Source organism: Ranitomeya variabilis, chromosome 2, assembly GCF_051348905.1.
Source record: "Ranitomeya variabilis isolate aRanVar5 chromosome 2, aRanVar5.hap1, whole genome shotgun sequence".
NCBI lineage: Eukaryota > Metazoa > Chordata > Amphibia > Anura > Dendrobatidae > Ranitomeya > Ranitomeya variabilis.
In genome coordinates this window covers 274,802,573-274,874,661 of record NC_135233.1, presented here as the reverse complement: position 1 = coordinate 274,874,661, position 72,089 = coordinate 274,802,573, and positions in this window count along the sequence as shown.

Genomic DNA, 72,089 nt, shown 5'->3' with positions numbered 1-72,089 from the left:
ACAGTTTGAGGAGCGAGGGGAAAATGTATGAGGACACAGTATGGGGGGTGATGGGATGGGTGCGGACACAGTATGGGGAGTTGGAGGGATGTGTGAGGAGGCAGTATGGAAAGTGAGAGGGTAAATGTATGGGGAGGGGGGGGAAGTGTGAGCGGGCACAGAGTAGAGACTGAGTTCAAATCACCCCCCATTCGCCCCATTCAAAATAAAACTATGAAAAAATCAAATATACAAATATTTGGTATCGCTGCCTTCAGAATCGCCCATTCTATCAATATCTAAAAAGAATTAATCCAATCGGTAAACGGCGTAGCAAGAAAAAAAAATCAAAAAGCCAGAATTACTTTTTTTTGGCCGCTGCAACATTGCAATAAAATACATTAACGGTCAACTCACTAACATGCTCATTCCAGCCCTAACCCATCTCTTCAACCTGTCGCTATCTTCTGGTACCTTCCCCTCTGCCTTCAAACATGCCACCATCACACCCATCCTCAAAAAAACTAACTTTGACCCAACTGCTATGCCCAGCTACTGCCCCATATCACTGCTCCCGTTTGCTTCAAAACTCCTTGATCAGCATGTCCATGCTCAAATTTCCTCCCACCTCTCATCTAACTCTCTCCTTGACAACCTCCAATCTGGCTTCCGCCCCCACCACTCCACCGAAACTGCCCTGACAAAAATTACTAATGACTTACAGCCAAAGCTAACAGACAGATCTCCATCCTCCTCCTTCTTGACCTGTCCTCTGCTTTCGACACAGTCGATCACTGCCTACTGCTACAGATTCTTTCTTCCCTTGGCATCAAAGACCTTGCCCTGTCCTGGATTGCCTCATACCTTTCCGACCGCACATTTAGCGTTTCCCACTCCCACACTACCTCCTCATCCCGCCCTCTCTCTGTTGGAGTCCCTCAAGGCTCTGTCCTAGGGCCCCTACTTTTTTCCATCTATACCCTTGGCCTAGGGCAACTCATAAAGTCCCATGGCTTCCAGTACCACCTGTATGCGGACGACACTCAGATCTACCTCTCTGGCTCAGATGTCGCCTCTCTTCTGTCCAGAATACCGGAGTGTCTGTCAGCCATATCCTCCCTCTTCACCTCTCGCTTCCTAAAACTCAATGTAGACAAAACCGAACTCATCATCTTACCCCCATCTCACGTATCCCCCCTACCTGATCTATCTATTATGGTAAACGGCATCACGTTCTCTCCCGCACCTGAAATCCACTGCCTCGGGGTAACTCTCGACTCTGCCTTGTCCTTCAAACCGCACGTTCAAACTCTTGAGACCTCCTGTCGCCTCCAACTCAAAAATATTGCCAGAATCCATCCCTTCCTCACCCCACAATCTACTAAGACTCTTGTGCATGCCCTTATCATCTCCCGCCTCGACTACTGCAACACCCTCCTCTGTGGCCTCCCCGCTAACTCTCTTGCACCACTCCAGTCTATCCTCAACTCTACTGCCCGGCTAATCCACCTCTCTCCTCGCTACTCCCCTGCTTCTCCCCTTTGCAAATCCCTCCACTGGCTCCCAATTCCCCAACGAATCCAGTTTAAACTACTAACACTGATCTACAAAGCCATCCATAAACTGTCCCCTCCCTATATCTCTGAACTAATCTCCCAATATCTTCCCTCACGTAATCTCCGATCCTCCCAAGACCTCCTACTCTCCTCCACACTTATTCGTTCCTCACACAACCGCCTCCAAGATTTCTCCCAAATATCCCCCATCCTCTGGAATCCCATGCCTCAACAAGTCCGACTATCCACCACCCTCGGATCCTTCAGACGGAACCTGAAAACCCATCTCTTCAAGAAAGCCTGCAGCCTGCAATAACCATTCTGCCGCCTCGCCATCGCCAGAGCCGCCGCCTCACCACCGCCAGAGCTGCTGCACCTCCGACCTTCTGTCTCTTCCCCATTATCCCATAGAATGTAAGTCCGCAAGGACAGGGTCCTCTCCCCTCTGTACCAGTCTGTCACTGTAAACTTGTTTACTGTAAACGATATTTATAACCCTTTATGTAACCCCTTTCTCATGTACAGCACCATGGAATTAATGGTGCTATATAAATAATAATAATAATAATAATTCAAAGATAGTGTACACACCAAAATGGCATCAATAAAAAACGTCAGATCGGAGCACAAAAAATAAGCCCTCACTTGGCCCCAGATCCCAAAAAATGAAGAAGCTACGGGTCTTAAATAAAAAAGAACCTAGACATGTAACTCTGAACTAACCTCCCTATATCTTCCCTCACGTAATCTTCGATTCTCCCAAGACCTCCTTCTCTCCTCCACACTTATCTGCTCCTCAACCAACCACCTCCAACACTTCTCCCGAATATCCCCCATCCTCTGGAATTCTTTGCCCCAACACATCCGACTATCAACCACATTCGGATCCTTCAGACGGAACCTGAAAACCCACCTCTTCAGGAAAGCCTACAGCCTGCACTGACCCCGCTGCCTCCTCACCACTAACAGAGCTACTGCCTCACCAACACCGGAGCTCCTGCAACCCACCATCCTGTAGAATGTAAGCCCACAAGGGCAGGGTCCTCACCCCTCTGTATCAGTCTGTAATTGTTAGTTTGCTTACTGTAAGCGCTATCTGTAATTTGTATATAACCCCTTCTCATGTACAGCACAATGGAATCAATGGTGCTATATAAATAAATAATAATAATAATAATATAGTAAACATGTTAAAAAAAAAATCAAAAAAACAATTGTGGAATTGCACTTTTATTTGCAATTTCATCGCATTTGGAATTTTTTTCCCATTTTTCAGTACACGACATAGTAAAATCAATGGTGCCATTCAAAGTACAACTTGTCCACAAAAAAACAAGCCTTCACGTAGCCATATTGACGGAAAAATAAAAAGTTATGGCAGAGGGAAGAAGGAGAGCAAAAAATGAAATGGAAAAGGAATACCCCTGGTCCTTAAGGTGTTAGTAAGCAACCTTCCATCTGCGGACGTTTAACACTGAGTGTTGCGCAGTACAAACAATTGACATGGACGATTTTATTCTATATTGTAGTTGATGATACTTTTTTCTTTTAGCTCCGTAAATACGTATTAAAGGAATAAGTAATAAGACAAATTGCCCATAGCATCAGCAGTTAAGGTACCTTCACACGAAACGACTTTACAACGAGAACGACAACGATCCGATCGCTTCCGATCGCTGCAGCTTCGCTGTTTACATCGCTGTAGAGATGTCAAACACAGCAGCTCCAGAACGACGCAGGAGCGATCCTGTGACGTAGCGGTGACGCACTTATCGTTCTCACAGGTCGTTAGCTCCATGTTTAACATTGCTGGCATCGTTGCTTTTGCTGTCAAACACGACGATACACGCCGATCTGACGACCAAAGAAAGTTCTGAACTTTAATCAACGACCAGCGATATCACAGCAGGATCCAGATCGCTGCTGCGTGTCAAACACAACGATATCGCTATCCAGGACGCTGCAACGTCACGGATCGTTGTCGTTCTCGTTGTAAAGTCGTTTCGTGTGAAGGTACCTTTACTTGCAGTGTGTACACACTCATCACTGACAATCTATTACATAGCATTCTGCAGACAAAGGAGCTCCATGTTCTCTGCAGGACGCCATTTATTCTTCTACTTTCTCTGCAAAGCATCTCTGCATCAACTCTTCTCATTCAGTTTATACAGTCCTCAGGCTGTGTGCAGATCATTTCCTTGCCCAAGGGTCCCGAATATCCCATCAGTGTTTCTTGCTTTTGCTCTCCTTTAAAACTCTGTATTATTTTGTGACGTCATTGGAATAAATGCAGATGTTTATTTCAGTAGTTTTACCATGAATTGGAGGCCTGTAATCAGTCAGCCGTCCTTAGATTGAGTATTAGTAAGATAAGTACATTTTATTTATGAAAATTACTGCTTTTATGAATACAGAGTTGGCATCTTATTGACTCTTGTTTTTTTACCTTGAGAACGGAGCTGGTGCCGCCCCGAAATGCATTGCTGAATAAAAAGCCTTGTTTATACTCTCCAGATCTCATCCTTTCCATAGGCGCAGCCCGCACATCGTCATCATCTCCGCTGTGCTAAACTGTTATCTAGACTAGATGGTGGCCCGATTCTAACGCATCGGGTATTCTAGAATATGTATAGTAGTATATAGCACAGCCCACGTAGTATATAGCACAGGGCACATAGTATATTGCCCAGCCAGGTAGTATATAGCAGAGCCCACATAGTATATAGCAGAGGCCACGTAGTATATAGCACAGCCCATGCAGTATATAACACAGGGCACATAGTATATTGCCCGGCCAGGTAGTATATAGCAGAGCCCACGTAGTATATAGCACAGCCCGCGTAGTATATAGCAGAGCCCATGTAGTATATAGCACAGCCCACCTAGTATATAGCAGAGGCCCACGTAGTATATAGCAGAGCCCACGGAGTATATAGCAGAGCCCATGGAGTATATAGCAGAGCCCATGGAGTATATAGCAGAGCCCACGTAGTATATAACACAGAGACGTATGTAACACAGCCCAAGTAGTATGGCAGCTTTCTGGAGACCGTCCCCGGCCCGTCCATCCATGAGAGGAGCAGATGTACGGCCGGTGGTGAGAGCGGCGGAGGCGCCATCTCCGGCAGTGCAGGAGCAGCACACGGCCCACGCATAACAATAACAGGACACGTGTGTAGATGATGGAGAAGCCGAGGGGCCGGCCGGGAGTGTGGCTCACACAGGGCACCCTGCAGGACTCCACAGTGCCGGCACATGGGCTGGCTCCAAAGAGCTGTTCACGTGCGGGGTGATAGTCCGCCCTTCCTGTAGTCCGGCACGGAGGCCGTTGCTGGCGGAGGACATCGTGGCTGCTCCCGGGAGTGTGCGGAGCCCCGGGCACAGGTCAGATGATGGCGGCCGCTGTGATCTCCCCATTGTATTTCCATGTCCCGCATTGTGAGCGCTCACTGCTTCCTCCCCATTATAACCTCGTGCACCATGTGCGGGTCATGTGTCAGCAGTGAAGCACGCAGGGGGCACTGACGGGGGGAGTAGGGAGGGACTAATCGGACTGTGCCCGTCGCTGATTGGTCGCGGCAGCCATGACAGGCAGCTGGCACGACCAATCAGCGACACGGGATTTCCGTGATGGAAGTTGCCGACAGAAAGACAGACAGAAAGACGGAAGTACCCCTTAAACAATCTATAATATAACGCTGGGAGCGTCACTCTGTCCGAAGCCTCTATAGACTGTGCAAGCGCAAGCGCCGGCGCAGTCTGGACCCCACAGAGTGACGTGTTGTAAATTCCGTTCTGGAGCTCCCTCCTGTGGTTGCTAATGGTATTTTTGTGAGTTCTGCCCTTGGGCTCCCTCCGGTGGTTTCGAGTGGAACTGCTGCTCCTTTGGGTAGCTGTGGCAGCTGCCTTCACTAATCGCCTTGCCTGGGTTTGTTATTTAAACCTGCTCTGGGCTTTAGTTCATGCCAGCTGTCAATGTCCTTGGCTTGGATTTTGTTCTCTCCTTGGATTTCTCATATGGCCTGTCCTTGTCAGCAAAAGATAAGTTTTTGCTAGTCCTTGTTTGTCCATTTGCTTGGACTCTATTGCTCTGCAAATATGTCTCTTTTTGTCCAGCTTGTCACTATGTCATATTCAGGCTAGCTGGAAGCTCTGGGAAAGCAGATTTGCCCCTCCACACCGTGAGTCGGTGTGGAGTTCATTTTTGTAAACTCTGCGTGGATTTTGTAGTTTTTAATACTGACCGCACAGTATCCTTTTCTCTCTGTCTATCAAGTTTAGTATCCTTTGCTGAAATCTGATTTCATTTCTGTGTACGTCATTTCCCTCTTCACTCACAGCCAATATTTGTGGGGGGCTATCTTTCCTTTTGGGGTTTTCTCTGAGGCAAGATAGCTTTCTATTTCCTTCTTTAGGGGTAGTTAGTTCTTAGGCTGTGAAGAGGTGTCTAGGGAGAGTTAGGAACATCCCATGGCTATTACTAGTGTTGTTGTTAGGATTAGGGACTGCGGTCAGTATAGATACCACCTTCTCAGAGCTCGTCCCATGTTGCGTTTTAGCCACCAGGTCATATCAGTGTGGCCTCTTAACCACCAGGTCATAACAGTGACGCTCCCAGGAGATCACAGTATGCGTAAGCGCTGAACGCACACCGCGATCTCCAACGGAGAAGCAGGGACGAGCCAGGAGGCGGAGGGTGAGTATATTTACCTGTCCCGTTCCACTGCTGCGCGCTGCTCCATCGTCCACCTGCGACGTTCAGTTCAGAGGGCGCGATGACGCGCTTAATGCGCGCCGCCCTCTGACTGAACAGTCACAGTCAGAGGACCCGGAAGACAGAGAGGCGCATGGCGGTGGAACGGGAACAGGTGAATATCGCAAGTGCCGGGGGCCTGAGCTAGCGGCGACTCCGGCACCTGACCCCCACAGCGCGCCGGTGTCCCCGCCTGCTCAGGCCCCCAGCACTCGGCGCCCAGCACAGCCGCCCGCACACTTAGCACCACCCCACACAGCCGCCCGCACTCACCACCGCCATGCACAGCCGCCCGCACTCACCACCGCCAGGCACAGCCGCCCGCACTCTCAGCACCACCCCGCACAGCCGCCCGAACTCACCCCCGCCACGCACAGCCGCCCGCACTCACCACCGCCAGGCACAGCCGCCCGCACTCTCAGCACCACCACGCACAGCCGCCCGAACTCACCACCACCACGCACAGCTGCCCGCACTCACCACCGCCACGCACAGCCGCCCGCACTCACCACCACCACGCACAGCCGCCCGCACTCTCAGCACCACCCTGCACAGCCGCCCGCACTCACCACCGCCACACACAGCCGCCCGCACTCTCAGCACCACCCCGCACAGCCGCCCGCACTCACCACCGCCAGGCACAGCCGCCCGCACTCTCAGCACCACAACGCACAGCCGCCCGAACTCACCACCGCCACGCACAGTCACCCGCACTCACCACCGCCACGCACAGCCGCCCGCACTCAGCACAGCCGCCCGCACTCAGCACAGCCACGCACAGCCTCCCGCACTCAGCACAGCCACGCACAGCCGCCGGCACTCAGCACAGCCGCCGGCACTCAGCACAGCCGCCGGCACTCAGCACAGCCGCCGGCACTCACCACTGCCACGCACAGCCACCCGCACTCTCACCACCGCCACTCACAGCCGCCCGCACTCACCACCGCCACGAACAGCCGCCCGCACTCAGCACCGCCACGTACAGCCACCCGCACTCAGCACCGCCACGCACAGCCGCCCGCACTCAGCACCGCCACGCACAACCGCCCACACTCAGCACCGCCACGCACAGCCGCCCGCACTCAGCACCGCCACGCACAGCCGCCCGCACTCAGCACAGCCTCCCACACTCAGCACAGCCGCCGGCACTCAGCACAGCCGCCGGCACTCAGCACAGCCGCCGGCACTCAGCACAGCCGCCGGCACTCAGCACAGCCGCCTGCACTCAGCACAGCTGCCTGCACTCAGCACAGCTGCCTGCACTCAGCACAGCTGCCTGCACTCAGCACCGCCACGCACAGCCGCCCGCACTCAGCACAGCCGCCCGCACTCAGCACAGCCACGCACAGCCGCCCGCACTCAGCACAGCCGCCCGCACTCAGCACCGCCAAGCACAGCCGCCCGCACTCAGCTCCGCCAAGCACAGCCGCCCGCACGCAGCACAGCCACGCACAGCCTCCCACACTCAGCACAGCCACGCACAGCCACCGGCACTCAGCACAGCCACGCACAGCCGCCGGCACTCAGCACCGCCACGCACAGCCGCCGGCACTCAGCACAGCCGCCGGCACTCGGCACAGCCGCCGGCACTCAGCACAGCCTCCGGCACTCAGCACAGCCGCCGGCACTCAGCACAGCCGCCCGCACTCAGCACAGCCACGCACAGCCGCCCGCACTCAGCACAGCCACGCACAGCCGCCCGCACTCAGCACCGCCACGCACAGCCGCCCGCACTCAGCACAGCCGCCCGCACTCAGCACAGCCGCCCGCACTCAGCACAGCCGCCCGCACTCAGCACAGCCGCCCGCACTCAGCACAGCTGCCCGCACTCAGCACAGCCGCACTCGGGCAGTAGAGCCGGAGAGAGAAAGATGAGAGCAACATATGGCAGAATGGAAACAGGAACAGGCAGAATGGGTGCAGCACATTACAACAGAATGGGGGCACAGGATGGGAGCAGCACATGACAGAATGGGGGCACAGAATGGGAGCACCACATGACAGAATGTGGGCGCAGGATGGGAGCAGCACATGACAGAATGATTGCGCACGATGGCAGCAGCACATGACAGAATGGGGGCGCACACATGACAGGATGGGGGTGCAGGATGGGAGCACATGACAGAATGGGAGCAGCACATGACAGAATGGGGGCACAGGATGGGAGCAGCACATGACAGAATGGGGGCGCACACACATGACAGGATGGGGGTGTAGGATGGAGCAGCATATCACAGGATGGGGGCGCAGGATGGGAGCACATGACAGGATGGAGACGCAGGATGGAGCAGCACATAATAGGATGGGGGCGCAGGATGGGAGCACATGACAGGATGGGGATGCAGGATGGAGCACCACATGACAGGATGGGGGCGCAGGATGGAGCAGCACATGACAGGATGGGAGAGCAAGATGGGAGCAGCACATACCAGGATGGAGACCATATACCAATATAAATGCTCGCCACCCGGGCGTAGAACGGGTTCAATAGCTAGTTATATATATAGATACTCTCCTCCAGCCACGGGGCTGAAGCTAAGGCACATCAATCTTCTATAGGTGTTATGTCCTTGCACAACCCTTACAGGTGAGCGCTACCATCACCCTCACAACCATTCTGCTCCTTACAGTACTGCCCTATATGTGCGCATTTGTCCCATCCAGATCTTCCCAAGATTTGTATCTTTCGAGAAACTGCTTAATGTTTTGTGCCCCTGAAAAACATCATGTGCACTATGCTCAACACTTTTATTTTTCGAGAGGAGTATGGCGTGGGTTTAAAAGTAGACATGGCTAGGTGGAATAATAAATAATAGCCCTGGAATAAATTATTGCCATGTGCCAGGTTTTGGCAATACATTTATCTAAACAAAGACAACTAAGATTTGGCATAAGTATCGGTAGCTGACAAGTGACAATGTTAATCAAGGTGAGCAAAATCTATCACACAGAGATACATTTGGTGGATCTTCTGCCTGCCTGGACTTAGTTTACACTGTTTAGCAGGGTTACTAAATGTGATCCATTATCCGTACATGAAGCTGATACTCAAGACAGCTGTAACCGGTCAATATAACGCTAGTACAAACCCCAATTCATCAACATCAGTCCAATACTTGTCCATTATCAATCATCATCTATTGTCCCTATCAATCAGTCCCAGTCACCCATAATAATTTCCAGCTGCTGGCCGGTAATGAGATGCATTCAAGCTCTAAACATTTTTTTAAAGGGTAATAACATGGTAAGTGTGCTCCGTGCTGTTGTCTTGGTTGCTGCAGTAAAAACACACAGGAGCCTTTTTACTCCGGCGACTTTCAGCAACACAACTCCAAAATCATAAACCAGAAAAACAAACTTCTGGGCAACACGTGCTTTTATATTTTTCGCCATTACTTTCACAACTGGCAGCTGTTTTTGCTTGTAATAAATGGCTTTTTTTCTGTATAGCCTTAAAAGCCATGTTACATGATATATCACATAAATCCAATTAAATGAAGAATAGTTCTATAATTTTTTTGGGGTGAGAATGCATTAAAAAAATGCATAAAAATAATTTTATAATTTATAGTTTTGAATGAAGAAAAGGTATATTAATTATTTCATATCCAGTAAATGGATATTTATAGAAGTTAGAAAATGTGATGGAAAAATGTGGGGAAGGAAATCATGCCCGTATGGCTATTTGGATGGAAGACTGAGATGGAATGTAGTAGATGGGTTTACTTAGTAAGATAATGTTATCTCCCAGCATTTTTGGCTTGTAGGGTCCAAAAACTTTTTTTTTTTTTAACAGTCAATTTGTTAAAGATTTTGAGCCCCGATTCATCATTGTCTTTCAGCATTTTTTCTGGAGAAAGTAGCCCAGTAAGTGACACATCACTGGAATCATGGTCTCTAGCTATACATCATGCTTCTCTCAGATTACGTAGCAAAAACCTGGTGGCAGATTCCCTTTAATCTTAAAGGGAACCTGTCACCCCCAAAATAGAAGATGAGCTAAGCCACTGCCATCAGGGGCTTATATACAGCATTCTGGAATGCTGCAGATAAGCCCCCGATGTATCCTGAAAGATGAGAAAAAGAGGTTAGATTATACTCACCTGGGTGGGCGGTCCGATCCGATGGGCGTCGCGGTCCGGGGCCTCCCATCTTCTTACGATGACGTTCTCTTCTCGTAGTCACGCTGCGGCTCCGGCGTACTTTGCCCTGTTGAGGGCAGAGCAAAGTACTGCAGTGCGCAGGCGCCGGGAAAGTTCAGAGAGGCACAATGCCTGCACACTGCAGTACTTTGCTCTGCCCTCAACAGGACAAAATACGCCTGTGCTGGAGCCGCGGCAGGAAGACAAGAAGAGGACGTCATCGTAAGAAGATGGGAGGCACCGGACCGGACCGCGATGCTCATTGGATCGGACCGTCCCTGGGTGAGTATATTCTAACCTCTTTTTCTCATCTTTCAGGTTACATCGGGGGCTTATCTACAGCATTACAGAATGCCCCTGATGCTGGTGGGCTTAGCTCATCTTCGATTTTGGGGGTGACAGGTTCCCTTTAAGGTATAGAAGATGCAAATGTAGAGAAGAGAATGAATGTAGGCAAACAGAATAGAAAATGGTAGCCTCGATTTATAGTGATACATTTAGACTGATTTTTCATCAGATAATCTAAAGATTGGATTCTATAAATTCATCTGATGAACAGAAACATTTAGGCTGTGTTCACACGTAGCGATCATGCTGCAGCTTTTAACCGCAGCAGCCCTGCCTTCTTTCCATTGTTTCCTTGCACAATCACTTAATCTTCAAGGAAAACATTAAATAATTGTGCAGGAAGATAGTGAAAAGGCCGCACACACAGGGCTGCTGCAACCTGACCGCTGCATGTGAACACAGCCTTATATAGTGATGACAATGACAGCTGAACTGAAAACAGCTGATCAATGGAAATGTTCATTTTTTTATTTCTTTTACACTTTTTGTGATATTCCTCTTCATTTGTAAAACATCTCCTATTTATTACAAGCATTTGTCTCCTGTCTTTTTATGTCATTGTATGTGAAGGAGTTAAGGAATGAATGACACTGTCCCTAATGGGTGGAAGAATTTAGGAGGGACGTTCTCCTGCTGAGATCCTTCAGGGGATGAGAGGAGGCTGTAGCCTGCAGGAGATTCTTCCAATGATCTCGGGTTACTGATCACATTAATTTGACATTGCTTCTACATAATTGGAGAATTGGAAAAATAAGCCAGTTTAAATTAAGAGAAGTGTAGAACAAAGTGAATCCCAACTGTTATCAGCACAATATCCCCACTGCGTTATAACGATACTCCAGACAATTACTCTCACACGGCTGCCCTCTGCCTCCCCTGTATGAATAGGCTTATGCTTCTTCTGGTGGGTAGTCTCCTGGGGAATTGGATTGACAAGGGAGCTGGAGCTTACACACAAGGATCAGTGAGATTTGTAAAGAGAAAGTTATTGTTGTCCTTGCTCCAAGTGGTGTAAGAATCGTAATGAAGAAGGAATGTCCACAGAACAGCTGGGGCAGCGATCACTGGGTCTTCATGGCTTGTGGGGGAGCTGTGACCCTACAGATTGCAGGGGACCCTTGTATTGTGGTGTCGCGGAGCTGCTGGGAAGCATTAGCCCAGGTTATGCTTCACACATCGAGGGGTAAATGGACTCTACTGAATCTGCTCAAGCTCCTATTCATTTCATCTGAACTTTCACACGGGGTTCATGGCCCAGGGCCTTTTATTTAGTGGATCGTGCCATATTAATGCTGAATAATAAGGCATACTTCTATACATCACCCTGGTGCTGGTCGTCAGACACAGTGAACTTAGTAGAGTCACTTGTTTCTGGTTTCCTTTGTAAAGGATTTTGTGAGCCACTGTGTGCACTGCCCATCATCATGTTACATACAAGACTGGAATAAATGATCCATTGGGTGTTATATTACTACATGTTCTTACATTGCAAGAATATTGATCTACAGAGCTCAAAACCAGTCATTTATATATCTGTATCTCCTCATACATATGTACCGATTAGCCATAACTTTAAAACATTTACTTAGGAATGAGATGAGAAAAGAGTGCACTACAGGTAAGCAAGCAGAGGCAATCTGATAATGTTCTGCTTGCAAAATTGGTTTTACGTGGAGATTACATTGACCCACATCCTCTATCTAATATAACAAGTTGGTGGTCATTTTAATGTGCTACAGTGATTACCTCCCTAGAAAAAAGAAATGTGATTTGCTAATTAAAGGTATCTAGGAATAAGCCTTCCTTACATTCCCTTTTTCACTTCCTTCCATTCTATCCTCCCTTGACTTTTTTCCTTTCTTCCCTCCATCACCACTTCTTCCCAGGTCCATTCATTTCTTCCTTCCCTCCATCCCCACTCCTTCCCAAGTCCCTTCCTTCCTTCCTTTCTTCCCTCCATCACCACTTCTTCCCAGGTCCATTCATTTCTTCCTTCCCTCCATCCCCACTCCTTCCCAAGTCCCTTCCTTCCTTTCTTCCCTCCATCGCCACTCCTTACCATGTCCCTTTCTTCCTTCCTTTCCTCTATCCCCACTCTTTCACAAGTCCCTTCCTTTCTTCCCTCCATCCCCATGTCCCTTCCTTCCTTTATTCCATTCATCCCCATTCCTTCTCAAGTATCTTCCTTCCTTCCTTTCTTCCCTCCATCCTTACTGCTTCCCAAGTCCATTTCTTCCTTTCTTCCCTCCATTCCCACTCCTTCCCTTCCTTTCAGAGCTCATTTAGGATATCAATTGAGTCACTCATTTAGGATACCAATTTGTAGAGGTCCCACTTCACTACTTACAAGACACCTTAAGATGCCTCGATGGGTCAGAGCGATTTTTCTCTCATGATTTGGACCTACATAATAGTAAGGTTAAAGCTGATCTGTATCTATGTTTATATTTACTATTATTGGGAAAAAAAGATTTAGCTCAGAAGTTATTAATAATAGCAATACTCCTAGTGTCTTTCCCAATTTTTGATGAGATGTTTTAAGATGGTTGAGGCACACCTAATTTTTTTAAAGGTGTTGTCTCAGGATAGACATTTATACCATCTTTAGGATAGATCATTTGGTTTAAAAAAGGTCACATGTCCATCAACTTTAATTGAGGTATGGGAAAGGACAATGGAAAGGATACAGGCATATACATAATGCATGTTCCAGTCTGCCCTAAAGAGCAAGTTTTTCCCTCCTGATCCAGAGTGTAGATTGACGGGATCAACATCCAGAACAAGAATTCTACACATTTACAGGTGCTTCTCACAAAATTAGAATATCATCAAAAAGTTAATTTATTTCAGTTCTTCAATTCAAAAAGTGTAACTCATATATTATATAGTCATTACAAACAGAGTGATCTATTTCAAGTGTTTATTTCTGTTAATGTTGATGATTATGGCTTACAGCCAATGAAAACTCCAAAGTCATTATCTCAGTAAATTAGAATACTTTATAACACCAGCTTGAAAAATGATTTTAAAATCCGAAATGTTGGCCTACTGAAAGGTATGTTCAGTAAATGCCCTCAATACTTGGTCAGGACTCCTTTTGCATCAATTACTGCATCAATGTGGCGTGGCATGGAGGCGATCAGCCTGTGGCACTGCTTAGGTGTTATGGAAGCCCAGGTTGCTTTGATAGCAGCCTTCAGCTCGTCTGCATTGTTGGGTCTGGTGTCTCATCTTCCTCTTGACAATACCCCATAGACTCTATGGGGTTAAGGTCAAGCGAGTTTTCTGGTCAATCAAGCACAGTGATACTGTTGTTTTTAAACCAGGTATTGGTACTTTTGGCAAATTTCCTGGTAGATGGCTTGTGCTGACTTTGGTCTTAATAAAACACAGTGGACCTACACCAGCAGATGACATGGATTCCCAAACCATCACTGATTGTGGGAACTTCACACTAGACCTCAAGCAGCTTGGATTGTGGCCTCTCCACTCTTCCTCCAGACTCTGGGACCTTGATTTCCAAATGAAATGCAAAAATTACTGTCACCTGAAAACAACACATTGGACCACTGAGCAACAGTCCAGTTCCTTTTCTCCTTGGCCCAGGTAAGACGCTTCTGGGATTGTCTATTGGTCATGAGTGGCTTGACACAAGGAATGCAACACTTGTTGCCCATGTCCTGGATACGCCTGTGTGTAGTGGCTCTTGAAGCAATGACTCCAGCAGCAATCCACTCCTTTTGAATCTACCCCAAATTTTATAATGACATTTTCTTAACAGTCCTTTCAAGGCTGTGGTTATCCCGGTTGCTTGTGCACCTTTTTCTACCATACTTTTTCCTTCCACTCAACTCTCCATTAATATGCTTGGATACAGCACTCTGTGAACAGCCAGCTTCTTTAGCAATGACCTTTTGTGGCTTACCCTCCTGGTGGAGTGTGTCAATGACTGCCTTCTGGACATCTACAACCCAGACAGCAGTAATTACACCGCTGACTCAAGCCAACCAATTCAAAATTCATTAAAATATATAATTTATTTTATAAAATTTTAAAAATCCAAATGACCACATTAATAATTTTCACATACATGTACCCCAACTCAGAGAAGGAACACCTTAGAGAGACCACAAGCATAAAGACATTGTAATGCAGCATACATAAGGAAATGAACTAACTATGCAAATCATTGTATAGATATAAACCAAAAATTCAGTACATGACAAAATTCACTATTATAGAGTAAAGACCAAGTACACATACAAGGTGCTAAAAAACATTCATATTACTATTCAGCCTATACTGAGATGGCATAACAGTCCATATAATCATAGTCCACCCTAAAAGTGCATACCGGATAACCCATGATATTAACTTTCTCTGAGCCGCTCAATATATGGTGAAAAAGTGCAGATGGTCCGTCAGGTGTTCCCCTCTGGTGCTCCGACGCGCGTTTCGCCCTCTGCTTCTTCCGGGGGCGTCTGTCAAGTCAGCTGTCTTCCCCATGATTGTGGAGCCTACTGAAACAGACTAAGGGACCTTTTTAAATGCTTAGGACACCTTTGCGGGTGTTTTTTGTTAATTCTTATTTACTGAGATAATATTACTTTTGGGTTTTCATTGGCTGTAAGCCATAATCATCAACATTAACAGAAATAAACACTTGAAATAGATCACTCTGTTTGTAATGACTCTATATAATATGAGTTTCACTTTTTGTATTGAAGAACTTAAATAAATTAATGTTTTCATGATATTCTAATTTTGTAGGAAGCAACTGTATATAAGTATTTGTTATTTTCTTGTAAAAAAAAAAAAGTGTGTAAAGCCTTTTTGAAACTATTGATGGTTCCCACTGTAACCTGCTACTGAGAAACTATTCCACAGACTATTAGTTCTATGGTAAAGAAGCCTTGTTTGCGTTGAAGATCGAGATTGCATCTTTTTTTCTCCAGGCGGAGGAAGTACCCACTTGCCTTTTGAGGGGGTTTTCCATGAAACAGCTTTTGACTATATTTCTTGTCTAAGCCATTTATGTACTTGTACTCATTTAATAATGCGCTCTCTTAGACATCTCTCCTCAAGACTAAATACATTTCTGTCTTCTAATCCTTCTTCATAGATAATATTTCCCATGCCCGTTACCAGTTTTGTGGCTTTTCTTTGTAACTTTTCGAACCGAACTCCAGGGCATCCTTTCTATGAACTGGCACCCAGAACTGAACTGTATATTCCGTATAACGCTTTGTAAACTGATAGTATTGTATCCCTGTCCAGCAGGTCCATGCCTCTTTTAATACATGACAATATCTTGCTGAGTTTAGAAGTAGCTGATTGACATTGGATGTTGCTATTTAGTCTGTGATCTGCAAGTACAATCAGATCCTTCTGTACAAGTGACTCTCTTAGTTTTACTTTCCTTAGGTATATGATTCCCACATATTGTTAGTGCCCAGGGGCATAACTTTATATTTCTTCACATTGAACCTCATCTTCCAAGTGGATGTGCAAACACTCAGCTTTTCAAGTCAGGCTGTAGCATGGGAACATCCTCCATAGACTGCATTATACTACATAGTGTCACGATTCTGCCATGATCGGTGTGTCTGGAAGCAGTGACTGACAGTTCAGCCATCCAATCTAAGGCAGAGGCATGCTGAGCTGTCAGTATGGTGATGGAAGCTCAGCCATCCAATCAGAGGCTGGGGTGTGCTGAGCTGTTAGTGTTTTGAGTGACAGTGGGCATGCCGGGGCTTCCTCCATGTGTCTGCTATTCGAGTGATTAGCTGGCTATTTAGCTGGCTCTCTGCCTCCAATTATTGACAGTTGTAACTTAGCTCAAATAGTGTGTGCTTGCTCTGTTCACTGTGTTCCTGTATTTGATCTTTGTTGCACAACTTTGGACCTTGCCATTGACCATCCATTTGCCTTGCCCTTTTGTCTTGATCCGCTACCTTCCCGGAATTTCTGACCTTAGGTTGTGACTTGACTAAGCTTTTGTCTTACCGCTTTGTATATGACAAGCCTTCTTGGTATCTGACCCCTGACATATTGACTACCCAAGCCTCATGGCTTGTCCGTCAGTAGTGATTAGCCTCACACATAGCTTGGTGTCATCTGCAAAAATAGAAAGAGCACTATTAATTCTGTCTATATCACAAGTAAATGAGTTGAATAATAGTGGACCCAGCACTGAACCTTGGGGTACACAATTTCTTCCTTGAAGATTAACATATACAGAGTAGAAGTCATTTACTACAACTCTCAGGGTGTGGTCTTTGAGCCAGTTTCCAATCTAATTACAAACCTTACTTTTTAAGCCTATGGAGCTGAATTTACACAATAGGCTTCTATGTCAGAAAAACTTCTTTGCAAAGTCCAAAAACACAATATTCACAGCTAGTTATCTGTCTAGTCTTCTTTTCACCTCTTCATAAAAGCTTCTCAGATTAGATTGACAACTTCTGTCTTTAGTAAAACCATGCTAGCTATCACTTATAATGTTATTTTCTATCACACACATGGTAAACTTACAGGAGCCTTTTTTAAAAATGGGCACCACATTAGCTTTGTGCTGGTCACTCGACACTGTACCAGTCATTAGTATCTGATTGTAGGGGAAATATGATTGCTGTGTTCCTCCTGTGACTAATATCAACAGGAAAATGCTGTGCTGTGCCATATGGTCTCATGACAGCATCACTTCTATTTTTTGGGGTTCTGCTTGGTGGGCTATTAACCCCCTTGAATAATTAGTTTTAAGGGGCCCTCTTTCTTGGTGCCGCCTTTTAATGGTACTGTGAAATAATGGAATAACGTCCTCTGACATCTGAGGATGCTGCATACATCATTTATATACTAAAACTCGCATACTGCTGCAGCAGCCATGATCAGTATGTATTATCATTGACTTTGGTTGTTTAACTCCATAGAAGCTGCTATCAATAGCAACAGCAGCATCTAGATGGTTAACAGCAGAAGGAGATCTTATTTCACCCCATCAGCACCCCACGACCCAATGGTAGGATGCCAATGGTTTCTATGTCAAACCAATGCTATTCAAAGGCCTCAGGGTCTGCTAACTAAGGTGGCCTATTAGGCCTTGCCATAAGCAGGGTCGAACAGGTGTGTGTCAGTACATGGCTCATTGAGTTGAGCAAATTATACATACTGTATGTGTTCTGTCCATGTGAAAATCTGATAGCACACGGTCAGCACACTGACAAATTTTGTTGAATATGGCTGTTGAAATGATAGCGTTCTCACATCGACTCAGTGTCCATATGAAAGAAATTGCAGTATGTACCAGTTTCTTCTGTATATTGGATGAGACTCGCCTAAACATGTCTGTGTGTGCACAAAAAAAATTGGATCCCATACGAATCAACTATATAGCATCTGATTTTTACATATACATTGGAAATAATAGCATAGGAAATTGTATTATGTTGAGGTTTAAAACTGGGTGCCATACGGATGAAATACGGATGTAAAAAATGGACATATGGATGCAGGTACGGACTGGGGCTGAAATTCAGCCCTGGCATTTGAAATCACACAGGCCCATGCTGTCTCCGTCCCCAAGCACCAGATGGGATATGATACTAAGATTACCCTGCGTGGAGGAAAGCAAGATTTACTACAAGACCAATATTTCTAATGATACCTCTGTTACAACTGTTAACATTATGGGTATCTTGAGAACAACGATTCTGTTAACAACGTAGCAGACAAGGTGGCCCATGACCAGACAGGCCCTTCTGGAATTTGCCAGAATTACCAGATGCCCAGTCTGACCCTGTATGGATGACACACAGATGGTATGCGTGTTGAATGATGCATTTTCGTATGATGTGTCCATAGTAGGCAAGTCGTAACTTGGTGATTCCTGCTTCAAGTGACATGTCTGGCTTGATTTGTTTAAAAATTGATTTGATTATTCTTTTTGCCATCCATGGTATTGATAACATTCTTCTCCAGGACCAAATTTCAAAGGTGTCGATTTTTCTTCAGTCTTGTTTCTGTATCATCCAGGTTTCACATCCGTATGTTACCACAGAAAACAGCAAACTGTATAAGCTGTGTATTCATCGCCAATGAAATGTTCCTTGATTTGAAGACCTTGTCCAGTGACTTCAACATTGATTTGTCCATAGCTCTTCTATTGACTTCAGGTGTCGTCGCTGCATCTTCACTGATCATCGATCCAAGTAGATTGAAGTCCTTTACAATTTCCAGTTCATCGGCCTCCATCTCAAATGTGTGTCGGTCGTACCTTGCAGTAGTCAATATCTTTGTCTTCTTTTTGATTGATGAATGAAGATTGTTGATGATTCGTCCAGCAATTATGATTCCTTTTTCTTTTTCAGCAAGTCCAGCTTTCCTGAAAATAGCTTTTGAATATAAATTGAAGAGAAATAAGCAATAAACAAAAAGACGTACACATAATTGGTATCTTCAAGTCCGGAACAACCGGAGTTACAATCTGTCACATTATTTATCTCCTGCGGTAAACACCATAAAAAAGATAAATAGAAAACGTGCAACTAAATATTATTTTCTCATACTGCCACACAAAAGCATTTGATAAAAAGCAATAAACAGCTGTATGTAAAGAAAATTGTTATCAATGAAAATGTCATCTTGTCCCTCAAAAATCAAGCCCTCACTTAGCTCCATCTGCACAAACGTAAAAAAGTCATATCTTTTACAGTATGGTTGTGCAAAATAATATTTTTTTAAATAAAAAAAATATTTTTAGCATGCAAAAGTACCAAAATATAAAAATGCCTATGCAAATCTGGTATAGCTGTAACCTCACTGACCCTAAGAATAAAGTTGTATATACCTTTTTCTGCATGTTGAAAGTAAACATATAGTGATAAAAACAAAAAAAAAATGATTGCGTTGCAATTTTTGAATTATTGGTTTTATTCACTTTGCTTCTCAAAAAAATCAGTGGAAAAATCAATAATAAAATATTATAAATTCTGAATTGGTGCCACTAAAAACTTCAACTCATCTAGCAAAAAAAACAAGCCTTCATATAGCTCTTTTGGCAGAAAGATAAAAAAAAAATGACATCACTCAAAATAAAGCAATTCAAAAACATTTTTTTTTTAAAAGGCGTTTTTTGGCATGCAAAAATATTGCTATAATTGTACTTACTAAAACAATAAAGTTGCATGGTCATACAGTATATACTGGACAGTGAATAGAGTTTAAAACATAACAAGAATAATTCTTGAACTGCTGTATATTTGTTCATTCTTCCTCCCAAAAATCCCAATCGGGCGCAGTTAAGACTTATTCTACTGTGCCCTACACTGAACGCTTCTGTCAGAGTTTTTGTCTAAGCACGCAGTCAGACTGTCGTATAACATGGACGACGGGTGGCTATCTTAACTCAAGCATTAGACAGCATGTATTTCTATGCAGCTGTCGTGCTCGGGTCAGGAGAGCTGACAGCCAGTCCAAGCGATGCGATTGTCACCCTAAGGCCACATTCACACATTCAGTATTTGGTCAGAATTTACATCAGTATTTGTAAACCAAAATCTGAATGGAACAATTGTAAGATAAGTATGATCGAAATACGTTGCCACTTCTGCATTTTTCATCCACTCCTGATTTTGGCTTACAGATACTGATGTATGGGCACACATACTTTTTTAGAGGTTTTTTTGTAGAAGAAACTGAGCAGATATTGTGCAGAAAGTCTCCAAATCCTCCTCCAAAACTCAAAACTTCTCAAAAACATGTTGTTTCTGTTAAGTTTCTGCACTGAAAACTCAGCATAAAGCCATTCAGCTGAAACCCCTGATGGAACCATTCACTATAAGACAGACTTGGGACTCTATCTGACCTCTTTTACAGCGATATTTGTCTTTATAGATGTGGACAAAAGCATGGTCTTCCACAGCTTTGTGTGAGTGTAAATAGATAGGACACAAGCAGGACTGGAGCAGAAACCAGTTGAGTCCAAAGTGACTCCATTTGCCTCGTTACAGTGACTGGTTCTAGCAGGCGTTTCATCTGAATCTAATTTTGGGAGAAATTAGACAGGAATTCCACAATCTGTCAATGAAAAAACAGAGGATTTCAACCTCACCTCAAAACTCTAGAAAAGAGACATGGCTAAAAAATAATCCATCAAATTCCTATCTTTTAAATCTTGCCGTGTGCCCAAACTACAGTCAGTGTCCACATTGAGCCATTGCTGTAGCATGGAGAACCCAAGTAAGAATTTAAGTTGAGTTGGTCTCCAAATCACCAATTTGGGCTCAATGTATATTTGCAATTTTTTCTCTGCTGCTTATTTCTGAAAAAACCTGTGAGGTCAAAATAGTCAGTACACCCATGAACGAATTTCCAGAGGTGTGAAATTTCCAAGATGAGTTTACTCACCTGCTTTTCGACCACTCTTCGAGGACTTGACAAATGGTACCTACAGCAAAACTGGTGTTCCATAAGTTAAATTGCTTATACTTTTCCAAGCCTTGCTTTGTGCCTAAACAGTAGTATACAACCAAATATGGGGTATTCAGCATTTATGATATACTGTGGCTTGTTGGAAGGTGAATGTAAATCCCAGTCTTAAATCACTGACAGACTTAAACAGAAGAACATCCCTGTATTTTGCACCATCCATCTTCCCCTTGACTTGGACCATTTTCCCTGTCCATGCTACTAAAAAAACATTCCCACAGCATGTAAAGCGCCATGGAATAAATGGCACTATAATAACAAATAATAATGATGCTGCCACCACCATGTTTTACTGTGGTGATGCTGTTCTTGGGGTGATGAGCTGTGTTTGTTTGGCGCCAGACATAGCGTTTACCTTGGTGGGCAAAAAGTCAAATTTTTGTCTCCTCTGACCACAGCACCTTCCTCCATGCCTTTGGAGAGTCTGCCACATGTCTTTTGGCAAACTCAAAACGAGCCTTACAAATTTTGTGTGAAAGATGAGGCTTTTTTTCTGCCCACTCTACCATAAAAGCCACCTCTGTGGAGTGTACGGCTTATTGTGGGCATATGGACAGGTACTCTAGTCTCTATTTGGGAACTCTGCTGCTCCTCCAAGGTTGCTTTTGGTCTCTGTGCAGTCTCTCTGATTTAAAGGGAACCTGTCACCCCCAAAATCGAAGGTGAGCTAAGCCCACCGGCATCAGGGACTTATCTACAGCATTCTGTAGTGATGTAGATAAGCCCCCGATGTATCCTGAAAGATGAGAAAAAGATGTTAGATTATACTCACCCGGGGGGGGCAGTCCGGTCCGATGGGCGTCCTGGTTCAGTCTGGGGCCTCCCATCTTCATAGGATGATGTCCTCTTCTTGTCTTCACGCTGCGGCTCCAGTGTAGGCGTACTTTGTCTGCTCTGTTGAGGGCAGAGCAAAGTACTGCAGTGCGCAGGCGCCGGGCCTCTCTGACCTTTCGCCGCAGCGTGAAGACAAGAAGAGGACGTCATCGTAAGAAGATGGGAGGCCCCGGATCGGACCGCGATGCCCATCGGACCGCGATGCCCATCGGACCAGAACCACAGTGGGACCGCCCCTGGGTGAGTATAATCTAACCTCTTTTTCTCATCTTTCAGGATACATCAGGGGCTTATCTATGCATTACAGAATGCTGTAGATAAGCCCCTGATGCCAGTTTGCTTAGCTCACCTTCAATTTTGGGGGTGACAGGTTCCTTTTAATACCCTCCTTGCCCGGGTTGAGAGTTTTGGTGGACGGCCCTCTCTCAGGTTTGTTGTGGTGCCATATTTTTTCCATTTCATGATAATGGATTTGATGGTGCTACAGGGGATCATCACCAGATTGGGATGTTTTTTTTAACCCAACCCTGATTTGTCCTTCTCAACAACTTTGTCCCTGATTTTTTTGTAAATCTCGTTGGTCTTCATGGTGTTTGTCTTGTTGTGCCTCTTACTTAATGGTGTTGAAGCCTCTGTGGTCTTTCAGAAAAGGTAAAGTGTATATACTGACAGATATGTGACACTTAGACTGCACACAGGGGGACTTCCTTTCACTAAGCATAGGACTTATGAAGATAATTGCTTGCACCAGAATATTTTAGGGGCTTCAAAGCAAAAAGGGTGCATACATATGCACGTGCCAATTTTTAGTTATTTGATTCCATAAATGTAATTTACAGTATGTCTATATTTTTCTCACTTCACTTTACCAACTTAGACTATTTAGTCCTGATGCATCACAGACAAATTTGGATTGCAAAAATATTTTAAAACAGGTTGTAATGTAACAAAATAGGTAAAAAACCAAGAGGGTGAATACTTTTACAAACCACTGTAGCCATAGCGGGGGTGTAGGGTATTGCAGAGTTTGTCCCATTGGGAAAAAGCATCCCAAGTTGATTCTTGGTAACTCACTGCAGTAAAAGATTTCATCACCAGGTTTCTGCTTTCCTTTGAAGGCTGACTATATTATCCTTCTACTCAGAAGGGCTGATGCACTGATGTCTGCTGTAAGGGCGTCTATACTGTGCAGCTCTAGAAAGGCCTCCGGTTTACCTCCTGGCTGCAGGAATTCAAGGCATGTATTCATATGATTTTATGTGGAAGATTAGTAGAGGGCCTTGGGGGACAGGACAGACCTGGCATGGGACTTCTGACTCTATGGCAAGAGTCCTTTTTGTTAGGTAATCAGACACTTCATACTTGTTAAGTTACATCCAAAAGACACAATATTTTGTATTGCTTAGTTGTTAGCCTTAAGAATGGCTGTCATCTTATAAACTTTTGACATGTCACCTTGAAATGTCAGTAGTTTAGATGGGTGTAGGTGTGGGTTGAGACCTCTTTTAACTGCTAAAACAAAGGAACAGAAGCACTCATTAGATCCGTAGAGTATCGTGCCCCCTCAGCTGTGATTGCCTATGCTTGGCGCTCCATGGATAAACTGAGTTATCAGTTTAGAGGCTCATAGAGGTTTATGAGACACACAACGCTCTGCCCCATTGTTTCAGCAATCAGTGAGGGTTAAGGTAGATAGGTCCTTAGTAGTGATGAGCGAGTGTCACTCGTCACTCAAGATTTCCGAGCATGCTCAGGTGTTTGAGTATTTTGGGTGTGCTCGTAGATTATGTTTGAGTCTCCGCAGCTTCATGATTTATGGCTGTTAGACAACCTGAACACATGTGGGGGGATTCCCTGACAAACAGCCAACCCCCACATGTATTCAGGCTGTCTATAATATAATAATGCAAAGAAAACAAGTTCATAATCATTTAGAAACAACAATACTAATGTTTTAACTTGTGAAGAGTTTGTAAATCTATATTTTGTGGAATAACCATGATTTTTAATCACAGCTTTCATGCATCTTGGCATGCTTTCCACCAGTCTTTCACACTGCTTCTGGCACAAAACTTCAAGCAGTTCTTCTTTGTTTAATGGCTTGTGACTATCCATCATCCTCTTGATTATATTCCAGAGGTTTTCAATGGGGTTCAGGTCTGGAGATTGGGCTGCTCATGACAGGGTTTTGATGTGGTGGTCTCTTAATTTTTGCTAGAGCTGTATGTATGAAATCTTATTCTCTCACCCCACGGTTGGTTATTGTAAACTCCTCAGTGACATTTTGGGTGAGATGTGGAATGAACTACTTATATCAAATAATGAATACGAATTTTTGTTACCATTTTTTCCCACAATCCCCACCTTCTATATTCTACCAAAGATACATAAGGGAATGGATCTTCCGAAGGGGCGCCCAATTGTTTCTGGGGTAGATTCTATTACCCAAAAGAGTGGTGTCTACATTGATCATATCCTTCATCCATTTGTAACCACACTCCAATCATACATCATGGACACCACAGATCTTCTGAAGTTGGAGGAGATAACAGTTGATGCAAATACTATCCTGGCTTCAATTGATGTTAATTGTAAAGTGCTGCGGAATATGTTGGCGCTATATAAATAAAAATTATTATTATTATTATTATTAAGATGCTTTATAGTAGTATACCTCATGTTCTGTCTTCATACACGTTGATACGGTGTGTGATCCAACATACAGCATAAACCACTTCTGTCTTCCAAAGTAAGCAGACTGTTTTCTGTAGTCTAACTTGTTTATTGGTAACAGGTATTGAAATGCGGTAAAACTATAAGAATACAAATGATTTGAGTAAGTATTGGGCACATAACAGCACAACTGATACTATAACTAACGGGGAAAGCATACAGGATGATGCAACTTCTACATGCAGCTACATACAGTAACTCACAGATAATAGATTTCCCGGGTACTAGTTGCTATACAGTAATCACATTCTATAGAACAATAGATTACAAAAACAAGGATAGCAATCTTACCGGATAAACTAACCAGGGTGGCAGGTAAATGAAGTAGTTCCAACACAGCTGAATAACAGAGTGAACAGGAAATACAAGAGAAAAGGCTGGGGAATTTCCCAATCCCATGATGCTTTGCTGAAACCCACAATGCAACACTCTATTATTCATGGAAAACACAGATTATAAATTTATCCACCACTGGGTGGTGCTATAACACAACAAAACCAGAACTATAATAATAGTTAACCTTTTAATGCTTGAAACGAACCCCTGTCCTGTTAGAAGGACAGAACACTCCCCGCTTGGCATCAACCGATGCCACCTACAGGTTCTTTTGGCGAAAACAGTAAGACAAGTTCCGCCATTGGTCTGAGGAATAGTTTGCTTTCCCCAGACTTGCCTACTTTGACCTCGACCTTACGGATCTTCCCATCTTTGCTTGGGAATACTTTAGTGATGAGGCCTAGTGGCCACTCATTACGGTGTGACTGGCTGTCTTTCATGAGAACGACATCACCGGTTTTGATGTTTGGTTTGTCGGTCTGCCACTTCCTCCTTGGTTGTAAGGTGGAGAGGTACTGCTTCCTCCATCTGTCCCAGAAGGTATTGGAGAGACTTTGGACTTGTCTCCACTGTCGTCTGTAGAGGTCCTTGTTGCTAAATTCTCCAGGTGGAGCACTGAGAACGCTGGCCTTCTGAGTAAGTAACATGGCAGGAGTGAGAATGGTCGGATCCTCAGAGTCACTAGAAAGTGAAGTCAATGGTCTGGCATTAATGATGGCCGAAACTTCTGCTAGGAATGTGGTCAAACTTTCATGTGTGAGTCTTGCATTACCTGCTTGCAAGAAAATGGAGTCAAGGATTCTGCGTGCTATTCCTATCATCCTCTCCCAAGCGCCTCCCATGTGAGAAGAGTGTGGTAGATTGAAAGTCCAGGTACATCCCTGCTCACTAAGGTATCTTTCCACACCGGTGGTGTCTAGGTTGGAAGGAATTTGAAGTTCTTTCACTGCTCCTACAAAGTTGGTACCTCTATCGGAGCGTATGTGCTTCACGGGACCTCTGATGGCAATGAAACGTCGGAGTGCATTTATAAACCCTGAAGTGTCCATGGACTCAATTACTTCAATGTGGACTGCTCTAATGGACATACAGGTGAACATAACAGCCCAGCGTTTGGCATTGGCCTGGACTCTTCTAGTGTTCCGTGCAACCACAGACCATGGCCCGAATACGTCCAGTCCGACGTTGGTAAAGGGAGGTTCTGTACTAAGTCTGTCTGGTGGGAGATTGGCCATCTTCGGCTTTTGAGTCCCGCCACGGAGTTTGCGACAAATCACACAATTGTAAATGAGTTTACTCACGCATCGTTTTGCTCCGACTATCCATAGTCCAGCAGTTCGTAGATTTCCTTCAGTAAACAGCCGTCCCTGATGTTTCACCAAGACGTGGTGGTGTTGCACAAGCAGGGTCGTGACATGATGATGTCCAGGAATTATTATAGGGTGTTTCTCCCCGAATTCCACTTCAGCTTCTTGAAGACGACCTCCAATTCTGAACAGCCCATCCTGGTCAATGATTGGATCAAGCTTCCTCAAGACACTATCTCTGGAAACAGGTTGGCTTTTATTAAGGTTATCTATTTCTTTGGCGTAACATTCACGTTGTATGGTACGAATTATAACGTTCTTGGCATTTTCCATGCTTGGAACGGTAAAGGCACACTTGCAGTGGTGCCAACCTTTGCAAGGTTTCTGGATGGCGGGTGACGTTGACTTGTAGGATTGAGCCACATGAATTAAACAAACGAGGGCACGAACAAGTGAGTCCCAAGTTGAGAACCTGTTGAAGCGGTGGGATTTGAGGTGATTGTCTTTAGTCACCGTACGTAGAACGGATACCTGAGGGCGGATTTCCTCATCTGCCTCTGGATCCACCAATTCAAAGATGTTTGACTCGTCCACATATGGCGTCGAACGGTATAAGAATGTAGGGCCGGTGAACCAGGTTGTGTCCTTAAGTTGTCTTGCTTCAACGGATCTGGTTGCGTGGTCCGCCGGATTGTGGTGCGTGGACACATAGTGCCACTGTTTAGATTCGGTGGATCTCCTGATCCTTAGCACCCGATTGCTGACATAGACATAGAAGCGACGAGTTTCATTGCAGATGTACCCCAGCACTACCTTGCTGTCGGTGTAAAACTCGACTTCTTTGATTTCCAGGTCCATTTCTGTCGAGATAAGCTCAGCTAACTCTACTGCCAGCACAGCTGCACAGAGTTCCAGTCTGGGTACTGTGTGTTCACGGAGTGGGGCCAATTTTGTCCGGCTCATAACAAGCCTTACGTGGCATTGTTCATTGATGTCAGTTGTTTTCAAATACGCCACTGCTGCAATTGCCTTGGTTGAAGCATCGCAAAAGATACAAAGCCTTTGCACCTTGATTTCTGATGAAGGCACAGAAGCATATGGTCGTGCCACGTAGAGACTTGACAGGGCTTCTAAAGAATGTTTCCATCTTTCCCACAATTCTTTTTTATCGCTGGGAAGCGGATCATCCCAATCGGATGTCTCTTGGGTGAAGTCTCTCAACATCATTTTACCTTGGATAGTTACAGGGGTTACAAATCCCAGAGGATTGTACAAGCTGTTCACAATGGACAGGACGCCTCTACGCGTGAAGGGTTTCTCTTCTTCACTGATCTGGAAGGTGAATGCATCCTTTTTCAAATCCCAGAGTAGACCCAGGCTCCGCTGCATGGGAAGGGAGTCCGTGCTTAAATCCAAGTCTTTTAAATCGGTTGAGTAATCTTGAGAGGGAAAGGCTGCCATTAGTTTCTGGCTGTTGGAAGCAATTTTGTGCAACCTCAAATTGGATGAAGCGAGCATTTCTTGTGCCCTTTTCAGGAGACTGACTGTCGACTCCTCTGTGGGTGTGGATTTCAGGTAGTCATCTACGTAGAAATCCTTTTCCACGAAAGATCTTACATCCGATCCATATTTCGCTTCACCTTCTCTGGCTGAATGTCTAAGGCCATAGATAGCAACAGCAGGGGAAGGGCTGTTCCCGAAGATGTGAACCTTCATACGATATTCCACGATGTCCTTGTAGGGGTCATTATTGCGGTACCAGAAGAACCTCAAGTAGTTTCTGTGTTCTTCTTTAACAAGGAAGCAGTGAAACATCTGTTGTATGTCGGCCATAAATGCTACTGCATCTTTGCGGAAACGAAGAAGTACTCCCAGAAGTCTGTTGTTGAGGTCTGGACAAGACAGGAAGACGTCGTTTAAAGAAACCCCTTCGTATCTGGCACTTGAGTCAAATACCACTCTTATCTGACCTGGTTTCTTCGGATGATACACGCCGAAAATAGGTAAGTACCAACATTCCTCGGAATCTTGAAGTACAGGTGCAATTTCCGCGTGGCCACTCTGGAATATTCTCTCCATGAAGGTAAAGAAGTGTTGTTTTGTTTCTGGTGCCTTCTGCAGTTTGCGCGTAAGGGAAACAAATCGACTGTAGGCAAGTTCTCTGTTGTTGGGTAAGCGTTGCCTCTGTGGTTTGAATGGTAAAGGTGCGACCCAACTCTTTGATTCATCTCTTACTATCTCTCGCTCCATGATGTCCAAGAACAGTCTGTCCTCTATGGACATTGCTACCTGGTTGTCTTCTCTTTTCCTGTGGAAAACTGTGCACCCTATATGATCTTGCTCACCGTCGCATGCATGGTCTTCACAGGAAGGATCAGCTAACGGACAAGGTGGAGGGGTGTGGTGTGGCAATTCTTTAATCAGGAAACTACTCTCGCATGGCTGGAAGAGAGACGGGCGTCCATTCTCAAGGGTATTGGTGAGCATGCTGTTGACTGATGTCGGCCTGTGCGCTCCACCCAAACAGACATCTCCCACAATGACCCATCCTAGGTCAAGTCTCTGAGCATATGGGGCGTTTTGTGGGCCGTTGATCTGTCCTCTAGCCTTGTGGACCCGTAGTATGTCTCTTCCGAGAAGTAAGACGATAGGAGCTCCTTGGTCGAGCTCTGGTATCAGGTGAGCTATACATCTCAAGTGGGTGTGATGAGCTGCTACCTCTGGTGTAGGTATCTCAGACCTGTTGTCTGGAATCTGGTTGCACTCCAGTATTGATGGCAAGGATAAGCAGGTTTGACCGTCTATAGACTCTACTTTGAATCCAGTTGCTCTCCTCCCCGCCGTCTCGACAGTACCTGCACATGTCTTCAAGGAGTACGGAGAGCCGGGACCAGCAATTTTGAAGGTGTCGAAGAGAAAGGATTTAGCTAGAGACCTGTTGCTCTGATCATCCAAGATTGCATATACCTTGATCGCCTTATCCCGTTGGCTCGCTGGGAATACTCTGACAAGACAGATCTTTGAGCAGGATCTTCCTGCTACGAGTTCCTTGCAGATTTCTGTGCACCGAGAAGTGACCACTGGGGTGTCCACGTCGGGGTCCGTCTGTTTTTCGGCAGACTCTTCTACTCGTGACGATACCCCTGAGGGTGGTCCAGGATGTAAGGCTGTGTTGTGCTCCACACTACTACATTCTGTGCATTTCACACTGGTTTCACAGTTCTTGGCGAAGTGTGAGGTTGTCTCGCAGCATCTGAAGCATATCTTGTTTTCCTTTAGGAAACTCTTACGGTCTTCTAGAGACTTCTCCCTGAAGGCTCTACATTTTAGGAGAGGATGAGGTTTCTTGTGTAGGGGGCAGTATTTGCTGAAATCCTGCGGTGTGTCCTCTTCTGGAGAGGACTTACTTGCCCTGTAAGGAAAACCTGTGGAGGTAACATTAGTTTTGTGGACTGCCACTGGTGTTTTACTGGGTTTTACACCAGAGGTAGTGGTACATGACATAGTGAAATCGAAACTAGGGTCATTTCTAACTTTAGCCTGCTGAGCAACAAAGTCTACAAACACCCCAAAGGGAGGAAATGGTACCTTATGAGCCTGTTTGTAACGGGACCCGTGACTGACCCACTTTTCTTGTAAGTTGTAAGGGAGCTTTTGGACAATCGGGTTGACACCTCTGGCAGTGTCCAGGAATGCCAACCCTGGTAGATCACCTTCTGCCTGAGCAGCATGTACCTCCATTAACAAGTCGCTCAGTTCCCTGAGCTTTTGATAACCCTTATTTGCTATCTTGGGGAAATCATCAATTCTTTTATACAAAGCATTTTCTATAGCTTCTATTGACCCATAACATTCTTCGAGTCTCTCCCACACCATACGAAGTCCTGTGTGTGGGTACTTTATGTTAATGTTCCTGATTCTTTTGGCATGTTCAGCTGACTCGCTCCCAAGCCACTTAACCAACAGATCTAACTCTTCACTACTGGAAAGATGCAAGTCTCTGATGGCATTCTGAAAAGAAGCTCGCCATGCTCTGTAGCTTTCAGCTTGATCAGTGAACTTTACAAGTCCCTTGGTCACCAGCTCCCGGCGGGTAAAGAACCTTGCAAAGTTCATAGTGGCTGAGTCTGTGCCGACGTGAGCTGGTGTGCTGTTGTTATGCGGTGTTTGTGGTGCATCCTCATACCTGGTAGGAGCTTCTGGCATAGGAAAGTCTGTATAAACCCGTTCAGTGGCGAAGGGTGTCCCTGTCAGTCTGGGCGGAAGCCGTACCTTCTGTTCCGTAGGACGGTAGTGGTGATCAATGTCGTTTCGCAGTATACTTTCCTGCTTCCAGTACGGTGTTTGGAGGAAGGATCTCTGGTAATCTGTATAGGCTGGTTGGCGTAACGGATCAGAGTAGTCTTCCACTTTGGGATGTTGGCGGACATATTCTGAGACGCGTTGAGCAGGGTCCTGATGATCAAGGTCTGGTCCGCGTATGTCGCTGTCTCGCTCGGATTCAGGAAACTCCACGGCTTCTAAAAACTCAGCTTTGGCTATTGCGGCTGCTGCTTCTTTTTCAGCGGAAAGCCTTTCTAAGGTCGCTTGCAGGCGGGCTCTATCTGCTTCTTGCTCTGCTCGCAGGCGGGCTCTTTCTGCTTCTTGGCGGGCTCTTTCTGCTTCTAGCTCTGCTTGCAGGAGGGCTCTTTCTGCTTCTTGCTCTGCTTGCAGGCGGGCTCTTTCTGCTTCTTGCTCTGCTTGCAGGCGGGCGCTTTCTACTTCTTGGTCTGCTTGTCTTAGCTTTAACTGCATCTCTTGTGCAGCGAAGGAGGATCTTACTTTCGCCGCCTCAGCTTCTGCTCGGGCGAGGGTGACAGACCTTTTCGAGGAAGACTTGCTAGAGCGGCTTGTTTGGGACCTCGTCCTGAGTGAAGATGCTCGACTTGCAGACATTTTGTGTCCGTTTGCAGGCTGTAGGATGTCTCAGAGCGGGTAGGAATGACTTCAGCGTGGACTGAGACGTGTCATGCTTGGTGGGCTGCACTCTCGGTACTTGTGACTGTATAGCGGCCGCTGCGGTATCTGCAGGCAGTGCGGTATGGTACAAGCGGCTCGTAAGAGTTATTTGCTATCGCTGGCGTCTAGCCTCCCTTTACTGTAATCCCGGCGCCTAGCTTCCGTTTTACTAGGCCTCCGCTGGTATTAAGTCTCCGTTTTACTGGCCTCCGCTGGTATTTAGCACCCGTTTTACTGTTCTGTCTTCATACACGTTGATACGGTGTGTGATCCAACATACAGCATAAACCACTTCTGTCTTCCAAAGTAAGCAGACTGTTTTCTGTAGTCTAACTTGTTTATTGGTAACAGGTATTGAAATGCGGTAAAACTATAAGAATACAAATTATTTGAGTAAGTATTGGGCACATAACAGCACAACTGATACTATAACTAACGGGGAAAGCATACAGGATGATGCAACTTCTACATGCAGCTACATACAGTAACTCACAGATAATAGATTTCCCGGGTACTAGTTGCTATACAGTAATCACATTCTATAGAACAATATATTACAAAAACAAGGATAGCAATCTTACCGGATAAACTAACCAGGGTGGCAGGTAAATGAAGTAGTTCCAACACAGCTGAATAACAGAGTGAACAGGAAATACAAGAGAAAAGGCTGGGGAATTTCCCAATCCCATGATGCTTTGCTGAAACCCACAATGCAACACTCTATTATTCATGGAAAACACAGGTTATAAATTTATCCACCACTGGGTGGTGCTATAACACAACAAAACCAGAACTATAATAATAGTTAACCTTTTAATGCTTGAAACGAACCCCTGTCCTGTTAGAAGGACAGAACACCTCAAGAAGCAGGTTTGCATACTGTTAAATGTTTGTTGAGATCTAGGGCCATTGAATGTGAGAATCATAGCACTCCTTCAGTTCATCTTGACCCTTAATTACTTCTTCAATGGGAAGTACTTCCACCAGCTTTGCCCTTGTGCTCCCATGTACGCTAACATCTTCCTGGACTGGTGGGAGGAAACCATTGTTTTTGGAGAGGAAACTAAATGGTGGCATCATTTGAATTTATTTTGGGCCATGTATATAGATGACATCCCGATTCTATGGACAGGAACACAAGAGGAATTCATTTTGTTTGTGGACACCATGAACATTAATAAGGTGGGACTTAGGTTAATATAAGAATCAGATATAGCTCAGCTGCCTTTCCTGTACCTTGTCATGAAGGATCAGGGTGGACATTTGAAGACACCCAGCCATCACAAACCTATTGCCACAAACAGTTTATTGAGGTGGGACAGCTACCATCCGACCACACTCAAGAGAGGTATATCCACAGAATGAGCACAGATTCTGGTAGACAGTACAATAGTTCCTGTCTATAGCTCAACAGCCTATTAAGGACGATTGAGGTCATTTCTAAGTCCCCTGATGAACCCCCAAGGAAGGATGCACGGGGGAGAAACGCGTCGGGACAGTGAGAGCTGATGTATCGCCATTCGCCACAGCTACTTAAAGGGACTGGCTGAGAAGCTACAAGCTAAGTTAACAAATCTATGAGCTATGGTTTTGTATTATATCTGCACATTCAGCACTTTATAAAATGAGGTATCAGTTATGCACAATATAAATATGTCTCTGGCTAAATAACTATGGAGTTGTTGATGCAACGTGAACAAGGGCAAAGGTCTGTTGCTTGTTCAAGATGTTTGCTACACAAGACATTACATTATAAAATGTTATAGCTTTCAGTCCCATCACAACTAATGTCTACTCTGCCTATTCTGTAAATCCTCACTTTCTAAAGCTAGTCATAAATGGTGGTGATTTCTCACCAGCACCTGTAGTTGGTGAGACATCTTCCATTCTCACACCACCCACTTTGTTAGTGGCGGCACCATCACAGTAGCGGTTGAATGCTAAACTTTTATAGGAGAGAAGTAAAGGACTATGTACAGTGGGTACGGAAAGTATTCAGACGCCTTTAAATTTTTCACTCTTTGTTTAATTGCAGCTATTTGGTAAATTCAAAAAAGTTCATTTTTTTTCATTATTAATATACACTCTGCACCCCATCTTGACTGAAAAAAACAGAAATGTAGTAATTTTTGAAAATTTATTAAATACTGAAATATCACATGGTCATAAGTATTCAGACCCTTTGCTCAATATTGAGTAGAAGCACTTTTTTGAGCTAGTACAGATGAGTAGTGTTGAGCGATACCTTCCGATATCGGGAAATATCGGATTGGATCGGACCGATACCCCAAAAATATCGGGTATCGCCGATTCCAATACCAGAAACCAATGCAATCAATGGGACACAATTATCAGAATTAAAATAAACCCTTTCCTTCTTTGCACATCCTGTTCGGGAGGGGGGAAGAGTGTGGGCGGTGCGTGGGTGGAGAATGTGCGTGTCTGTGTGTGCAGACGGTGACTGTGCCTCTCAGAGGTCTGTATGGGCCTCTCGGGGGTCTGTGCGGGCCTGCCGGGGCCTGTACGGGCCTCTCGGGGTCTGTATGGGCCTGCCTGGGCCTGTACGGGCCTCTCGGGGGTCTGTGCGGGCCTGCCGGGGATCTGTACAGGCCTCTCGGGGGTCTTTGTGTCTGTGTGCAGGCATCGTCTGATGGGACTACAAGTCCCATCAGGCTATGCCTGCTACAATGACAGTGATTGACACATTAGCCAATGATGGGACAGTAGTAGTCCCATCATCCGGCTAATGTGTTGAATGTAAAAAAAAACAAAACACAAACATACATGCTACATACAACATACTACATACATACTACATACATACATACTATATACTACATACATACTACATACATACATACAACATATTACATACATACATATAACATACTACGTACATACATACTACATACATACTACATACATACAACATACTACATACATACTACATACATACATACAACATACTACATACAACATACAAGATACTACATACATATGGTTTATTATTTTACGTTTTTTGCAGGCGCTGAAGTATGGTAAGTATGGTTAAATGAAGAATATTAAAATACTTTTTTCTGGCTGTGTCTTTATTTTTTTTTAACTCTTTCACTACTGTAGGATTAATAATGGATAGGTGTCTGGTATTTGTAGCCGGGAGGGCGGGGGGCAATATCCATGGCCCCTCTCTAGGCTATGAATATCAGTCCGCAGCTGTCTGCGTAGCCTTTCTGGCTATAAAATATAGGGGGACCCCACGTCATTTTTTTGGGGGTCCCCCTATTTTAATAGCCAGTAAAGGCTATGCAGACAGCTGCGGGCTGATATTCATAGCCCGGGAGGAGCCATGGGTATTCCCAGGCTACAAATATTGACCCCCGGCCGTCGGCTTTCCCCCTCTGGTGCAGAAAATTGTGCGGGAGCCCACGCCGTTTTTTTTCCCCGTTTTTTTCTTTATGTTCATTTATCAACATCGGCCTATCTATGGATATATCTATCTATAGGTATATCTATAGATACATACGGTAGATGTTTCTATCCATAGATCTATCTGGCTAATTTCACACATCAGGTTTTTGCTGTCAGGCACAATCCGGCGAGTTTTGAAAAAAAAGATCCTTTTTTTTTTCTGTTGGATCTGTTTTTTCTCATAGAGTTGTATTAGTGCCGGATTGCATCTGATGGCCTCACGTTTTATCCGTTTTTTGCCGGATCCGTCAAAAAAGCTGTTTCTGCCGGCCGGAAAACACATACAGAGGAACAGTTTTTCTGTCTGGCGAAAAAACACACAGCGACGGATCCGGCAAAAAACGGATGAAACGTGTGGCCATCAGGCGCAATCCGGCGCTAATACAACTCCATGAGAAAAAAAGGATCCAGCAGAAAAAAAACGGATCTTTTTTTTCAAAACTCGACGGATTGTGCCTAACGGCAAAAACCTGATGTGTGAAATTAGCCAGATAGATCTATGGATAGAAACATCTATGTATCTATAGATATATCTATAGATAGATATATCCATAGATAGGCCGATGTTGATAAATGAACATAAATAAAAAACGGGAAAAAAAATGGCGTGGGCTCCTGTGCAATTTTCTGCGCCAGAGGGGGAAAGCCGGTGGCCAATATTTGTAGCCTGGGAAGGGGGTAATACCCATGGCCCCTCCTGGCCTATGAATATCACCCCGCAGCTGTCTGCGTAGCCTTTACTGGCTATTAAAATAGGGGGACCCCCAAAAAAATGATGTGGGTGGGATATGGGGTAATAAGGGGTTAATGTCACCTTGCTATTGTAAGGTGAAATTAGGCCAGGTTAATAATGGAGAGGCGTCAATAAGACGCCTATCCATTATTAATCCTACAGTAGTGAAAGAGTTAAAAAAAAATAAAGACACTGCCAGAAAAAAGTATTTTAATATTCTTCATTTAACCATACTTACCATACTTCAGCGCCTGCAAAAAACATAAAATAATAAACCGTATACTACCTGTCCGCCGTAGTCCAATTAATAACGAGTCTCCCACGACGATCTCCCCTATAGAACAATGACATCGGGTGATGTCACTGCTCTATAGGACCTTCAGTGACACACTGACAGGAGACAATGGCTCCTGCAGTGTATTACTGAGAGGTTACTATAGTTCACTGGTCTCACGTTATGGCAAAAGCTGCATGGGAACTTTCTCACACAGCAATGCCAAAAGTGAGACTAGGGACTATTTTTTTACAGCGGCGGAGGAATACAGTGTGGAAGGATACCTTCCTCCCATCATTGTATCCCTAGAGAGCGGTCGCATCAGCTGATGCTGCCGTTCTCCACAGAAGATCGTCCTGGGACACTCATGGGTTTCTGCGGATCAGGGAGTATATTGTTTGTTATTTTAATATTTTTTTACAGATGACACTGGCTTCGGGGATCAAAGTGACAAGTATGTCTATATGTATGTATGTATTGTATGTAATGTATGAATGTATTGTATGTAGTCTGTATGTAGTATGTATGTAGTATGTATGTAGTATGTATGTTGTATGTATGTAGTATGTTGTATGTAGTATGTATGTTTGTGGGTTTTTTTTACATTCAACACATTAGCCGGATGATGGGACTACTACTGTCCCATCATTGGCTAATGTGTCAATCACTGTCATTGTAGCAGGCATAGCCCGATGGGACTTGTAGTCCCATCGGACGATGCATGCACACGCACAACCCCTGAGAGGCCCGCACAGACCCCCGGCAGCCCGCACAGACCCCCGGCAGGCCCGCAGACCCCCGGCAGCCCACACAGACCCCCGGGAGGCCCATACAGACCCCTGGCAGGCCCGCACAGACCCCCCACAGTCACGCACAGACCCCGCCCGCACACACAGACACGCAGTCTCTGCCCACACTCCATTATAGTGCATCATTGCATTATGGGAACTTCCGATTCTGGTATTCGATATTGCAAAAGTATCGGAACTCAGTATCGGAACTCCGATACAGCGAATATCGGCTGATACCCGATATTTGCAGTATCGGAATGCTCAACACTACAGATTAATCTTTTTGGGAATAATGCAACAATTTTTTCACACCTGGATTTGGGGATCCTCTGCCATTCTTCCTTGCAGATCCTCTCCAGTTCCATCAGGTTGGATGGGAAACATTGGTGGACAGCCATTTTCAGGTCTCTCCAGAGATGCTCAATTGGGTCAGGGCTCTGGCTGAGCCAGTCAAGAATGATCACAGAGTTCTCCTGAAGCCACTCCTTTGTTATTTTAGCTGTGTGCTTACGGTCATTGTCTTGTTGGAAGGTGAACCTTCGGCCAAGTCTGAGGTCCAGAGCACTCTGGAAGAGGTTTTCATCCAGGATATCTCTGTACTTGGCCGCATTCATGTTTCCTTCAATGGCATCCAGTCGTCCTGTCCCTGCAGCTGAAAAACACCCCCATAGCATGATGCTGCCACCACAATGTTTCACTGTTGGGATTGTATTGGGCAGGTGATGAGCAGTGCCTGGTTTTCTCCAAACATACTACTTTGAATTATCACCAAAAAGGTCTATCTTCATCTCATCAGACCAGAGAATCTTATTCTGACATGCATTGTGAGATGTGAGGTCTTATATATGGAGCGGCCCCCAGACGCAGGGCAGCGGGGTACTCGGTACCGGGTCTCTCTTGGTTCTGGGGATGTCATGGTGGCCCGACCCAGTCCGTGGCCCTGCTAAGGGGCGCCCAATAAAAGGTGTAGGTGACGGTGTAGGTCGCAGTAAATAACGAGGACACAGGGTTGCAGTCTCTTTACCTCTTTACTGAAGGCTTCAGCATCCGCAATCCAGAGCACTGCTAAGAGGGCTGGCTGAGACCGGCCGGTCCGAAGGCACATCCAGAGTTCCGTTTGCAGGTGGAAATCAGTGCCTACCTACTAGCGCCTGGGTGTTGTAGTACTTCTCTGCTGAGCACCACGGGATAGTCCTCACAACTGTCATGTTTGTTTCTGTTCTTTCTCTCTCCGTCCCCCAGATGGTATGGATAGGACGCACCCGTATGACGGGGTAGGCCTGGAGTTATTTTATAGGGACCCTAGAGACGCCCCTCTCCCACAATTGCCTCCGTTGTCTTCATTAGGTGAAAAAGGTGAGACAGCCAACCTAAAGTTAACTGCCCTGCCGTAGTTCAAAGTAATCCGTAGAGTCTGTTACTTCCTCGGCGTTCCGGCCGCCGGCTACGCGCCTCAGTAGGATGTTGCCGATCTCGGGGCACGACTCCTACTGGTTCTATCGCCTTTGTGCTGTGATCTCGTTTCTCACTTCTCCACAATATACTTCGATTCGTGTCCTTTCTTAAGATGCCGCCGCAATGAGGTGCAGGCACGGCTCCATAACAATCTGTCCCACCCCTGACAGGGACCCCCCTGAATCTTCCCAAGCAACGCTCTCCTCTCACTAGATGTTACCTGGGCAAAACCCAGTCAGCTTCTCTCTAACTTCCTATCCGACTCCCAGTTTTACCAGAGTGTGAGGAGTGGCCTAATACATAGAACCCTTTGCTCCCCCTGGTGGCCGGAGTGTGAAGTGTAGTGTGTGACTGTGATACCTGGTCAGGTGAACTCCTTTAGTGCAATCAGACGTAACATCGCTCCCCTTAGTGGCAGAGCGACATTACTGCAACGACCAGGACTCTGGGGCGCTGCATATAGACAGGTGTGTGTCTTTCCAAATTAAGTCTTAACAGTTTAATTAAACACAGCTGGACTCCAACGAAGGAGTAGAACCATCTCAAGGAGGAGCACAAAGAAATGGACAGCATGTGACTTAAAAATGAGTGTTTGAGCAAAGGGTCTGAAATATCACATGGTCATAAGTATTCAGTTTTTCTTTTTTATTAAAATTCCTACATTTCTGTTTTTTTTTCAGTCAAGATGGGGTGCAGAGTGTACATTAATGAGAAAAAAATTAACTTTTTTGAATTTACCAAATGCCTGCAATGAAACAAAGAGTGAAAAATATAAAGGGGTCTGAATACTTCCTGTACCCACTGTAAGTGCAGGATTTTCCATTGGTGTGTTTCTGAGTTTTCAAAAACATTTTTCCTTTAACTCTGGATCTTATTACAACTTTCAGATCAAATATAGCACCATGTGTGGTCATCCTGAGATACTCAGGCTTCTTGTGTTAGTAAACAAATAATGCCCAGATTATAGCATATTAATGCAGTGTTTCATTCACTATATTACCTGGAAAAACTGCTGTAACCTTTAAAGACCATCGACTGTACTGAAATTTGGACTGTACATACTTTGATTCATGAGAAGTGAGAGTGCATCCTCGCACTGAGTGGTCTCATCAACTTGTCACCCCATCGATCGTCACCACTATAGGATAGACTTGCTGCATGCCTTTCTGCTCATCGGTAGTTTATGTGCGGTGCTTGCATTTCACTCCTGCCGATTTCCTTCTTCATTTGTTAACAGTGTACAGATAGAGTTTGGAGGAGCGTGTTTTCATTGTGAAAACTTATTGGAAAAACTGAGTTCTTAAAGAAGTGCCAAAGTGAATTTCTAAAGAAGTTTCACTGTCAAAATCCGCCATCCAAACCGTGCGTTCTGTCATTGGTGAATATGCTGGAACACACAGGAACATTACTGGATAGGCATGATGGGAAACATCCGAAAAAGTTTGTGGACACAATTCACGATGTGAAACAACTTCTGGCATCTTCACATAAATCGTTGTACAGGCTTTATCAGGAGACAGGCATGTTGTATTCCACATGTCAATGAGCGGCCAAAAAACTTTGTGTTCACCTGTACAGAGGCACTGGAGCCCGATCACAAGAAAAGAATTTGTTATTGCCGGATTTTTTTTCCCTTGGGGCATGTGAAGGATTGGGTATATAGTAACACGCTATGAATATTACAGGTACTCCGAAAAAACATACTGCAAGGAATTCAGGCTACGACTCCATGGATGCGAATGATGGACATTTTCAACTCCTGCTTTCAAACATAAGCTTCTCATGAGCCAAGATATGTATTGTCCAAATTTCAGTACGATAGATCTTCTCTTTCAGAAGTTACAGCAATTTTTACGGTTAAGTTGCGAGTGAATCACGTTGTGTTACAAGAGTGGTAGAGATCATGGATGACGCCTATCTGCAGCATAAAGGAGACACTGCAATCATTTTACGGTAGTCAAGCATTGATCTAGTCTGATAGTTTGTATCCATTGTCTTTAGTGAACAGCATGTTACACGCTTATCTTGTAGTCAGGCCAGTGATAGCAAAGATAATTTACAGGAACTTAAAAAGAAGACAATCAGATGTTGATAAAATTCTGGCTTCTCTGCAAAGTTTTGTTTATCACAGGAATGTCAATAATGATCCAATAACATGTCTGGATTGTATTTGAAAGGGTTATAAGGAGGTCCCTCTCTTTTGACTAGGAACATTCTTTACAATATTAGATCCTGAGTGATTTGGGACATCTAGCAATAGTAAATGACTATGTTTGATTTTGCAATGAAGTGCAGAAAAAAATGTTTTCCTGGGAATTTCTTCTTCCAAATATTTGTATTGGCTTTTAAAGTTTTACCAATAAGGAAAAAGAAAGGAAAGCAAATTAGGAAGGGAGGGGAATAAGGAGGTGGGGGTGGGGAGACCCTGGGCATTCCTAAGTCAATTAACTAGTAACTAATGGCCTCCATGCTCTTTACAGCAAAGTCAGCCCAACCTGACAATTTTTATGTGTATGGACACCTCCCGAGAGAAGGAGTGGGCATTTTAAATGTGAGAAGATACTTTTGTCCTCCGTTATCCTCTCCCTATAGAGAGAACACATGTACAGTAAGGGGGGATTGACAAAGGAGATTACCGCTGACAGAATGAATGAGTACGCCCTTATACTATGAACACATGCCTTTAGCAATTTTATTAACAAAACAACAAAAAATGAAAAATAAGGGAAATAGTTTTGTCTCGGCAAGTCTGCCATATATCCCATTAAGGTCAGTGCTGTAAAATTAATATGCTGGTATGCACAGGTCCTGGTTGGAAAAATGAGTTGCTATGGAGCATCCAAATGCAATGCAAATGTAGCTGAATTGAATGAGTGGTGTAAAGTGATTTGTGCTCAGCCAGTGCCCATACACGAGATGGATACAGTCCTGCAGAATAGTGACCCAGGTGCAAGCTTTCCTTTCCTCACCCGGTCCACAAGAATCTGTTGTGCTCCACATTGGACTTTGCAGATCCCATGTGAGCACCTGCCTGGGCCCATATAACGCTCACCAAGGCACACACCTGTGTCTTGGTATTAAGACGTCAGTGTTGCTATTCTCTGGGTTGCTCTATACATCTTGACCTGCTCAGCTGCTGCCCTCAGTTTATTGGAGGTCTACTGCCTGCCTGCGGTTTCCAGTATCCCACCTGCCTGTCTGTGGTCTCCTGGACAACTGCTGTCAAGGTGAAAATATACTTTCTTATATACTTTTGTACTTTTATACTCTTATACTGTGAAACAATAAGTTTTTCCTAATTCCTTGCTAATGCAAATGTAACTGTATTTAACCCCTTCCTGACATCAGACGTACTATCCCGTCGAGGTGGGGTGGGCCCGTATGACCGCCGACGGGATAGTACGTCATCATCGATCAGCGGCGCTCACGGGGGGAGCGCGGCCGATCGCGGCCGGGTGTCAGCTGCATATCGCAGCTGACATCCGGCACTATGTGCCAGGAGCGGTCACGGACCGCCCCCGGCACATTAACCCCCGACACACCGCGATCAAACATGATCGCAGTGTACCGGCGGTATAGGGAAGCATCGCGCAGGGAGGGGGCTCCCTGCGGGCTTCCCTGAGACCCCCGGAGCAACGCGATGTGATCGCGTTGCTCTGAGGGTCTCCTACCTCCCTCCTCGCCGCAGGTCCCGGATCCAAGATGGCCGCGGCATCCGGGTCCTGCAGGGAGGGAGGTGGCTTACCGAGTGTCTGCTCAGAGCAGACACTTGGTAAGCCTGCAGCCCTGCACAGCAGATCGTCGATCTGGCAGAGTGCTGTGCACACTGCCAGATCAATGATCTGTGATGTCCCCCCCTGGGACAAAGTAAAAAAGTAAAAAAAAAATTTTTCCACATGTGTAAAAAAAAAAAAAAAAAAATCCTAAATAAATAATAATAAAAAAATATATATTATTCCCATAAATACATTTCTTTATCTAAATAAAAAAAATAAAACAATAAAAGTACACATATTTAGTATCGCCGCGTCCGTAACGACCCAACCTATAAAACTGCCCCACTAGTTAACCCCTTCAGTAAACACCGTAAGAAAAAAAAAAAAAAACGAGGCAAAAAACAACGCTTTATTACCATACCGCCGAACAAAAAGTGGAATAACACACGATCAAAAAGACTGATATAAATATCCATGGTACCGCTGAAAACGTCATCTTGTCCCGCAAAAAACAAGCCGCCATACAGCATCATCAGCAAAAAAATAAAAAAGTTATAGTCCTGAGAATAAAGCGATACCAAAATAATTATTTTTTCTATATTTTAGTTTTTATCGTATAAAAGCGCCAAAACATAAAAAAATGATATAAATGAGATATCCCTGTAATCGTACTGACCCGACGAATAAAACTGCTTTATCAATTTTACCAAACGCGGAACGGTATAAACGCCTCTCCCAAAAGAAATTCATGAATAGCAGGTTTTTGGTCATTCTGCCTCACAAAAATCGGAATAAAAAGCGATCAAAAATGGTCACGTGTCCGAAAATGTTACCAATAAAAACGTCAACTCGTCCCGCAAAAAACAAGACCTCACATGACTCTGTGGAGCAAAATGTGGAAAAATTATAGGTCTCAAAATGTGGAGACGCAAAAACTTTTTTGCTATAAAAAGCGTCGCTGGTTTCACACTTGCGTTTTTGTCTGCAGCGTTTTTTGCACAAAAAAACACATGCGTTTTTTCCCTATATTTAACATTGAAAACGCATGCGTTTTTTTTGTACGCGTTTGGTCGCGTTTTCAAACGCATACGGTTTTTTTCTGCATGCGTTCATTTTCAGAAATACAACCTGCAGTATTTTCTTGCGTTTTTAAGCACATGCGTTTGTTTGCGTTAAAAACGCATGCATTTTTATCGAAAAAAAACAGAAAACACACTGAAAAGCCACCCACCACCATCAAGGTGATAAAGGGATCCAAACCCTAACCCTAACTCTACCCCTAACCTCACCCCTAACCGTTTAATGAACATTTTCTGACAGTCATAGTGCCACGTATTTCAGTGCCACGTATTTCAGTGCCACGTATTTCAGTGCCACGTATTTCAGTGCCACGTATCACGTATTTCAGTGCCACGTGTTTCAGTGCCACGTATTTCAGTGCCACGTATTTCAGTGCCACGTATTTCAGTGCCACGTATCACATATTTCAGTGCCACGTATTTAAGTGCCACGTATTTCAGTGCCACGTATTTCAGTGCCACGTATTTCGGTGCCACGTATTTCAGTGCCACGTATTTCAGTGCCACGTATTTCAGTCACGTTTAGGGTTAGGGGTAGGGTTAGGGTTAGGGCTAGGGTTGGAGGTAAAGTTAGGGTTAGGGTTTGGATTACATTTACGTTTGGATTAGGGTTGGGATTAGAATTATGGGTGTGTCAGGGCTAGGGGTGTGGTTAGGGTTACCGTTGGGATTAGGGTTAGGGGTGTGTTTGGGTAGGGTTTCAGGTAGAATTGGGGAGTTTCCACTGTCCAGGCACATCAGGGGCTCTCCAAGCGCGACATGGCGTCCAATCTCAATTCCAGCCAATTCTGCGTTGAAAAAGTAAAACAGTGCTCCTTCCCTTCCGAGCTCTCCCGTGCGCCCAAAAAGGGGTTTACCCCAACATATGTGTTATCAGCGTACTCGGGACAAATTGAACAACAACTTCTGGGGTCCAAGTTCTCTTGTTATCCTTAGGAAAATAAGAAAAATTTGGGGGGCTAAAAATCATTTTTGTGGGAAAAAAAAGATGTTTTATTTTCACGGCTCTGCGTTATAAACTGTAGTGAAACACTTGGGGGTTCAAAGTTCTCACAACACATCTAGATAAGTTCCTTGGGAGGTCTAGTTTCCAATATGGGGTCACTTGTGGGGGGTTTGTACTGTTTGGGTACATCAGGGGCTCTGCAAATGCAACGTTACGCCTGCAGACCAATCCATTTAAGGCTGCATTCCAAATGGCGCTCCTTCCCTTCCGAGCTCTGTCATGCACCCAAACAGTGGTTCCCCCCCACATATGGGGTATCAGCGTACTCAGGACAAATTGGACAACAAATTTTGGGGTCCAATTCATTCTGTTACCCTTGTAAAAATACAAAGCTGGGTGCTAAAAAATCATTTTTGAGAAAAAAAATAAAAATTATTTTCACGGCTCTGCGTTATAATCTGTAGTGAAACACTTGGGGGTTCAAAGCTCTCAAAACACATCTAGATAAGATCCTTAGGGGGTCTACTTTCCAAAATGGTGTCACTTGTAGGGAGTTTCAATGTTTAGGCACATCAGGGGCTCTCCAAACGCAACATGGCGTCCCATCTCAATTCCAGTCAATTTTGCATTGAAAAGTCAAATGGCGCTCCTTCCCTTCCAAGCTCTGCCATGCGCCCAAACAATGGTTTACACCCACATATGGGGTATCAGCGTACTCAGGACAAATTGGCCAACATTTTTTGGGGTCCAATTTCTTCTCTTACCCTTGGGAAAATAAAAAATTGGGGGCAAAAAGATCATTTTTGTGAAAAAATATGATTTTTTATTTTTACGGCTCTGCATTATAAACTTCTGTGAAGCACTTGGTGGGTCAAAGTGCTCACCACACATCTAGATAAGTTCCTTAGGGGGTCTACTTTCCAAAATGGTGTCACTTGTAGGGAGTTTCAATGTTTAGGCACATCAGGGGCTCTCCAAACGCAACATGGCGTCCCATCTCAATTCCAGTCAATTTTGCATTGAAAAGTCAAATGGCGCTCCTTCCCTTCCAAGCTCTGCCATGCGCCCAAACAATGGTTTACACCCACATATGGGGTATCAGCGTACTCAGGACAAATTGGCCAACATTTTTTGGGGTCCAATTTCTTCTCTTACCCTTGGGAAAATAAAAAATTGGGGGCAAAAAGATCATTTTTGTGAAAAAATATGATTTTTTATTTTTACGGCTCTGCATTATAAACTTCTGTGAAGCACTTGGTGGGTCAAAGTGCTCACCACACATCTAGATAAGTTCCTTAGGGGGTCTACTTTCCAAAATGGTGTCACTTGTAGGGAGTTTCAATGTTTAGGCACATCAGGGGCTCTCCAAACGCAACATGGCGTCCCATCTCAATTCCAGTCAATTTTGCATTGAAAAGTCAAATGGCGCTCCTTCCCTTCCAAGCTCTGCCATGCGCCCAAACAATGGTTTACACCCACATATGGGGTATCATCATACTCAGGACAAATTGCACAACATTTTTTGGGGTCTAATTTCTTCTCTTACCCTTGGGAAAATAAAAAATTGGGGGCGAAAAGATCATTTTTGTGAAAAAATATGATTTTTTATTTTTACGGCTCTGCATTATAAACTTCTGTGAAGCACTTGGTGGGTCAAAGTGCTCACCACACATCAAGATAAGTTCCTTAGGGGGTCTACTTTCCAAAATGGTGTCACTTGTAGGGGGTTTCAGTGTTTAGGCACATCAGGGGCTCTCCAAAAGCAACATGGCGTCCCATCTCAATTCCAGTCAATTTTGCATTGAAAAGTCAAATGGCGCTCCTTTCCTTCCGAGCTCTGCCATACGCCCAAACAGTGGTTTACCCCCACATATGGGGTATCAGCGTACTCAGGACAAATTGTACAACAACTTTGGGGGTCCATTTTCTCCTGTTACCCTTGGTAAAATAAAACAAATTGGAGCTGAAATAAATTTTGTGTGAAAAAAAGTTAAATGTTCATTTTTATTTAAACATTCCAAAAATTCCTGTGAAACACCTGAAGGGTTAATAAACTTCTTGAATGTGGTTTTGAGCACCTTGAGGGGTGCAGTTTTTAGAATGGTGTCACACTTGAGTATTTTCTATCATATAGACCCCTCAAAATGACTTCAAATGAGATGTGGTCCCTAAAAAAAAATGGTGTTGTAAAAATGAGAAATTGCTGGTCAACTTTTAACCCTTATAACTCCGTCACCCAAAAAAAGTTTGGTTCCAAAATTGTACTGATGTAAAGTAGACATGTGGGAAATGTTACTTATTAAGTATTTTGCTTGACATATGTCTGTGATTTAAGGGCATAAAAATTCAAAGTTGGAAAATTGCAAAATTTTCAAAATTTTCGCCAAATTTCCATTTTTTTCACAAATAAACGCAAGTTATATCGAATAAATTTTACCACTAACATGAAGTACAATATGTCACGAGAAAACAATGTCAGAATCGCCAAGATCCGTCAAAGCGTTCCAGAGTTATAGCCTCATAAAGGGACAGTGGTCAGAATTGTAAAAATTGGCCCGGTCATTAACGTGCAAACCACCCTTGGGGGTGAAGGGGTTAAAGATGGCCGCCAGTGTTCAGTTTCGTTTCAATTTAGTGACCGAAGGGTTAAGATTCATTTCTTTGGAAACGAAACTTAGAGAAGTAAAGAAGAGGAGGAATCCACCAGGAGACGTCTGACGAATCAGAAGGACTGAGCACTGGACGTATACTGTTCAAACCCCGCCTAATGCACGCCTTCCCCTAACACTCAATATAGTATTGTGTATTCTAAAATAAAGTTCAGTTGCTGTGACGGTTACACACATGTGTGTGGATCCACGAGCATGCACTAAGATTGAACCAGCTACCTGTCTGACTCATTCTTACCCGGTACCACATGCTTATAGTTTAATTTGGAATGACTGGTGAAGGAAGGGTATTTGTCGTTACGACCCCGACACTGCCCCTTGCCTGTTGTTTCCAGCATCTCGTCTAACTGCAGTCTCCTGGACGGCATTTGACATATGGTATGGTGACCATCCTAAATAGGGTCACCTTGACGTGGTGGGATGGCTTTTAAGTTTTTTTTATCAAAATTATTTTAACTAAGTACCCTATGTGATTTTCATGCATTATTGTTATTTATTTACTGCAGGGTATTTGTTCATTTTGTTTTTATGGCTATGTGCCCTCATTCAGGATTGTTCGCAGAATTTTCCTGATCAAAACTGGACTCCTTCCGCAGGAAATCTGCATTTTTTTTTTGCGTTTTTATCGCGGATTTTTCGCGTTTTTTCCCGGAGCTTCCATATGCAATATTATAGCGGCAAATCCGCAGATTTTCAGCAAAATTAATGAACATGCTGCATTTTTTTCCGCATGGGCACAAAAATTGCGGAATGCATTAAAATGATGGGATGCTTAATGTAAGCATTTTTTAAGCGTTTTTGCAGCGAAAAATCTTGAACGTGGGCACATAGCCTATCTTAGGTTTAGTCTGTTTAGTGGCCAGTGTGAACATGCACCTAAACGTTGTATGCACACCAACATATATTCCAAATCATCGCTTTAGGTTTTTATTTCAGATCTATGTCTCAACTGTAAAACTAGAATTTTTGCCTTCCGAAATGTACAGTATTTATTTAATTACAATGTATCCATTTACAATACAGCCCTCAGTATTAGAGACCAGTTGTGCCTGTTTTTGTAATATTTTGTGGTATTAGACATGTAATGTAATCTAAAGGTGTTGTCCACTTTTTAGATTTTGATGACCTATCGCTAGGAATCATATCAATATTAGATCAGTGGGGGTGGTCACCAGGCATCAGGATGGTCTGTAAACTGTATAGTGGCCATTCCCAGGTCCTGCAATGCCGTGTACAGAGTCGGGCTGTTCTGATCCCATGCTACTTACAACACCCGCTATTGCCGTGGGCTACTCGGAACCGGGTCGCACGGCTCTTAAAGGGTTTGTCACGGCAGCGGTGACTCTGTCTGTGGCCCTGGGCACGCAATAAAAGGGATGAGAGAATGTTTGTAGGGGATTGTTTGTGACACCACCTATGGTATTCGGCTATAGATGGCTGACGCTGCTTAAAGGGACCACTGGGGCCAACAGTGATGCAGCTGGGATGGTTCTGCTCCCCACAGATGGATAGAAGCAGGAAAAACACATAAGGCTCCTAATAATCAATCTGAACATTATAGTTCAAAACTAATTATAGTCATGTATAATTATGTAGCCTTTATACTAGATTAGTGTGGGACACACTGTAAACTTGATCAAAGAAAAAACCACAGTGTAGTAGTCCAAAAATTAAACAAGTCATACAAAGTTTATTAAATATACAAATGATCTCAAACAAATAAGAGGGCTAAAATTGGCACTCAAACGCATATTAAAGGGCAAAAGAGACAGAGCGGCAGTCCTGCTCACTATATGTCAAACCCATAGTGGTGACTATATCCACCCAGATAATACATGTAAAACTCCTCATTGTGGCATCAAACAATATAAATATAGATGAATGAATCATAAAGAGTTCACATGACACTATGCTCAAAGAAGGTACATACATAAGTCACAAATAAAGAGAGTAACATACCAGGTGGAAATACACAGGATGCCGCGCCGTCTCCCGCCCACCCCAACGCGTGTTTCGGAGATTTCCTTCCTCAGGGGGCGGGGTCCCAGGGCTACCAGAACAGTCTATGAGGGGTTGTGGATGTTGGGGTGCGGGAATGATTGGAGGACCCAGGGACTGTAGTTTCTTTACCTTTAATTGTAGGTGCAGTCTGGAGCACAGGTGCAGGTGGTATTGGATATCCGGGCAGCCTGGAAGCAGTTCAGAGTCCCTCTACTAGGTGGGGTTGGAAGCCTCCCTACTGCGCTGTTCCGCTGTTCTTTAGGTTCTTGTTGCCTTAAGCTCTCTTCAAGTCCCTCTCTCAGTCTGTCCTTTAAGTGGAACACTACCCACATGACAGGCAGCTCGAGCCTTTTCCTGATGTCACTCCCTCGTGGTGACTCTGGGCCCTCTAGTTTGCTGCTGTGCCTTCGGGTGTCAGATGTGGCCAGGAGACCTGCAATCTCCTGTTCTCCGGATTCAGTTGCTGGCCATGCAGTTCCCACACAACCACGGACTCCGGTGTCCAGTCTGTTGCACTCAGTCCTGGGGTGAGCTTAGTTGCAGCTCCTATCCCCAGCTTCTCCTCACTTGCTTCCTCTTCCTTCACTGTCTCTGACCTACTGACTAACCCCACCTCCAGACCAGAACTTATCAGGAAAGCTCCCTTGAAACCGGGTTTAGAGAACCCCCTTCTGGTCTGGAGTCGGAAAGGTGTTGTATGCAGTGTTACTTGTTAAGGGGATCCCTTCTTGCTTCCAGGCATGGCATCATCCCCTGTGAGGGAGGCATTGCCTCTGTGGCATCTGGACTCCTGGGGTGTCACACTACTTACATCTGGTTGCTGTTGAAGCTCCAAAAAGCTGACAGTCATGATACGCTGTGTGGGAACTCCACCCATCTGATATTGATAGGGAAGATCTTAAATATATAAGCAATAGATAACCCATTTTAATAAGATGTTTTACATGGTTCTAAATATTATCCTTCGATGGCATTATTATTTCTGCATCACCACACATATGACCAGCTTCGTCCTGAGCAAACATAGGTGTCGGGCATGATGACAGACACTGGGGAACAGTTCAACTCCCTCCATGCACCTTAAATCATGGGCTGACAGTTATGTAATGTGTATGTCCAGCATAAGCTGTGGAAATGTTGTAGAGAATGACAGCTGGAAGCCAGAGCAAGATGGACATCTGTGCAGAAGGTGCTCTAATGGCAGGGACTACTGGAGATAAATAAATACTTACAATCGCTCTCCTCCCCCACTCAATCCCTCAAGTCTCCTCCAAGACAGTCAGCAAAACTAAAAACAGCAGAAGGCCTGATAAAAAAGCTGTCAGCCCAGCATCCACAGGAGTCAGGATAACACTGCAGCTCAGTATTGTGCAGGGTTAATGAGTAACTAAAGTGACAGTGTGCATGGTAAGAACTCACATTCCTATAAGCCCCCAGACACTGTCCCTATTACCCCTTCATTATGTCACCCACCCCCTGTCTGTCAAACTCCTGCACATCTTGTGCCTACATGACCTCAGTTCCAGGAGTCATGCCATCCCTCCTTGCTCTGACACGGTGACTGCAGGAAATGCACATTTATCTAATTTAATTAATTGAAACAGCGGTGTCACTTATATTTTGGGATGTGTTTATAGCTTTTATAAACTCACCCACCACTACAAATCAATTCCAGCAGTTGATAAAACAGATACCCCAGCACAGTTGTGCTTTCCAGATGCCGATGGCAGGAAATGTAATAATAATAATAATCTTTATATAGTGCTAACATATTCTGCAGCACTTTAAAGTTTTGCACACATTATCATCACTGTCCCCGATGGGGCTCACAATCTAAATTCCCTATCAGTAAGTCTTTGGAGTGTGGGAGGAAACTGGAGACCCCGGAGGAAACCCACGCAAACATGGGGAGAGCATACAAACTCCTTGCAGATGTTGTCCAAGGTGGGATTTGATCCCAGGACTCCAGCACTGCAAGGCTGAAGTGCTAACCACTGAGCCACCATGCTGCCCCTAAGTAATGAAATGAATGAAAAAGTCATTAATACTCAACCTGAAAAATATGTATCAGCTTCATCACTTAGGCTGCTCTCACAATAGCGTCGGTACGGGCCCATCGCAGTGCGTCGGGCCGACGTACCGACGCATGCTGTGAAATAAATGCCCGACTTGGGCAGCTTCCGACGCTTCCGCTGCCCCATTGCAAGGTCCGGGGAGGAGGGGGCGGAGTTTCGACCGCGCATGGCGGACTCGACGCACAAAAAAACGTTACATGTAACTTTTTTTGTGCTGACGGTCCGCCGAAACTTGACGCAACCGTTGCACGACGGTTGCGACGTGTAGCAATACGTCACAATGCGTCAGTAATGTAAGTCTATGGGGAAAAAACGCATCATGCAGCAAATTTTTTGTGGAACCACAACTATTGTCTATTTGTTTTAGGCATAACGGGTTAGGAAAGCACACTTTGGACCGAGGAACAAAAAATATATAAAAATTTGTTATAGGGTAATTTCCTTTTTTTGACACAATATATACGAAATTTTTCTGCCCGGTGGTCATAAAATCAAAGTTTGTGCTGAATGAAATCATTTTTCCATAATCTTTAAACATAAGCAGTTGAAATATTACACTTGGAAGCCAGGAACAAAAATTGTGTTACATGGTGTTATAATTACATACCCCAATTCATTATTATATGTCCCCAATTCATTATGTCATGTCTTCTCTCTCACACCCACCCCTAATTCATTACAATCTAATGTCCCCTCTTTCACCCCCAGTTCATTCAGTGCATACAAGAAAAATAATTAATACTTCTCCATGTGATCTGTTACACCCGGTCCGGTCCCTGTACCTTCGCGGGGTCACCGTCGGGACTCCCACTCTGTGCCGGCTCCACGCTGTCCTGACAGGGCCTCTGCTTCCCCTCCCTCCTCTGCTTCCTGGCATGCAGCCAGCAGGTCCTCGGGCTGTGTGCTTAGGTCGCTCGCGCTCGCTCCTGGTCTCTTAAAGAGACAGCGCACATTTTCCAAAAAGTGCTTCTGACCAATGGCGTGTGAATGATTACCATTTCTAGCCCCTCCACCATAGGGAGGGTGCCGGAGCAAGAAGTATCCTCAGTTGCTAACTTCCGGCTCCTGCTAGCATGTGCTTCTGAAGTCTCTGTCAGTGCTCCGCTTACACTGTTTGTCTCCACAGACTATCTGCTACTTGTTACCTGCTTTCCTGGACGATCTCCTATCTGCCTACTCCAGTTCCGTCTCATCCTGCCATTCAGTCACCTGAACCTCAGGACAACGTCAGTACTGCTGGAACCAGCTTCTACCCATACAACCGGTACCCAATGGTTAGCTCTACGTCACCCGCTAACCTTGCTTGTCTGTCTGTCCCGCTAGGTCAGCTACCACAAGTCCGGGGCCTAACTGGAGGTAGCACCCGTGTCCCCCAGGTATCCCATTCTGACCATGTTCGAGGGGTCTTACCACGGGTGTCTGGGGCTCACGGAGCCCCCCCGGACCGTGGTCCAGAGGTTCCACGTCTAATTACAATAAAAACGAATGTGAACTTCACCATCTGTGCCTCCGTTTCCATTCGCTACATGATTCTCTGTGGCTCCACTTCTTCTGAATCACAAAGAAGGCAACGGGAACTTCCTGTATTAGCGCTGTCATTCTATATTTTTGGCAGCAGAAGTTCAGGAATGCCCTCTGCCATGCGATAAGTGCCACCGAAGGTGGTGCAAAAAATATTATAATGAGGGCTATTTGGCCATGGGCCTTCCACGGCAGTAGCCAAAGTTGCCCTCATTACAATCCACCCTTGATGAGGCTAAACAGGATCTCTGTAAATCTTGGAAGCCATGTTCTTCACGCCACCACATATGCAATTTTTAGAGGATGTTAACACTTAGGCAAATTTAGTTTAGGTATTTTTATTTTCCCGCTCAAATGTTGACCATCTGTACAATTAACAATTGGTTTCCAGAGAATGTTGTATTGATCGCATGGGCAGGTTTTATATTTAGTAGCTACAGGGAACCACCATGGAAGTTGAAGTTGACTGAGATTTTCTTATATAAACTATATTATTTGCAGACCCTTTTTAAGATGGATTTGCTTACCAGTTCTTGATTGCACTATACTAAATTAAATAATATGTGCTGTAACTTAAATCGTCAGGTCTAGGAAATATCAAGATTTGGCAATTGGGTTACAGGTGTTTTTGTGGTGGATCTCGCAGAGTGGGACAACTTGGAACTTCATTCTCACTTGAATCAGAGATTTCTATCTCGTAGATTCCATCATCTTAACTGGTCTTCCTAAAGGGGTAGGGTGGTCTTTTTTATTAGCAATATCACCCAGTAAGGGTTGTTTGGAGATATCATTCATATTCTGAGGAATGTTATAGCTTCACATGACAAATTATTTTAGGATTTTCAGGCAAATTTCATAAATGTTAATGTGTTGATGTATGGCTACAGCTACTCCTCTCACTAGTTTAAAATACACCCAAAATGTGACATTCTCTTCTAACACAAAGGTCATAAGATTCTGTTTTTAAGACCTTACGTTCTCTTTGGTTTATACACTGCACCTGTTGGTCATCACAGAATCAAGTGAACCTCTCCAGCCTTTGATAAGAAAGATCTAAGAGGCCAGGCAGCCACTCAGCTTTCAAGTACCAAGACTAGTGCTGGTCAGGACTGTAGGAGGCCAGAAGGTCTAAGCTCAAATGACCATCCTGGCTCGACCAGGGGTCTGACATCAGAGGGAATCTTAAGTCTGACAGATTCACCACAAGGTGACAAACACAAACATATGTCAAAAATACAGTAGCAAATAGCTGGAAAAGAGAAGACACCCAACACTATCCATTAGGGAATGCACTCTTTAAAGTGCTTCATTCATAACACAAGTAATCTTCTCATCCTAAGACTGTCCTGCTGGGTTGCTTCTCATGTTCCTCTCTAACAAGGGCAATGACCAGTCAGAATTTTAGCTTTCAAAAGCCTGTTTTTAATGTGGTCTCCATAGTCATTGAAGGTCATAACTTTTAGCACTGAGGGCAGAATATACTATTAAAATACCCCAAAAGACCATTCATGTTTTTGAATTAACCAAATGCAATTTCTGAGCTCTTTTGAAAAAAAAGGAAGAACTAAAAAGGTTCTCTTTTATTTACATATGAAAAATAACTAGTAAAGGAATTCAAGTAAGTACCCCATGTTTTTTTACATGTGTTAGTATGCATTTACTTACTGTAGTGCCTACACATTATGTTTTTAATTTAGGTTACCGTATATTTGTTTAGTGTCTCACCTCGCTATGTGCCATCCAGGCCTCAAAATATATGGGGGCAAAGCAGGACCAGCGCATGACTTTAACACCTGCCGGTGGAAACCTGAGTAGTTAAAGATGCGCAGCACATTAAAGGGGAGCGAACGCCAAATGTACTGAGCACAAGAAACAAAAGCAAAACCAACAACAAGGGCCCACACACCTGTTACTATTAGTGTAATGTGCAGGTGTACATGAACGTTGTGACCATTAAAGAGGTTGTCCACTATAATGTGTACATATAAACCTTGGAAACCTTGGAAATAAGGCTTTCTTCAAATACTTGACATTTCTAAATGTGCTTGTGTGCGGTGCTAATTATGTCACGTGACCCCCGGCTACAACTGCCTCTGATGTTCGGTGAAGTCACATCAACTTCTGGAACCGAGGCGGGGACCCAGTCTCCGTGAGTGACTGGGCTATGGGTGGAGATTCACTGCACATCACAGCCCAGCATGGCACGCACTCTCTCTTACACTGCTTTCATTAACAGAGAGTAGCACAAGTGCAGCGCCCCAGAGTCCTGGTCGTTGCAGTACTGTGGCTCCGCCACTATGGGGAGCCATGGTGCGTCCGATGGCACTGAAGGAGTTCATCTGATCAGGTATCACAGACACCAATACATTTCACAGCCGGGCCTCCGGGGGGAGCTAAGGGTTCTATTCATTAGGCCACTCCTCACATACTGGTAAAACTGGGGGTCAGGCAGGAAGTTAGATCAGAAAGCTGACTGGATTGGACGAAGCAACACCTAGTGGCAGAGGGTGTTGTGGAGGAAGAGACAGTATGTGGGATCCTGACAGAGGCTTGGCATTGAAAAGAACGTAACGGGTCCGCGCCAGCTCCGGGAAGCGGCGGGATCCAAGAAAGGACTAGAAGCGAGATAGATTGTGCTGAGTGAGAAACGAGATCAAGCAATAGGAGAATTCCAGTAGGGGTCGTGCTGTAAGACCGGAGCAACACCCTACTGAGGCGCACTACCGGTGGCCGGAACGCCGAGGGAGTATTATAACATTCAGCTTCAAGCAATACTCTAAACAGCGGCAGGACAGTCAGTTTAAGGCGGGCTGTCTAACACATATCACCTATGAAGTCTTGGGAGGCAATTGCGGGAGAGGGGCGTCTCTAGGGTCCCGGAAGAACTCCAGGCCTATCCGACAAACGGGTGCCGTTCTAACTGTAACATCAGGAAGGGACGGAAGATTAGAAGAACATCATTTAATCGAGTTGTGAGGGAACTTAAGAAACAGACACAACGGTTGTGGGGTACTTTCCGTAAGCACAGCAGGGGAGGACTACAACACATAGTGCTAAGAAGGAAGGCACCGATTTCCACCTGTGAAGTGAACTCTGGAGGTGCCATTGGACCGGCCGGACTTGCGCAGCCTGGAGAACCGTATTCTGGACTGAGGACTCAGAGATCTCCAGTAAAGAGGTAAAGAGACTGCAACCTGGTGTCCTCGTTATTTACCGCGACCTGCACCCCACAACTGCACCGTTACAACACCACTTACTGCACCGGACGTCCCCCACTGACAGACAGGGCCACGGACCGGGTCTAGCCACCGTGATAACCCCAGGACTGAGACCCAGAGGCCCGGCACCGGGTACCCCTTGGCCCTGCGGCGGTGTGGGGGCGCTCCAAACTTGGCGTCACGAACAGGATCTACTTAAGCCTGAAGAATCAGGTCATGTGTGCCTTGGAACTGTGATTTATAGTGCTTGGACTGTACTTTATTAGAAGGGCCGTGTATTGCCGCTTGCCGCCAGAAGTTCCCGCCAAAACCGCCGCCATTACAGCGCTAAGGAGAGCGCAGGAGAAGAAGAAGGGCGTGGAAGTGGGCGTGAACAAGCTGAAGAGCGTGAAAGACAATGGCCGCCCAGTCTAAATATCTCAGCCCCTTGAGGACGTGTCCGTCAGCAGCCGAGATCCGCCTCCTGATCCTCAATGGTGGGCAGAGACAGAGAAAACGGAACCGCCCACGAAGGAGAGAGCGGGAAAAGGACGAGGAAGAAGAAGCGAGCAACATGGAGGACGCCATGGCCAGCCGCCCGGAGCCGGAGTGTGGGGTCGGAGCCGAGGACTCCCCCAGCTACCCGGAGAGGCACCGCAGCCAGACCTCCACAGTTGACGCTGACCTCCTGCAGACCGGAGCGGACGAGCTGATCCACCAACCCCGGCGGATGCAGCTGAGCACTGAGGCCGGGTGGAAGAAGACCATCATCGGGAGCCTCGCCAGACGTCTGTCGGCAGCCTCGTCTGGTCCGGAGCAAGAAAGAAGTTCCAGCGCTCCGAAGCCAGAAAGCAGGGCCCTGCCGGAAAGCGAGATGCTGCAAGCAGAGATGACAACGCTGCAGCACAAGGCCCCGCAACCAGCGTTCCAGACCCCAGCGGAGGCGGAGCAGACCGGCACCGGAGGGACCGCATCTGAAGCAGGTATGAAGGACGACCCTGCCCTGATGACCGACACCACTCCAGCGACTGCTAGTGCCACAGCTGCTGACTCCGTTCCAGTGACTGATCTTGCAGCAGCCGCTACCTCTGCTGCAGCAAATGCCCATACTCAAGCTGCGCAGACCTCCATCGCTGCGCATGATTTAACCGTACATGAGAGACGGATTAACGGCGTGTGTCCAGCACTAGGTCCTGGACTTCACCCTTCCCGGGCCAAGAGGGGTTAAGTGCCAGGTGCAGCCCTGGAAGCCGTTCAACTAAGCCTCGGAAACCTGAAACTGTAAATAGTTAACTGTTTATTTCCTTGCTGTTTTGCTGCTAAAACCCGTCCTGGGTTAACTCTTAAAGGGATCCCTTTGTTTACCCGGGATCCCTATTGCTTTTTATTTTTGCTTTCACTTTCATTTTTGCTTTTTTGTTCCACAATGTTATGAAAGAACTGCAGTAATCATGGGCCGTGCATGATACAAACTCTTCTTTGTAAATAGTTTACACCTTCTTAAGGGTGTTTCCTACTGGTTTTACTTAAAGACTCTTTGTGAAGATACCTTTCCTACTGGTTTTACTTGAAAAGAGACTCTTTGCGAAGATACCGCACCGGAGCCTTTGCTGAGTATGGACTGGTAGTCTGAGAAGACGTACTACCTCAGAAAGACTTGATCCTCTCTTAAAGGGGATGCTCAACTGTGTATTTATGAGTGATACTGTTTCGGAACAGTAATGTGATGATAATGCTTGGAAGAAAATAATAATGCTTGCATGTTGAAGTTATTTGTATTGAACTAGTTGGATGTAAGGCAAAGAAATGTTGATAATGTCCTTTAGAAGAAAGAATGAGAGATAGAAGAAAGATGCAGTAGGCCCGTAGGGGTAGGCACAGTGTCCTGCATAGTCGGTAGTAAGAAAGTAGTAATGAAGGTTGATGTTATAAGGAGATAGTTGATAATGTTGATAAGGAAATGGGGATAGAAAGTAAACCCTGAGTCCTCCATAGGAAGTTAGTTATTCTAGGAAAAGAGTTAATAATGTGTTACAGAGGACAGAAAGTGAACCCGTAGGGGTTAGGTAGGGAGTCCTCTTAGGAGCCATATGTAGATGGCTCAGTGCTTCTAAAACTGAAAGTATGTTATGTTCTATACTGTGTATAGTAGTTGAAAAGGCAGTAGGCCCTGGCTGAACGGGGCGGTCCTGTAGCAGAAAGGAGAGGCAGTAGGTCTGGTGCCAATAGGACAGGCGGTCCTGCAGATCCAAAGTAGGAGAATGAGAAAGTTAAAATGCCTTATAATGTGATTATAGGAAGGTCTTTAGTGGATAAAGAGTGTATGTCCTTAAAGGCAAAGTTAAATTATTGTTCAATAATGTTTGCACTTAGTAGAATACCCGGTTGGGTAAGAAAAGTTAATTATAGCATGTTGCTATGATATTTTTGCCATGTTTGTAACGTTCAAGTGTTCTTACCTCCCATAAAGGGAAGCCTGTTCAAGTATACTTATTGTCATTGCACTCAACAAAATTGTATGTCTTTTTGCTAACTTGTATTGTAGTTTTCTTCCCAGTCCCGGAGTACTGTGTTTAACCAGGGGGGAGTGCAGCGCCCCAGAGTCCTGGTCGTTGCAGTACTGTGGCTCCGCCACTATGGGGAGCCATGGTGCGTCCGATGGCACTGAAGGAGTTCATCTGATCAGGTATCACAGACACCAATACATTTCACAGCCGGGCCTCCGGGGGGAGCTAAGGGTTCTATTCATTAGGCCACTCCTCACATACTGGTAAAACTGGGGGTCAGGCAGGAAGTTAGATCAGAAAGCTGACTGGATTGGACGAAGCAACACCTAGTGGCAGAGGGTGTTGTGGAGGAAGAGACAGTAGGGTCTCTGTCAGGGGTGGGATCCTGACAGAGGCTTGGCATTGAAAAGAACGTAACGGGTCCGCGCCAGCTCCGGGAAGCGGCGGGATCCAAGAAAGGACTAGAAGCGAGATAGATTGTGCTGAGTGAGAAACGAGATCAAGCAATAGGAGAATTCCAGTAGGGGTCGTGCTGTAAGACCGGAGCAACACCCTACTGAGGCGCACTACCGGTGGCCGGAACGCCGAGGGAGTATTATAACATTCAGCTTCAAGCAATACTCTAAACAGCGGCAGGACAGTCAGTTTAAGGCGGGCTGTCTAACACATATCACCTATGAAGTCTTGGGAGGCAATTGCGGGAGAGGGGCGTCTCTAGGGTCCCGGAAAAACTCCAGGCCTATCCGACAAACGGGTGCCGTTCTAACTGTAACATCAGGAAGGGACGGAAGATTAGAAGAACATCATTTAATCGAGTTGTGAGGGAACTTAAGAAACAGACACAACGGTTGTGGGGTACTTTCCGTAAGCACAGCAGGGGAGGACTACAACACATAGCGCTAAGAAGGAAGGCACCGATTTCCACCTGTGAAGTGAACTCTGGAGGTGCCATTGGACCGGCCGGACTTGCGCAGCCTGGAGAACCGTATTCTGGACTGAGGACTCAGAGATCTCCAGTAAAGAGGTAAAGAGACTGCAACCTGGTGTCCTCGTTATTTACCGCGACCTGCACCCCACAACTGCACCGTTACAACACCACTTACTGCACCGGACGTCCCCCACTGACAGACAGGGCCACGGACCGGGTCTAGCCACCGTGATAACCCCAGGACTGAGACCCAGAGGCCCGGCTCCGGGTACCCCTTGGCCCTGCGGCGGTGTGGGGGCGCTCCACAAGCCTGTGCAATGCTGAGCTGTGATGTGTGGTGAAGCTCCCCCGATAGCCCAGTCATTCAAGGAGACTGGGTCCCACCTCGGTGATGCCATGTCAGCTTCCATTCCGGAAGTTGATGTGACATCACTGGACATCAAAGGCAGCTGCAACCGGGGGTCACGTGATAGAAATAGCTCACAGGCACATTTGAAAACACAAGGTATTTGAAGAAAGCCTTATTTCCAAGGTTTATATCGATCTGCCCATTACACATTGTAGTGGACAACCTCTTTAATGGTCACAACGTTCATGTACACGTGCACATTACGCTAATAGTAACAGGTGTGTGGGCCCTTGTTGTTGGTTTTGCTTTAGTTTTTTGTGCTCAGTACATTTGGAGTTCACTCACCTTTAATGGGCTGTGAATCTATAACTACTCAGGTTTCCACAGGCAGGTGTTAAACAAAGTCATGCGCTGGTCCTGCTTTGCCCCCATCTGTTTTGAGGCCTGGATGGCACTTAGTGAGGTGAGACACTAGAGTCAGGAACCATCCTGATTGGGTACTGGCGGTGAGATGGCTTTTATGCTTTTTTTGATAAAAAAAAGTAACATAAACCTAAAATGGGATGAAAAATGTAATCATCTGTGATGACAGCATGAGGACATACCATTAAAGGTTTGTGCCAATAAACTGTAAACGATAGTAAGAGCAAAGGTAGCTCTTATACCCAGAAACTGATGCCTGAGGAGGCACAGAAGCCTGAGGAATGCCCTGGATCAGTGTAACTTTGTGTTTATAAATAATCTCTTTTTTTTTGGATGCATTTGTACCCTTTACTATTTTAGAGCCCCAGCACCTGTGCACTGCAATACTTTACTCTTCCCTCAACAGGGTTAGAGAAGTACGCCTACGCAGGAGCGTGATGCTGGGGAGCCTGTGTGGCTGATGCAGGGTCGCGTCATCCACAACAAGCAAGCAGGAGGGCGCATTGCAAGAAGATGGGAGGCGCTGGGCCAATAAGAGTGACACCCCTCAGACCGGACCGCCTCACAGGTGAGTATAATAAAAGTTATTTTTCAGTTCTTCCAGGTCGCCTTGCAGGCTTATATACCGCATTATAGAATGCTGTATATAAAACTGCTGACAGGTTCACTTTAAAAGACAACTACAGATACGAAGTTGAAAGCAATAGCCTTGTATTCATGGAAATTTGCATTGTATAAGTTACAGTTACAATGACATTTTTGATGTTGCAGATTTTCTGCACCTATTAGGTAAATCAGATTACTTGCATTGTTTTCATTGCTTTTTTTAGTGCGTTTTTTTACATACGTTTTTATCGAGCTTTTGGAACTTTTGGTTTTGTCTGTTTTTGGTTTGTCATGTTTTACATTAATAGGTTAGCTTTTTCTTATTGATGGCCTATCATTGGGATTTAACAGTGCTGTGAAAACTGCAGCAGCAGACTGTGCAAATAAATAGGTCCCCACACCTCGGAGGCTGACAAAAAATATAAAAGGGGTGTACTAATTTATAGGCTATGTGAATGGAGCCTAAAGCATATTTCAGAAATGAAAAAACTCCATTCAGAGCCTCTGTCGCAGATCCAGAAAAAATCACTCAGTGCTTTACTATACCCGAAACATGGCAGACACCATCCCTGAAACCAGACGGACACCACTATTAGTCAGTGGGGTCTGTTGGATGCCACTGGTTTTTGGCACGTCAAGGTATTGGCTCTTCTGGTAATTTAATTGTTCTGTGTCTATAATGAAGCAGAAGAATAGAATTAAGTATTGCAGGTGTGAACGGAGACTTACCGAGGTTAATTCATAGACAATAGCAACCTGCTCAGCAAAACTGTAATAATGTCTCATTTCCACCGATACTGAGAAAGTTTAGTATTTATGAGATTTACAGGTTTCCCCAAAAGTAGAAATGGAACCAAAAAACGTGAAGATGTCTAAGGACCTCAGACTAGGCAAACAATGTAAAGGAGAAGGTGGTATTTAAGAAGGTGTCTCACAGTGTGGGGAAGTGAGTAATGCTTCATTGTTTGCCCACAACCTGTTAGGACTTTCCACTGCAAGCTGACAAGTAAGACAATACCCCAGAGGAAATGTCAGCAAAGTGTGAAGGTTTGTAAATATATTGTGTGCTGTCAGGTGCAGGAAAGAGAGGGAAGGGGATGGGAACAGGTGACCAGGGCAGGTTCCTTCCTCTGACCTGCGCCTCAGAGCTAAGGTGTCAGTTCCCCTGCAGCTTTGTTGCTGGTGTCATGTAATTACTCTACACCCTGCTCCTCATAAGTTCCTAAATTCCAAATGTGCCATGTTTTTTGGTGCAGACGCTCATTGTCACTTATTTTATAGTCTCTATTCATTTTCTGTTTCAGTTGTTGGATCTTACATACGTCAGAATAACAGCCCAGGCAGGGTGTAGAAAAATGGAAGTTCACAAATGTGTAGCAGCAGGAGCAGGGTGGACCCCATACAAATCCAGTAGAAAAGGATCACTACACACTCTAGTTATATATATATATACACTCACCGGCCACTTTATTAGGTACACCATGCTAGTAACGGGTTGGACCCCCTTTTGCCTTCAGAACTGCCTCAATTCTTCGTGGCATAGATTCAACAAGGTGCTGGAAGCATTCCTCAGAGATTTTGGTCCATATTGACATGATGGCATCACACAGTTGCCGCAGATTTGTCGGCTGCACATCCCAAAGATGCTCCATACAAGGCAGGATGGATCCATGCTTTCATGTTGTTTACGCCAAATTCTGACCCTACCATCCGAATGTCGCAGCAGAAATCGAGACTCATCAGACCAAGCAACGTTTTTCCAATCTTCTACTGTCCAATTTCGATGAGCTTGTACAAATTGTAGCCTCAGTTTCCTGTTCTTAGCTGAAAGGAGTGGTACCCGGTGTGGTCTTCTGCTGCTGTAGCCCATCTGCCTCAAAGTTCGACGCACTGTGCGTTCAGAGATGCTCTTAGGCCTACCTTGGTTGTAACGGGTGGCGATTTGAGTCACTGTTGCCTTTCTATCAGCTCGAACCAGTCTGCCCATTCTCCTCTGACCTCTGGCATCAACAAGGCATTTCCGCCCACAGAACTGCCGCTCACTGGATTTTTTTTCTTTTTCGGACCATTCTCTGTAAACCCTAGAGATGGTTGTGCGTGAAAATCCCAGTAGATCAGCAGTTTCTGAAATACTCAGACCAGCCCTTCTGGCACCAACAACCATGCCACGTTCAAAGGCACTCAAATCACCTTTCTTCCCCATACTGATGCTCGGTTTGAACTGCAGGAGATTGTCTTGACCATGTCTACATGCCTAAATGCACTGAGTTGCCGCCATGTGATTGGCTGATTAGAAATTAAGTGTTAACAAGAAGTTGGACAGGTGTACCTAATAAAGTGGCCAGTGAGTGTATATATATATATATATATATATATATATATATATGTATATGTAAGGTGAAGAATGCTTTTTATATAATACACATTATCTAATATCAATATCAAACATTATCTAATATCAAAGGCGACATTGTGCGATGTTTGACCCTTCCCAGATCTTTATACAAAGAGTCACTGCGATAGAAGGAAAGGACATGAGACAGTATGACAATCTTATACACAAAGTACAATAGTCAGAAATATACTGTACACACAGCGTGTGTGTGTGTGTGTATATATATATATATATATATATATATATATATATATATATATATATATATATATATATATATATATATATATATATATATATATATATATATATATATACCATAAAAACACATTTGGTATTGCCGCATCCGGAAAGTCTATCAATATATAAAATTAATTAACCCACATTGTTAACACTGTAAAGAGTAAATAAGATCAAAAAGACCAGAATTGTTGTTTTTTTTTGGTGATAACGCCTCCCTTAAAAATGTTAATGAAAACTGATCAAGATGTATGGTATTGGTATCAATAAAACCTTCAGCTTGCCTTGCAAATACTTCTCCATCAATGGAAAAATAAAAACGTTATGAGTTTGGAAGAATGGCAACGCAAAGCAAACATTTTATTTACAAATGTCTGAATTTCTTTAAATTATTAAAAATAAAATCCATGGCGTCGCCATAAACGTACTGACCTGCGGGCAACTGGCGAGACCAATCAGCAACGCAGGATTTCCATTACAGACAAACAGACAGAATTAGACGATTATATAGTAGATACCCGATGCATTAGAATCGGGCCACCGTCTAGTATTCATATAAACAAGGGTGCTTACATATGTTTTAACCCATTGGACACACTGCCATTGTTTTTCTCCTGTCTTTATTTTAAGAGTGAAAACTTTATTAGTCATCTATCGCTGTATGACAGCTTGTTTTCTACAGGATGACTAAACTTAAAAATGGGAAAAAAATGTATTCTCTCCCTTACACACTGTCCTCCATTTTGTTCTCTCCCTCACAGACTTTCCTGCATGTTATTCTCTCCCTCACACACGGTCCTCCATGTTATTCTCTCCCTCACAGACTGTCCTCCATGTTATTCTCTCCCTCACAGACTGTCCTCCATGTTATTCTCTCCTTCACAGACTGTCCTCCATGTTATTCTCTCCCTCACAGACTGTCCTTCATGTTATTCTCGCCATCAGACTGTCCTCCATGTTATTCTCTCAAACACACACTGTCCTCCATGTTATTTTCTCCCTCACAGACTGTCCTCCATGTTATTCTCTCCCTCACAGACTGTCCTCCATGTTATTCTCTGCCTCACAGACTGTCCTTCATGTTATTCTCGCCCTCACAGACTGACCTCCATGTTATTCTCTCCCTCACAGACTGTCCTCCATGTTATTCTCTCCCTCACAGACTGTGCTCCAGGTTATTTTTTCCCTCACACACTGTCCTCCATGTTATTTTCTGTTTCACAGACTGTCCTTCATGTTATTCTTGCCCTCAGAGACTGACCTCCATGTTATTCTCTCAAACACACACTGTCCTCCATGTTATTATCTCCCTCACACACTGTCCTCCATGTTATTCTCTCCCTCAGACTGTCCATGTTATTCTCTCCTCACAGACTGTCCTCCATGTTATTCTCTCAAAAACACACTGTCCTCCATGTTATTTTCTCCCTCACAGACTGTCCTCCATGTTATTATCTCCCTCACAGACTATCCTTCATGTTATTCTCGCCCTCAGAGACGGACCTCCATGTTATTCTCTCAAACACACACTGTCCTCCATGTTATTTTCTCCCTCACCCACTGTCCTCCATGTTATTCTCTCCCTCACAGACTGTCCATGTTATTCTCTCAAACACACACTGTACTCCATGTTATTTTCTCCCTCACAGACTGTCCTCCATGTTATTCTCTCCCTCACAGACTGTCCTCCTTGTTATTCTCTCCCTCACAGACTGTCCCCCATGTTATCCTCTCCCTCACAGACTGTCCTTCATGTTATTCTCATTCTAGTGTATGTAGTTTATTTATGAACACTGATTGGTCGCGCCTGGCCGGCCTCGACCAATCAGTGACGCGGGATTTTGGTTACAGACAAACAGACCCTTAGACAATTATATATATAGATGCAATACCATTAGGGAGGCGTCTGATTGGCACCAAAATTATTCTGCAGCAGGACAACTACAGCCAATGTGCATGCCATTTCTCTGTGGTGTGTGCCTCATGCATTTTGCCAGAAATGTTACTTTAGCCAAAGAGTGGAGTGGCATTTCTGGCATGGAAAACAGCAGCACTTTTGCTGAATTTGAAGGGTGGGCAGATCCATGTAACCAGTATTCTAGGATAAAAGTTTTGGTGAATCACCACCTTTATGCCTACATATGCACAGTGCACACCCATATATATAGATGCATGTGTGTGTGTGTATGTATATATATACAGGGTGGGCCATTTATATGGATACACCTAAATAAAATGGGAATGGTTAGTGATATCAACTTCCTGTTTGTGGCACATTAGTATATGGGAGGGGGAAAACCTTTCAAGATGGGTGGTGACCATGGCAGCCATTTTGAAGTGTTCCATTTTGGATCCAACTTTATTTTTTCCAATGGGAAGAGGGTCATGTGACACATCAAACTTATTGAGAATTTCACAAGAAAAGCAATGGTGTGCTTGGCTTTAATGTCACTTTATTATTTCATTAGTTATTTACAAGTTTATGACCACTTATAAAATGTGTTCAAAGTGCTGCCATTATGTTGGATTGTCAATGCAACCCTCTTCTCCCACTCTTGACACACTGATAGCAACACCGCAGAAGAAATGCTAGCACAGGCTTCCAGTATCCGTTGTTTTAGATACTGCACATCTCGTATCTTCACAGCATAGACAATTGCCTTCAGGGGTACAAAGATAGTGGGGCCATTCTTCATCAATGGAAACCTCAATGCCACGGATATCTGAAATTGCTACATGATGATGTGTTACCCTCTTTATGCACTGAAGATGGCAAGTTCCCTGAGTTTTCCCCCCAGCAAGATGGTGCACCACCACATTATGGGTGTCAGGTCCGAGCATTCCTTCATGAACAGTTTCCTGGAAAGAGAATTGGTCGTTGTGGGCCAGTTGAATGGACACCAAGGTCTCCTGATCTGACCCCCTTAGACTTTTATCTTTGGGGTCATCTGAAAGCAATTGTCTATGCTGTGAAGATACGAGATGTGCAGCATCTGAAATTCTCAATAAGTTTGATGTGTCACATGACCATCTTCCCATTGGAAGAAATAAAGTTGGATCCAAAATGGCCCACTACAAAATGGCCGCTATGGTCACCACCCATCTTGAAAAGTTTCCCCCCTCCCATATTCTAATGTACCACAAACAGGAAGTTGATATCACCAACCATTCTCATTTTATTTAGGTGTATCCATAAGAATGGCCCACCCTGCATATATACACCTGTGGCAAAAATTAAGAGACCACCACATCAAAACCCTGTCATGGGCAGCCCAATCTCCAGACCTGAACCCCATTAAAAACCTCTGGAATGTAATCAAGAGGACGATGGATAGTCACAAGCCATCAAACAAAGAAGAACTGCTTACATTTTTGCTCCAGAAGCAGTGTGAAAGACTGGTGGAAAGCATGCCAAGACGCATGAAAGCTGTGATTAAAAATCATGGTTATTCCACAAAATATTGATTTCTGAACTCTTCCTGAGTTAAAACATTAGTATTGTTGTTTCTAAATGATTATGAACTTGTTTTCTTTGCTTTATTTGAGGTCTGAAAGCACTGGGCTTTTTTTTTATCTTGACCATTTCTCCTTTTTAGAAAATAAATACAAAATGTATTGATTGGAAATTCGGAGACATGTTGTCAGAAGTTTATAGACCAAAAGAACAATTTACATTTTACTCAGAAATATACCTAAAAAGAGAAAAATCAGACAAACTGAACATTTTGCAGTGGTCTTTTACTTTTTGCCAGAGTATATACACAGTGTGTATATATATATATATATATATATATATATATATATATATATATATATATATATATATATATATATATATATATATATATATATATACTAGATTGTGGCCCGATTCTAACGCATCGGGTATTCTAGAATATGCATGACCCCGTAGTATATGGACAATGATGATTCCAGAATTTGCGGCAGACTGTGCCCGTCGCTGATTGGTCGAGGCAACCTTTATGACATCGTCGCCATGGCAACCATTATGACATCTACGTCGATACTGTGCCCGTCGCTGATTGGTCGAGGCCTGGCGGCCTCGACCAATCAGAGACTCGGGATTTCCAGGACAGACAGACAGAAAGACAGACAGACAGACAGACAGACGGAAAAACCCTTAGACAATTATATATATAGATATTTACACACATCTATCACAGAGCTCATGAGTGAAGCTGCAAGTGACATTGTCTGACACTGAGTCATCCAATTCATAAGAACAAGTGACAAATCGTATATATAAAGAATAGGAATATCTCATATCTTTAGCACACTTTTGTAGGAAATATGAAAACAATGTGATTATATGATATCTATTCCTGCTTTTCAGTGGAGATAAGCACTAGCAGACTTATTGCCAAAGCACTCATCATATTTCACTATGCAACTTGTCAACTGACAGACATGCATATTTATTGAGATTCAAGGAATATCGCTGTCAGCTAACAAAACAGTAGTCGCGGTCAAAACAGTAGTGTAGCTACCAAGGAAATGGGGAGGGGGTCAGAGGGAAAACTCGGAGCGACCACCTCTCGTAACTGTACCGGTATATACAGCACACCAATACAGTTAAGTTCTGTAGTACAGCAGGGAGGCATGGTAATCACTCTCCATTTTGTAGGCCTGCTTTAGGCCTATGACCAGCAAAATAGCATGGTGGCACACTGGACAATTTTGGGGCAGGGGCAGAGTAATGTGATGACTTAATCACACTGGGACTCTGATATACTGTGCAGGCCCCGACACTATTACATCACAGCATTGGTTTGCCCACGCCTTGCTGCTGTCTGCCAGTGGACTGGCCTGGATTTGGGGTTAGGTGAGTACATGATTTTTTATTACACTAATACTTGTAGGGGGACTGTGGGGGCATCAAGCAACGTTAGGGCTACAGTGGGGCAATATACAATGTGATGACTAATGTGGCTGCCATCATACAATGTGGGCACTATTGTGCGGACCATCATATAGTATGGGGACTACTGTGGGGGTCATCATATAAGGTAAGGGAATTCTACTGTTTATGGGAAGCCGTGGGGGGCTTTATTATTTGTATAAAGGTGCTTTGGGGGCATTATGCTGTGTATAGGTGGGCTTTGGGGGTATTATACGGTGTGGGTGCTACTGTTAGGGCTGTCATATAGTGTGGAGGCATTATACTCTTTATAAGGGAGCTTTGGGGCATCATACTGTGTATAGGGGGCTCTGAGGGTCATCATACATGTCACGCCGCTGCCGCTTGCCGCACCCTGTCATACTTACGTGTCCTCGGCATCCCGCGTGGCTCCTCTGCTGCAGCGTCTCTCCTCCGGCACTCGCTCCCGGCTTCTGCTGCACGTCAGGTGCGAGCGCACGCCAGGTTCAGTTCTGCGCACGCGCACTTCTAATCTCTCTCCTGCCTTTTCCTCTCTATTATACTGGAGGACTCTCACCCGGAGATAATGCGCAACGCTGCTACAAATACCAGCCTCTTCCTCACCCCTGTGCCTGATGGTCATTTGTGTATTCAAGTGCTCTTGGCTGCCCATGGTCTCTGTGTATTCCTGTGCTCTCTGACTTTGGGTTTCTTTCTGGGTCTCTGCAGTGTTCCTGCCTGTCTCTGTGTCTCTGTAGTACCCCGCCGGTTCCTGTGTCTCTGCGGTGTTCCTGCCAGTCTCTGTTTCTCTGCGGTGCCCCGCCAGTTCCTGTGTCTCTGTGGTATTCCTGCCAGTCTTTGTGTCCCAGCACTCCTGTGCTTCTGCTGTGTCCTCGCCAGTCCTTAGTCCCTGCCGCTCTCGTCAGCCTAGGGTCCCTTCCTTTTCCGTCTTGGTCCCCCAGCTTCCTTGACGATAGTCCCTCACAGGCCTGCCCCTAACTCTCCCTGTATAGGGGGTGGTCCATCTGGTTAGCTCATCCGTGGGGGGTTCGTTGCCACGGTCCAGAGGGTCCACCTTTTGTTTTCTACCTTAGAAGGATCACAATACATTTTGGAAGCATTATATTATTTATTTGGGGGCATTATACTGTGTGTAGGGTAGCTGTGGGCTTATCATGCATACTGGAGCTGTAAGCCCTCATACTGTATATAGTGGATATGTGGGTCAATCATACTCTATACAGGAGAGCTGTGGGCCCATTATACTGTGTTTAGGGAAGCAGTGGGCCATCATACTATGTACGGTGAGTTGTCGAGGCACTATACTGTGCATAGAGAGCTGTGGGAATATCATAATGGTTATATGGGAGCTGTGGTGCATTATACTGCACATATGGAGCTGTGTGGACATTATATTGTACATGTCAGGCTGTTGGTGCATTTTATTATGCACATGGGAGCTATGGGGAAAATAGACTGTATATGGGGAGCTGTTTGCCCCTTGTTCTGTGAATAATGGAGATGTTGGTGTAACGTTATAATAGGCGCCCCTGCAGGGACACTGGCTTACTCACCGATCCGGCCATCGACGCGATCCCTGGTTTGTTCCCTGCTTCCTGCTCTCTGGCATGCTTCCTAGCCCTCTGCTGTGCACTTTGCATTGTGTGTCAGTGGCGTGCCTAGTGCGTGTGCTCCCCTGCTCACAGCTGGAAGGCACTTTAATAATGTGTTCACCTGCAAGGTGTTTCCCAGCCAACAGCTGGGAGACACCTTGTATATAAGGCACCCTCCTCTATTGGGAGTGGCCTAAGCAACCACTATAGTTTAGTATTAGGTGGTTAGTGTGTGCAACTGTATGTTGCGTCTATATAGTCAGATTCTGACCAGGAGTCTGCATTTTTCTTCCTAGCTCTGACAGTCTGCAGTCACGTAGAGTGACACATAGAGAGACTGCAGGCTTGTGGACTTAGACCAGACAACCCTTTAAGGCTCATTCAGCCATTGGTGAATAGGAGTATGCGCTTGGACCACAGTGCATGGACCGGCCGTGGGTCTCCTGATCTGAAATCAGCAGCCTTACAACTTGTATGAGGATGCGGGCCGGTAGATTGGCGCCCAGTCCATGCACTGGAGTCCAAGCACAGACCAATTTTCCCTTCCAATAATTGCACCATCATAGAATAATAATAAAGATGTTTTCTAATCATATATACCCACTTGCATCAATCATTATCTCCTCTCCCCACTTCCAGCCCCCAACCAAAATGTATAAGCTACTGGATGATCCTGAGCTCTGCTGCCTGATGTTGTAATTGGCCATTTGATTCTGCAGCAGCTCAGGATCATCTAGTAGCTTATACATTGTGGTTGGGGGCTGGGAGGGGGAGGGAATGATTGTATCATATAATCATGTCCTGAAATGGTGGACAAATTAATAAATAGTTAAAAAGAAAAAATGAAAGTGGCGCTGGTTTTTAGGTGTGGGATATGCGCTACCAGCGGCGAAATACTGACAGTCACCACACAAGACTGTTAAAACAGATATAGAACGTAAAAAAGTATAAATATTTCGCGCTGGTATATCCTGTCACCAATACTCATGAATTAGGTGTATAGTCAATTAACTCAAAAGTACACTAGAGTCATACACCTCCCTTGTGGAGGAACAATTGAAGCACTGCACCCGCAGCTTGATAATGCAGCCTAGATGAAAAGTCAGTACCTTCACAGTCTAAAGCCCGCAGTGGATCATGGTTGCATGATCCACTGCGGGCTTTAGACTGTGAAGGTACTGAATTTTCATCTAGGCTGCATTATTGCATTAATTCATGAGTATTGGTGACAGGATATACCAGCGCGAAATATTTATACTTTTTTACAAATTAATAAATAGACTTAAGTTAGTTACTCACACAGTAAGTGGTGCCGCAGCACCCATCGTCCAATAAAAAAGAATCTAATGGCCATCTCAGCATGCCCGTCAACTCCTCAGCCTCAACCTGCCCTCTACGTCCTGCTTAACTTACCTGCCTCCTCAGCAACCTTTCCTTAGCAGCTTGCCCTCAGCTACCTCCTCTTAGTTGCCTCCCCTCTGCAGCCTGCCCTTAGCAGCCTTCTCTTCTCAGCGGCCTCCCCTCCTCAGGAACTTGCCCTCAGCACCGTCCCCTAAGCAGCCTGACCTCAGCAGCCCCTCTCCCGAGCCTGCCCTCTGCAGCCTCCCCACACTGTTCACCCACCGCTTCCTCACTCTGCCCTCCGCAGCCTCCCCACACTGTCCACCCGCCGCTTCCTCACTCTGCCCTCTGCAGCCTCCCCACACTGTCCACCCGCCGCTTCTTCACACTGTCCACCCGGCAGTTGCTCACACTGTCCACCCACATCTTCCTCACACTGTCCACCCGCGGCTTCTTCATGCTGCCCACCTGCCGCTTCCTTACACTGTCCACCGCCTCCGCAGCCTCCAATGGCGCCTGCCTCCCACGCTGGACCAAAATGTCATATTAGCGAGCCACCCGTGGCTTCTTCATGCTGCCCATCCGCCTCTTTTTCACACTGTCCACCAGCTGCTTGTGACCAAAATGTCACATTAGTGAGCTACAACAGGACCATGATTTACCTGGCCACGGCTTAAAGGTACAGCGTTCAATTCTGGCCACTGGGTACATTAACAACTCTAGCTATATCTTTAAATCACTGCAGGTGATTTAGCTGTGCAGTGCTGTTATTCACCTGGTGTGCGGCGCCGCGGCAGTGGCAATGATTTCTGTTGCCCCTGGGGCCCGGTGAGTGGAAGAAAAGAGGAGCCCGGCCTGCCAGTGTGTCTGGGGCCCTTCTCTTTGCTTTTGTTCACCGTTGCCCATAAACTAGAAAGGGCAATTATGCTCTGATGGCGGCCCTGATCATCTTCACCTTTACAGGACCAAACTCAGATATGATTCATTTGTTTCCTTATGAATGGGGTCATGGGCTGCAATGGGTATGTGTTCTATCTGCAAAAAAATACATAATACATAAAAAATAGAACATTTATGCAAAACCATTTTTACCAGAAAACCAACAGATTACTTACTATGTGAATCTTTGGGCATTCTTATGCACACTGCATTCTATGTGTATTTTCTTACCATATATTATGGAAATATGTTTGTTTGAAACATTTTATTTGTGTTTGTTGTATCAATAGAGATCCAAGAAGTATTGTTTCTGCTTGTGGAGAGTGACATGTTAAGCATGTCAAGATGAGGAGACTTAAAGCCGCAATGCTCCTCTGGGAAATATGCAAATTGTCTCTTCAGAGAGGAAGAGGACTAGAACTCTAGCGCCACCTATTGGAAGTAGCAATGCTAACAGTCAATGTCAAACC